Source organism: Thermobia domestica, chromosome 5 (genome assembly GCF_964235325.1).
Source record: "Thermobia domestica chromosome 5, izTheDome1.hap1.1, whole genome shotgun sequence".
Taxonomy (NCBI): domain Eukaryota; kingdom Metazoa; phylum Arthropoda; class Insecta; order Zygentoma; family Lepismatidae; genus Thermobia; species Thermobia domestica.
Genome location: NC_137458.1, coordinates 13,723 through 85,811, shown reverse-complemented (window position 1 = coordinate 85,811; position 72,089 = coordinate 13,723). Strand labels below are relative to the sequence as shown.

Here is a 72,089-nt window from a genome sequence, read left to right as displayed (position 1 = left end):
GCGCGTACATTATCATACTTCCTTGAAAAAGAAAACATTACAAAAGAGAGTATTTTGAAAGTACATACACTATCATCACATATGTGTGACCCTTCAGTGACCCTACATCCTGTTCTTGGCTGGCACATTATCAATAGCTTAAAGAATAAAGATTCGTCTTTTATACAATATTAACATTGACTTTAAAAATAATAATATAACAACTATAAAATACACTAACTTATAATCGAACCCCGATCTTTTATATACACTATATACAGTGACATTCCAGGTAAGTACTGCTAAGAGGGGAGGTGCATCGAAGGTGATAAACAAAATAAGAAAAAGAAAAGAAAAAAAAATAACAGTAAATATACGTTCATACAACACCTCCCTCCTTTTTTGAATTTTCATATCAAATTGCGAATTTGGTTGCGAATTTGGATACTGAAAATTCACAGTCTGATATGAAACATTAAAAAGATTTTTTCTCTTTTTTTTTTATCTTTCCTTACGTAGATTAGGACTTTTCTTAGGGGGAACAGCTACCTGTAACTCATCTGTAACCTCAGTAAGCTGCTCAGCAATTCTTGACATGACTACAGGCTCAGTGGTATCTTGTTTTTGATTTATTTTGGTAATAATAAAAGGTTTAATGCATATTTGTTTACAACAACTATCATCATCAAAATACCTTTTGAAAAAGCGAAAACATTTACATCGGTAACAACAACAAAATATTAATATTAGAGCTATCAGAACTGTACCAAAATATGAAAACCAAGAGAGATGAGTTACCTTTTCAGAATGAAGTAGTTTCCATTGTTCATCATCTATTTTCTTTTCTACTTCCTGAATTTTATGGCTTGCTACCTTTAAGTCACTAACCGAATTAATTACATGCTGAATAGGTAGGTTAATTTGCATATCTTCCAGGTATATATGAGAATTTAATATTTCACAACAATTATCAGTAAGATTTAATTTCGGAGTAAAGTCTTTACCTGTAACATTGGTTTCATACCATGTTTGTGTTTGGAGGAACGCCTTCAAACCATAAGCTTTACAATTATTATCTAGATGAATAATACCTGAATTTGTTAGAATTAAATCATAAGGTTCAAATCCATTACATAATATTGTCATTTTCTCTTCCTGTGGAGCAGCAAAAATCCACTCATTGTTATTTAAGGTTACGAATATACAATGATCAATTTGTATCACATGTTTATTACAATCCATGGGAACATAATGAACATATTGTAATAATTTCATTTCACACTCTTGATTTATATGACTAGACAAGATAGGAAACGTTTGTTTACACAAAAACCAATCTTGTTTAAGAATCTTACATTTATTGAACTCAATTTCAGTCATTTTTGCGTAATATTGTTTAATTGAATCAACCAAAAGGTAAGGTTTTTCAGGTTGAATAAAAACAAATTTATTTGTTGTATTCTTTATTTTAGTAGGGAAGGGAGTTAACTTATATACTAGATAACGAATGGAATCTGTCAAAGGGAGACGAATTACATAGGCTAATATTCCATTATTGATAAATACATCTAAGTTTATTATTTTCAACAACAAGTAACTATTCCTAGTACTTGTCCCAATTGGTACAGATAACGCACTATGGAGGTCACTTTGACTCGCCTTCCAATGTTGGATTATTTGATAAGGAGTGATTATGTGAGGCTGTAATACACCTTTCTGTGCATTTAAAATTGCTTGCAAAACAATTTCATACTGATCCTTTAAATCTCTTAAATACCTTTCAACTTTTGCGATATGTTCATTTATTGTATACTTTAAATTTAAATCCAAAAATGCTTCATTTAAATGTCTCTCTCTTTTTGATATCTCTTTACTTATATGCTCTAAACCTTGACTCAAAATATTTTCGTTAGTTTCTACTGTATGAAGAGTGTTATTAATACCTTGTAGGGTAGATTTAACAATAGTCATCTGCTCTTTACTCAATTTCAAGAAATCTAACTGTTCTTTTTCTAATTTATTGATTTTTTGAGTGTAATAATTGGCATCTTCATCGTCTAAGGTGCCAAATAGAAATTTAGCAAGGTGACCAATACCATCTATTAACCCTCGTTTTCTTCTACTTTCTTGCGAAGAAATTTTTGTTACTTCTTTTATTATTTCCTTAACCTCTTTGATATCAGATACCTTAGTCAAAACTTGATTTACGAACACTGTAGCACAACTTGTTTTATTTGATTTCACCACTGAGTGTCTACACAGGTTTTGTGTCCTATCTACGTAAGTTTCCAAATTACGAAAACTTATATCTAGCTTAGTTAAGTTAACGTAAGAGACCAATTGCCAGTAAGTATTATATAACTGAACCTCTCCTAAAGAGTCATAATAAATACCTGCCGTATTTTCAAATTTCTTTATGCGTGCTCCAAGCTCTAGACTACTACATATAAGAGAAACCAGTAGAATAGCTTTAAGTCCTATCATTTTGAACAACCCTGTAAATATAGAAACGTTATTTTACTTTCCTTACTTTTTTTTTTTTTTTTTTTTTTTTTTACAAGATAACATGAAGAATTTGAGTTACTTAATAATACATCTTTAATCTATTGGCATGCACAGTCATCTCTTGTTTGCCAACCTTTAAGGTACAGTTTACACCTTTTGTTCGAATTATATCGTACGGTCCGCGCCACAGACTGTCAAGTTTCTTTGATCTGCCGCGGCGGACTGACTCATCATATAATAACACTTTATCTCCTTTCTGAAAAATGCATTCGTTTTCGTTTCTATCATAATATTCTTTACTTTTCTCCTTTTTGTCAATGAGGTTTGCTCTAGCTAATCCGTGCATCTCCTGCAATTTGTGTTTCAACTGTTTTACATAGTCATCGTAATTGTATACAACTTCAGAGGGTTTTCTTTGTAATACACCTGGTACATTTACAGGTTTCCCGAATAACAGTTCGAAGGGAGTGTATTGAGTGGAACTATGAGGAGTAGTATTATAACAGAAAGTAGCATATGATGCTAATTCATCCCAATTATTCTGATTTTCTGCCACATAACATCGCAAGAAAAATTTTAAAGACTGATGGAATTTTTCTATACCACCATTCGATGCCGGATGGTATGGGGTTGTATGTAGTTTTTCTATTTGTAACAATTTACAAATACGCGTGAAGACATCGCTTAAGAAATTACTTCCGCAATCTGACAATATACTGTGTGGAATGCCAAATTTTAGCACTACATTCTCGACAAAGGCTTTGCTGATTGTATCAGCATCTTGAGAAGGGATGGGAATTGCAATAACAAATTTTGAAAGGTTATCTTGTACAGTCAATAAATATTTGTTTCTGTGTTCTAAAGTTTCTGGGAGAGGCCCGACTAAATCTAAAGAGACCTTTTCAAAAACTGTACTGGGCGTGTCAGTTATTACCATCTTCATTTTTACCATTTGTTGTGTGTTTCTATTCTTTTGACATATTTCACACCCTTTTATGTAATCTTCAACATCTTCCTTTAGTTTTGGCCATTCTTTAATGTCAATATTATTTAAAGAAAGGTACTTCCTAATCTTTTCATAGCACCTATTCATTCCTATATGTCCACCTAGAATTTGAGTATGAAACTCTTCTAAAATTTTGTTTTTCGTTTCTAAGTCTAAAGCTTCAGCTTTTTCTTTCTGTTGTGAATCACAATTTGATACCCTATCTTCTTCAATAACATCTAAAGAATACATTCGTGACAAGGCGTCAGAATTTGTATTTAAGCTTCCTTTCTTATACACAATTTCGTATTGATATTCCTCTAAAAGTATTCTCCATTTTAGAAGTCTAGATGTCGGATTTTGTACTCTAAAAACCCACGTTAGTGGCTTCCAATCTGTGACAAAAGTTACTTTTGTTTCGTAAATGTACGGTCTAAAAACTTTGCTAGCCCACACTAGAGCCGCCAGTTCCCGTTCAGTCGCTGAGTACGATCTCTCTGCTTTATTGAAAACTCTACTAGCATACGCAATTGGAAGATCTTTGTTTATTTCACCCTGTGAGAGAATAGCTCCGCAGGCGAATGCCGAAGCATCCGATGTGATTATAAAAGGCTTTTTAAAATCAGGATACTGCAAAATTGGAGGAGTTGTCAATTTCTCCTTAAGCGAATCAAATGCAACTTGTTGTTTGACTCCCCAAGAAAACTGGACGTTTTCTTTTAATAAGGACGTTAAGGGTAAAGCAATTTTACTGTAGTCTTTTAGAAATTTCCTATAATATCCAGTAAGTCCTAGAAATCCCTTAATTTGTTTCTTAGTTTGAGGAACAGGAAAGTTCTGAACTTTCTCCACTAATCTTGGATCTGGTTTTACTCCGTTAGGTGTAATGACATGTCCTAAGTATGTTAATTCTGGCTTCAAGAATTCAGTCTTATCTACACTTAACTGCAGGTTGCTTTTGCGAAATCTTTGCAAAATCTCACGTAATCTACTATTATGCTCTTCTAAAGAACTAGAGAAGACCACTAAATCATCCAGGTAGATGAAACAACTCGTACCTGTCAGCCCTGCTAACACTGTATTCATCAATCTTTGAAAAGTGGCCGGTGCTGTCGCCAGACCGAAAGCAAGTCGCTTGAATTGATAATGATTTTCAGGTGTACTGAACGCAGTTATAGGTCTATCCTTTTCCCTAATATAGCATTGATGGTACCCACTATGGAGATCTAAACTGGAAAAGTAACGCGCATTGGCTAAATTACTCAAAATGTCGTCTATGTTAGGTAACGGAAAGGACGAATGGACACATAGATCATTGACAGATCGATAATCGACTATTAGTCTATATTTCTGTTTTCCTGATGCATCGAGTTTCTTTGGAATAAGGAAAATAGAACTGTTCCAAGGAGAAGTTGAAACTTCTATAATGTCTTGTTTTAACAACTCTTCTATTTGTCTATTTAATTCTTCCTTATGACATTCTGGTACTCGGTAATTCTTTTTGTTAACAATTTTGCCTACATGTTTAGGATCAATAATAATTTCATGTTCAAGAACATTTGTAGCAGTTAGTTTGTCTCCTGGTAGAAAGAAAACATCATTGAATTCATCACAAAGTTCAAGTATACTTTCTTTTTCTTTGGGTGGTAAATGACCTACCCTTAAAAGCTTATGAAGTAATTTTAAACGTTCAGTTAAACTTTCTGAATTTGACTTTTGTGGGACCCTGTCTTTTTCACACTGAATATTTAAAACATGGTTTTCTTCTAATTTCTCTAAGTCTATCGGATCTAAAGTTATATTCTCTACTGAAGAATTCACATTTAACACACTAGCTATACATTTATTTTCTTTCGCTACTGTCAAACAAGAAGAAAGAAAAACACCCGGTTTAATCTCTCGTTTTTCTACAATTCCAATTCCTGTGCTGTTTGTGGGAACAAAAACTAACTTCTCGCATCGAGCTGGAATACTATATGTCAATGGTAGTATAAGCTTATCGCTGCCCTTAAGGTCAAGTTTCTGGCAAGCATGTGTTGACAAGGGAGGAGGAGGGGGAGGATGGAATTCTAAGAAACAATTTTTTTGTTTCAAAAAATCACGGCCAAGAATGTGTCTGCCTTCTGATAAGCATCCTTCCGAAATAACATGAAATTTATGTGAGAATTCTACTCCTTTTATGACTAACGTTAGATAAATAGTACCTAGTGACCTAGTTTTAACATTGTTTAATCCTTTCAATGTCACAGTTTGTGTTGTATCGATATTCTTTCTAAAACTGCATGGAAGTGCATGGATTTGCCAAAGACATAAATCACTGCCTGTATCTAAGAGAAAAGTTGCATCAGCATGCAATTCTTTAATGAATGCCGTAATAGTACCTTCTTCTTGCTTTGTTACTATGCAACCCTTCGTGTTATCTGAGATGCAAACAGGTTGCTCATTTACATCCATTTGCGGTTTCCCTGACCATTACAACTTGAGCACATCTGACTACTGCAGGCTTTTACTTCATTACAATGCAGAGAACTTTGTTCTTTATCACAAATTCTCTCACTTCCACTAGTATTTACCCTACTAGTATTTCCACTAGTATTTACCTTACTAGCAACATGCAAACAATTGCTATAACCTTCCGTGCCTCGCACGGCGCTCTCGGAAAAATTACAATTAACCCCTTCTGTGCCACTCGCGGCGATCTCAGGAGAATTACCATTAACACATCCTGTGCCTCTCGCGGCGATCTCAGGACAAATTTCACAAACATGTACCGTTTTCATAAACTGATTAGAAGAATTTCCTCTTTCCTTTCTTTTCTGTAATTTGCATTGAGCTTTGGTGTGACCAGGCTTATGGCATAGGTAACATACTAATTCTTTCTTTTGAGCTTTCTTACTATTTACATTTGGAAAGGGGAGAGAAGTGTGGGAAGTGATCTGTGTTTCTTCTTCTAGAGCGAGTTCGATAATATATCCTAAGGATGTATCATCATCGCTTTTAGATCTTACAATCATTTGAATTCTGTCATTTGTTAGCCCCTGAATAAAACTTGCTTTAGCTAATATTTCAACAAGTGCTATAGCTCCTGGCAATTTAGATGCATCTATAACACGAGCAACGGCTTCGCGTAATTGACTTTGAAGAGTGTCTACTTTACTTGCCCATGATGCAATTGAATCAGCTTTGGTTTGTCTAGCACTAAAAAGCTGGCATGCATAAAAATCAATAGTTCGTCTAATGGAATAATTTTCTATTAATATTTGTTTAACAGCTTCCCACGTAGTAGTGGTTTTTCTAACTAACAATTTAGATCTAGCATCCCCAGTTATTTTTGCTTTAACAAATTTCAAAAGGGTACTATGCTTAGCTGGGTCAACCAATTCAAAAGCAGCATCTACATTAGACAGAAATTCTAATGCTTCTCTTTTTCCCGAAAATGGTACCGAAATTAACTTTAGTGCTTCTGACACACTAAAATACTCTACTTCTGTATCAGAAGAATCAGCACTACCACTGGTAGCCATTGGCAATTAGTACTTACGTTAAACTATACAATTTAAATTTACAAAAAATTTTGTTAACGACAATACCTTCCTTACACCTTCTGTTTTGCCAAGTATTCCCAAGATTAAACGAATGAAATATTTTAATCCTTCCCTAGAGGAACGGTGAATACTAAAGCCTTCTATCCTAGACTGTTCTTGTCTTGATTTTACGTTATTCACTTCACAAATAAACAACAACCGCGGTGACCAAAGAACAAATCTTTTCTAGCTCCAGGCGTAACACTTTCAAATTTTGGAAGTTCAAACAAGCAATGAAAATTGTAACCAACCTTGAATTTCCTGTGATGGGGGGTGCTGCTGGCGTCGATCCTGGTACTTTCCTGATGTTGGTTTAAAGATGAGGCCTCTGAATTTCCACAAGATCTCCGCTTGGAATGTTGCTCAATTGGGACCAGCCACACTTGAGAATGGTACTGCTTACTGGATCTCTGGAACTGGTTGCAATAAAACTGGAACACTGGAACGGTGTGTACGCCGAGGTATCCGCTACACCTTGAACAGGCAAGCTTCTTGCACTCACAGTAAAAAAGGTATTCTCGACGAAGTGCGGTCTGTATCTGGACGTAACGATATTTTAAAACGTATCAGCTTCGTGTCGAAGAACGAACTCTGATTACAATGGTGAATGTTCAACTTAGTAACTGTGGAGCGTGCACTGGAATCGAACTTCGAGTACTTCGGTTGAGATCCTGCCCAGCTGCCACCACTTTATTTTCCTGTTGTATGATTAACGTTTGCGTCTAGCGCAGGTTCTTCTTCTTCTTCAAATAAAATAGGATCTCTTTTTGGTAGGCGTGATAAGTTTATTGAAGTTAATAAGAAAAATAGAAGTTACAAGTTCCACAACAAACAACTACAAAATCTCACTGACTGTTCTTTCAGTAAAATTACTAAAGTTCCACTTTAGATAGAAAACAAGACACCAGATACGATAAAATATAAGAATATACGATGTAAAAATGTCGTTAATAAGATAGACTAAAATACAAGATGTTATAAAACAAGTTACTATGGACAAAGATTCGATAATTCTAGATACAGTATTCCTAGATACAGACCGCAGAACGAAAAATGATAATATGATCGTCTATCCCTGGAATGTGCCAAACATTGTATAGTCACTAGTATATAAAACTATCGTAAGCACAAAGATCGAATCATCACATGAGTTTAGGTCGACACGTGGACGCACGTGGAGACCTATCATACAGACTTTGAAACTGGACTTAGTAATCCATACTCTCACTGCGTGATGTACACGCGCGTACATTATCATACTTCCTTGAAAAAGAAAACATTACAAAAGAGAGTATTTTGAAAGTACATACACTATCATCACATATGTGTGACCCTTCAGTGACCCTACATCCTGTTCTTGGCTGGCACATTATCAATAGCTTAAAGAATAAAGATTCGTATTTTATACAATATTAACATTGACTTCAAAAATAATAATATAACAACTATAAAATACACTAACTTATAATCGAACCCCGATCTTTTATATACACTATATACAGTGACATTCCAGGTAAGTACTGCTAAGAGGGGAGGTGCATCGAAGGTGATAAACAAAATAAGAAAAAGAAAAGAAAAAAAAATAACAGTAAATATACGTTCATACAACACCTCCCTCCTTTTTTGAATTTTCATATCAAATTGCGAATTTGGTTGCGAATTTGGATACTGAAAATTCACAGTCTGATATGAAACATTAAAAAGATTTTTTCTCTTTTTTTTTTTATCTTTCCTTACGTAGATTAGGACTTTTCTTAGGGGGAACAGCTACCTGTAACTCATCTGTAACCTCAGTAAGCTGCTCAGCAATTCTTGACATGACTACAGGCTCAGTGGTATCTTGTTTTTGATTTATTTTGGTAATAATAAAAGGTTTAATGCATATTTGTTTACAACAACTATCATCATCAAAATACCTTTTGAAAAAGCGAAAACATTTACATCGGTAACAACAACAAAATATTAATATTAGAGCTATCAGAACTGTACCAAAATATGAAAACCAAGAGAGATGAGTTACCTTTTCAGAATGAAGTAGTTTCCATTGTTCATCATCTATTTTCTTTTCTACTTCCTGAATTTTATGGCTTGCTACCTTTAAGTCACTAACCGAATTAATTACATGCTGAATAGGTAGGTTAATTTGCATATCTTCCAGGTATATATGAGAATTTAATATTTCACAACAATTATCAGTAAGATTTAATTTCGGAGTAAAGTCTTTACCTGTAACATTGGTTTCATACCATGTTTGTGTTTGGAGGAACGCCTTCAAACCATAAGCTTTACAATTATTATCTAGATGAATAATACCTGAATTTGTTAGAATTAAATCATAAGGTTCAAATCCATTACATAATATTGTCATTTTCTCTTCCTGTGGAGCAGCAAAAATCCACTCATTGTTATTTAAGGTTACGAATATACAATGATCAATTTGTATCACATGTTTATTACAATCCATGGGAACATAATGAACATATTGTAATAATTTCATTTCACACTCTTGATTTATATGACTAGACAAGATAGGAAACGTTTGTTTACACAAAAACCAATCTTGTTTAAGAATCTTACATTTATTGAACTCAATTTCAGTCATTTTTGCGTAATATTGTTTAATTGAATCAACCAAAAGGTAAGGTTTTTCAGGTTGAATAAAAACAAATTTATTTGTTGTATTCTTTATTTTAGTAGGGAAGGGAGTTAACTTATATACTAGATAACGAATGGAATCTGTCAAAGGGAGACGAATTACATAGGCTAATATTCCATTATTGATAAATACATCTAAGTTTATTATTTTCAACAACAAGTAACTATTCCTAGTACTTGTCCCAATTGGTAAAGATAACGCACTATGGAGGTCACTTTGACTCGCCTTCCAATGTTGGATTATTTGATAAGGAGTGATTATGTGAGGCTGTAATACACCTTTCTGTGCATTTAAAATTGCTTGCAAAACAATTTCATACTGATCCTTTAAATCTCTTAAATACCTTTCAACTTTTGCGATATGTTCATTTATTGTATACTTTAAATTTAAATCCAAAAATGCTTCATTTAAATGTCTCTCTCTTTTTGATATCTCTTTACTTATATGCTCTAAACCTTGACTCAAAATATTTTCGTTAGTTTCTACTGTATGAAGAGTGTTATTAATACCTTGTAGGGTAGATTTAACAATAGTCATCTGCTCTTTACTCAATTTCAAGAAATCTAACTGTTCTTTTTCTAATTTATTGATTTTTTGAGTGTAATAATTGGCATCTTCATCGTCTAAGGTGCCAAATAGAAATTTAGCAAGGTGACCAATACCATCTATTAACCCTCGTTTTCTTCTACTTTCTTGCGAAGAAATTTTTGTTACTTCTTTTATTATTTCCTTAACCTCTTTGATATCAGATACCTTAGTCAAAACTTGATTTACGAACACTGTAGCACAACTTGTTTTATTTGATTTCACCACTGAGTGTCTACACAGGTTTTGTGTCCTATCTACGTAAGTTTCCAAATTACGAAAACTTATATCTAGCTTAGTTAAGTTAACGTAAGAGACCAATTGCCAGTAAGTATTATATAACTGAACCTCTCCTAAAGAGTCATAATAAATACCTGCCGTATTTTCAAATTTCTTTATGCGTGCTCCAAGCTCTAGACTACTACATATAAGAGAAACCAGTAGAATAGCTTTAAGTCCTATCATTTTGAACAACCCTGTAAATATAGAAACGTTATTTTACTTTCCTTACTTTTTTTTTTTTTTTTTTTTTACAAGATAACATGAAGAATTTGAGTTACTTAATAATACATCTTTAATCTATTGGCATGCACAGTCATCTCTTGTTTGCCAACCTTTAAGGTACAGTTTACACCTTTTGTTCGAATTATATCGTACGGTCCGCGCCACAGACTGTCAAGTTTCTTTGATCTGCCGCGGCGGACTGACTCATCATATAATAACACTTTATCTCCTTTCTGAAAAATGCATTCGTTTTCGTTTCTATCATAATATTCTTTACTTTTCTCCTTTTTGTCAATGAGGTTTGCTCTAGCTAATCCGTGCATCTCCTGCAATTTGTGTTTCAACTGTTTTACATAGTCATCGTAATTGTATACAACTTCAGAGGGTTTTCTTTGTAATACACCTGGTACATTTACAGGTTTCCCGAATAACAGTTCGAAGGGAGTGTATTGAGTGGAACTATGAGGAGTAGTATTATAACAGAAAGTAGCATATGATGCTAATTCATCCCAATTATTCTGATTTTCTGCCACATAACATCGCAAGAAAAATTTTAAAGACTGATGGAATTTTTCTATACCACCATTCGATGCCGGATGGTATGGGGTTGTATGTAGTTTTTCTATTTGTAACAATTTACAAATACGCGTGAAGACATCGCTTAAGAAATTACTTCCGCAATCTGACAATATACTGTGTGGAATGCCAAATTTTAGCACTACATTCTCGACAAAGGCTTTGCTGATTGTATCAGCATCTTGAGAAGGGATGGGAATTGCAATAACAAATTTTGAAAGGTTATCTTGTACAGTCAATAAATATTTGTTTCTGTGTTCTAAAGTTTCTGGGAGAGGCCCGACTAAATCTAAAGAGACCTTTTCAAAAACTGTACTGGGCGTGTCAGTTATTACCATCTTCATTTTTACCATTTGTTGTGTGTTTCTATTCTTTTGACATATTTCACACCCTTTTATGTAATCTTCAACATCTTCCTTTAGTTTTGGCCATTCTTTAATGTCAATATTATTTAAAGAAAGGTACTTCCTAATCTTTTCATAGCACCTATTCATTCCTATATGTCCACCTAGAATTTGAGTATGAAACTCTTCTAAAATTTTGTTTTTCGTTTCTAAGTCTAAAGCTTCAGCTTTTTCTTTCTGTTGTGAATCACAATTTGATACCCTATTTTCTTCTTCAATAACATCTAAAGAATACATTCGTGACAAGGCGTCAGAATTTGTATTTAAGCTTCCTTTCTTATACACAATTTCGTATTGATATTCCTCTAAAAGTATTCTCCATTTTAGAAGTCTAGATGTCGGATTTTGTACTCTAAAAACCCACGTTAGTGGCTTCCAATCTGTGACAAAAGTTACTTTTGTTTCGTAAATGTACGGTCTAAAAACTTTGCTAGCCCACATTAGAGCCGCCAGTTCCCGTTCAGTCGCTGAGTACGATCTCTCTGCTTTATTGAAAACTCTACTAGCATACGCAATTGGAAGATCTTTGTTTATTTCACCCTGTGAGAGAATAGCTCCGCAGGCGAATGCCGAAGCATCCGATGTGATTATAAAAGGCTTTTTAAAATCAGGATACTGCAAAATTGGAGGAGTTGTCAATTTCTCCTTAAGCGAATCAAATGCAACTTGTTGTTTGACTCCCCAAGAAAACTGGACGTTTTCTTTTAATAAGGACGTTAAGGGTAAAGCAATTTTACTGTAGTCTTTTAGAAATTTCCTATAATATCCAGTAAGTCCTAGAAATCCCTTAATTTGTTTCTTAGTTTGAGGAACAGGAAAGTTCTGAACTTTCTCCACTAATCTTGGATCTGGTTTTACTCCGTTAGGTGTAATGACATGTCCTAAGTATGTTAATTCTGGCTTCAAGAATTCAGTCTTATCTACACTTAACTGCAGGTTGCTTTTGCGAAATCTTTGCAAAATCTCACGTAATCTACTATTATGCTCTTCTAAAGAACTAGAGAAGACCACTAAATCATCCAGGTAGATGAAACAACTCGTACCTGTCAGCCCTGCTAACACTGTATTCATCAATCTTTGAAAAGTGGCCGGTGCTGTCGCCAGACCGAAAGCAAGTCGCTTGAATTGATAATGATTTTCAGGTGTACTGAACGCAGTTATAGGTCTATCCTTTTCCCTAATATAGCATTGATGGTACCCACTATGGAGATCTAAACTGGAAAAGTAACGCGCATTGGCTAAATTACTCAAAATGTCGTCTATGTTAGGTAACGGAAAGGACGAATGGACACATAGATCATTGACAGATCGATAATCGACTATTAGTCTATATTTCTGTTTTCCTGATGCATCGAGTTTCTTTGGAATAAGGAAAATAGAACTGTTCCAAGGAGAAGTTGAAACTTCTATAATGTCTTGTTTTAACAACTCTTCTATTTGTCTATTTAATTCTTCCTTATGACATTCTGGTACTCGGTAATTCTTTTTGTTAACAATTTTGCCTACATGTTTAGGATCAATAATAATTTCATGTTCAAGAACATTTGTAGCAGTTAGTTTGTCTCCTGGTAGAAAGAAAACATCATTGAATTCTTTTTCTTTGGGTGGTAAATGACCTACCCTTAAAAGCTTATGAAGTAATTTTAAACGTTCAGTTAAACTTTCTGAATTTGACTTTTGTGGGACCCTGTCTTTTTCACACTGAATATTTAAAACATGGTTTTCTTCTAATTTCTCTAAGTCTATCGGATCTAAAGTTATATTCTCTACTGAAGAATTCACATTTAACACACTAGCTATACATTTATTTTCTTTCGCTACTGTCAAACAAGAAGAAAGAAAAACACCCGGTTTAATCTCTCGTTTTTCTACAATTCCAATTCCTGTGCTGTTTGTGGGAACAAAAACTAACTTCTCGCATCGAGCTGGAATACTATATGTCAATGGTAGTATAAGCTTATCGCTGCCCTTAAGGTCAAGTTTCTGGCAAGCATGTGTTGACAAGGGAGGAGGAGGGGGAGGATGGAATTCTAAGAAACAATTTTTTTGTTTCAAAAAATCACGGCCAAGAATGTGTCTGCCTTCTGATAAGCATCCTTCCGAAATAACATGAAATTTATGTGAGAATTCTACTCCTTTTATGACTAACGTTAGATAAATAGTACCTAGTGACCTAGTTTTAACATTGTTTAATCCTTTCAATGTCACGGTTTGTGTTGTATCGATATTCTTTCTAAAACTGCATGGAAGTGCATGGATTTGCCAAAGACATAAATCACTGCCTGTATCTAAGAGAAAAGTTGCATCAGCATGCAATTCTTTAATGAATGCCGTAATAGTACCTTCTTCTTGATTTGTTACTATGCAACCCTTCGTGTTATCTGAGATGCAAACAGGTTGCTCATTTACATCCATTTGCGGTTTCCCTGACCATTACAACTTGAGCACATCTGACTACTGCAGGCTTTTACTTCATTACAATGCAGAGAACTTTGTTCTTTATCACAAATTCTCTCACTTCCACTAGTATTTACCCTACTAGTATTTCCACTAGTATTTACCTTACTAGCAACATGCAAACAATTGCTATAACCTTCCGTGCCTCGCACGGCGCTCTCGGAAAAATTACAATTAACCCCTCCTGTGCCACTCGCGGCGATCTCAGGAGAATTACCATTAACACATCCTGTGCCTCTCGCGGCGATCTCAGGACAAATTTCACAAACATGTACCGTTTTCATAAACTGATTAGAAGAATTTCCTCTTTCCTTTCTTTTCTGTAATTTGCATTGAGCTTTGGTGTGACCAGGCTTATGGCATAGGTAACATACTAATTCTTTCTTTTGAGCTTTCTTACTATTTACATTTGGAAAGGGGAGAGAAGTGTGGGAAGTGATCTGTGTTTCTTCTTCTAGAGCGAGTTCGATAATATATCCTAAGGATGTATCATCATCGCTTTTAGATCTTACAATCATTTGAATTCTGTCATTTGTTAGCCCCTGAATAAAACTTGCTTTAGCTAATATTTCAACAAGTGCTATAGCTCCTGGCAATTTAGATGCATCTATAACACGAGCAACGGCTTCGCGTAATTGACTTTGAAGAGTGTCTACTTTACTTGCCCATGATGCAATTGAATCAGCTTTGGTTTGTCTAGCACTAAAAAGCTGGCATGCATAAAAATCAATAGTTCGTCTAATGGAATAATTTTCTATTAATATTTGTTTAACAGCTTCCCACGTAGTAGTGGTTTTTCTAACTAACAATTTAGATCTAGCATCCCCAGTTATTTTTGCTTTAACAAATTTCAAAAGGGTACTATGCTTAGCTGGGTCAACCAATTCAAAAGCAGCATCTACATTAGACAGAAATTCTAATGCTTCTCTTTTTCCCGAAAATGGTACCGAAATTAACTTTAGTGCTTCTGACACACTAAAATACTCTACTTCTGTATCAGAAGAATCAGCACTACCACTGGTAGCCATTGGCAATTAGTACTTACGTTAAACTATACAATTTAAATTTACAAAAAATTTTGTTAACGACAATACCTTCCTTACACCTTCTGTTTTGCCAAGTATTCCCAAGATTAAACGAATGAAATATTTTAATCCTTCCCTAGAGGAACGGTGAATACTAAAGCCTTCTATCCTAGACTGTTCTTGTCTTGATTTTACGTTATTCACTTCACAAATAAACAACAACCGCGGTGACCAAAGAACAAATCTTTTCTAGCTCCAGGCGTAACACTTTCAAATTTTGGAAGTTCAAACAAGCAATGAAAATTGTAACCAACCTTGAATTTCCTGTGATGGGGGGTGCTGCTGGCGTCGATCCTGGTACTTTCCTGATGTTGGTTTAAAGATGAGGCCTCTGAATTTCCACAAGATCTCCGCTTGGAATGTTGCTCAATTGGGACCAGCCACACTTGAGAATGGTACTGCTTACTGGATCTCTGGAACTGGTTGCAATAAAACTGGAACACTGGAACGGTGTGTACGCCGAGGTATCCGCTACACCTTGAACAGGCAAGCTTCTTGCACTCACAGTAAAAAAGGTATTCTCGACGAAGTGCGGTCTGTATCTGGACGTAACGATATTTTAAAACGTATCAGCTTCGTGTCGAAGAACGAACTCTGATTACAATGGTGAATGTTCAACTTAGTAACTGTGGAGCGTGCACTGGAATCGAACTTCGAGTACTTCGGTTGAGATCCTGCCCAGCTGCCACCACTTTATTTTCCTGTTGTATGATTAACGTTTGCGTCTAGCGCAGGTTCTTCTTTTTCTTCAAATAAAATAGGATCTCTTTTTGGTAGGCGTGATAAGTTTATTGAAGTTAATAAGAAAAATAGAAGTTACAAGTTCCACAACAAACAACTACAAAATCTCACTGACTGTTCTTTCAGTAAAATTACTAAAGTTCCACTTTAGATAGAAAACAAGACACCAGATACGATAAAATATAAGAATATACGATGTAAAAATGTCGTTAATAAGATAGACTAAAATACAAGATGTTATAAAACAAGTTACTATGGACAAAGATTCGATAATTCTAGATACAGTATTCCTAGATACAGACCGCAGAACGAAAAATGATAATATGATCGTCTATCCCTGGAATGTGCCAAACATTGTATAGTCACTAGTATATAAAACTATCGTAAGCACAAAGATCGAATCATCACATGAGTTTAGGTCGACACGTGGACGCACGTGGAGACCTATCATACAGACTTTGAAACTGGACTTAGTAATCCATACTCTCACTGCGTGATGTACACGCGCGTACATTATCATACTTCCTTGAAAAAGAAAACATTACAAAAGAGAGTATTTTGAAAGTACATACACTATCATCACATATGTGTGACCCTTCAGTGACCCTACATCCTGTTCTTGGCTGGCACATTATCAATAGCTTAAAGAATAAAGATTCGTCTTTTATACAATATTAACATTGACTTCAAAAATAATAATATAACAACTATAAAATACACTAACTTATAATCGAACCCCGATCTTTTATATACACTATATACAGTGACATTCCAGGTAAGTACTGCTAAGAGGGGAGGTGCATCGAAGGTGATAAACAAAATAAGAAAAAGAAAAGAAAAAAAATAACAGTAAATATACGTTCATACAACACTTGGTAGCATACACAACGAATTTTACGTATCCCCACTGAAAAAAATTCAATAGGCTGAGGTCTGGAGAAGGCGGTAACCATTCTACAGGTCCTCGCTGGTCTACCCATCTCTGAGGGAACTACAATATTTTGCATTCGAAAGTAGATTGTCCAGAAATTTTATCCAGCTTAAGTATATCAGTTCTGTCGACTGAAACACGGAACATAAATCATAATTTCTTTAGTATTATAAGTTACGCACTGACATAATGACTAATTCGCCGACACTAAGAATCAATGTTGACTACAATAACAGGGTCAAATTATGTCCTAACAACATCCGAACATTTACATCTATAACATAACATATAAGAGAAATGTTGTTAGATATAATGAAGCAATACGTGACTTAAGTAAACAAATAATATTGGTAATAATATACTTTGACTGTAGTAACAGTTATGTATAGTCCGAACAATCTAACTGGGAGCTATCCTGTTGTGTTCTATTTAATAAATAAATAAATAAAACTTAAATTTAGTTATTAGTAAGTTGCGAAAACTTTCTTTTTTCACTAAATTAAGAAATAAGTAATGAGTAATTATTAAAATGTTTAATTTTTTGTCAGGTCCTTTTCGCATCGAATGACTGATTACAAATAAATGCAACTTAAATGATTTCTTAAATTTAATATTCATTGTACACGGCAAGTTGCATCCCAAACATATTTTCCTATCTTTCTCATTTCAGAGTAATTGCTATATCTTAATGTTATAATCACAATGAAACGAAAACCATGGCAAAGGATTCAGGATTTTCGTAACCAGCACACAAATCAACCAAAATATGATGGCATTCCTTGCTGGAATTCATTCCTGGTACCAGTTTATAAATCCAGCAAAACTTTCTAGAATTTTTGCTAGAACAAGCATAAAGTTCAGCTTAACGTGCTAGTTTTTTTTTTTTTTTTTTGCTGGAATCAATAGAAGTCCATCAAGTGTTTGGAATTCATTGTTAGAACCACCATAGCAGTCCATCAAATAATGCTGGAATTCTTTCCTGGAACTAGCATATAACTCCACCATAGAAAGCCAGAATTTGTTACTAGAACCAGTAAAAACATCCATCATATATAATCTGGAACTAGCATATAAATCCACCAAAGCATGCTAGAATCAGCATAAGAAATAGCAAAACATGGTAGAATTCACTGCTGGAACACAGAAAGAAGTCCAGTATACCATGGTAGATATTTTGCTCGAACGAGTATGGAAATCCAACATTTAGTGCTGGATAATTCAGTAACACATGGTGGAAGGTGTCGCAATTACCAGGAACAGTTTGTATTTCTTTTGCTGGTCCAGCAACAAATCATTGCTAGATTTCATAGATCTCCTTTGCTGGAAAATCTACAGTTCATGCTCGCCCAGCAAAAATTTCAACACGTAAAATTTTATTGAAAACCATTAATCATTTCCAAATGCATGTTATTAAATCTGTGTATCGTAATGTAAGGAATGTCCAATTTTATTAAAAAGAGTGATCTTTTACTCTCAATATTTCGTAAAGAATAAACAACATCCTTTTCTCCTTCAATGTTTAGTTTTCAACAAATACCTAGTCTAGTCATAAATTCTGTAACACACTTTTTTTGTTAATATATGAAATACGGTTTGAGATTTTTGAATTTTCTTTTAATGTTATAACCACATACATTTTTTACAATTGGCATCTATCAAACTTCAAAATGTCCACCATTGGCACGCACACAGGGTTTGAGTTTCTTGGGCCATCATCAGTACGGAGAGTATCAATCGGAAAATCCGCCATTGCTGCCACTAAGGAACGCATCAAACTTTCAAGTGAAGGGTGTTTTTTTCTTGCAGACCTTGTCTTCTAACACTACCCATAGTTTGTAGTCCAGAGGGTTTAAATCGGGGCTACCAGAACGCCACTCAGCACTGGAGATGAAATCTGGTACATTGGCCTCCAATCACTGTTGTGTCATCCTTGCCTTATGAGCTGGCGCAGATTTCTGCAGGAGGGTGCAGTGATCATTGTTAAACATGGTGTCACTCGAGTTCTTCACAATAGGCTCCAGAACAGTTTCCACATATACCGTGGCACGTTTTTACACCTTGCTGAAAAAATTTAAGTCCGGTGTGGCCTTCATAGCTCACCCCCCACGAAACCATGACTGAGGAGGGGTGGTGATCTCTTTGAACTGTCCCACGAGCTTCTCGAGAGCTTGCTGCATATATCCTATCATTTTGGCGGTTAAAGCTCTCTTCAATGGTAAAGATTTTTCTCGTCGGTATAGAGGATTTGCCGATGTCCATTGTTTGCGTACCGCTGTAGGAGCTGCCTTGCTTTCATTTTCCTCTGCTGCTTCAGCTGTGGTGTCAAGAAATGCCCCGTGCTCCGTCAATAAGCTCTGACCTTCAGATCTTCAGAAAGTAACCTGGACATTGATCTTGGGGTCATGTTGAGCTCCCGTGCCATAGGTATGAAGGCTAGGCAAAATTGTTTTTATCAATAAGTTTTAATATTTTGTTACTTTAGCAAACGCTTAAAAGCAGACTAGCCATAAGAACTTTTGTATGCAATGAATGTTTAAACAGTATTCCGGGACGGAATTAGAAATGCTAGGGTAAAATGCATGTATAAGAACGGAGACGTTGTATTATTCAAACGTTTCAGATTAACTTGTTTTCTATCTGGAATAAAAAATATCTGAAAATTTAACACAGAATATTTATTTTTATCTATAACTACAAAATTATTATTGACGTAACTTGGTTCGGCACAAAAGTAGCCGAACTGATATTTGTAAATTGACTACAAAATAATGCTTAAAAGAACTAGTATAGGGACGACTACTAACACTATCGTTGAAACATGCCACATTATTTTATTGAAGAAAATATTTTATGGATACCAATAATGATAATTTATTACATTTACCAACACTATGGAAGGAAAGAACGTGATGTAGTGATAAATAAGTAATTAACCTATGGAGAGAATGTGGCTGCTTCTGATAATTTGTTTTACTACCGGGTGATCCTTGGAATCGTGTAGGACAGAGTGTTGTAGTTCCAATTATACTCATTGAATACCGGTACCCGAAAAGCATTTATAATGTAGCATTGCTTCACTTTTTACCTTACTTAGTTTTAAAACTTAATTATTTTGAAAGTTGACGATGTGAGATTGTCTGAAAAATCTGGAGAATGATATTGTCAAATAACGCTTTGCTGTACCGTTTGATCTTCCGTGTGTTCGCAGTCTTGTTTGTTATGGGATTTACTTTGGATCGTTTAGGGAAGCTCTATTCTCTAATGCGTTTATAAAGATAATTTCTCATTAACCTTTTTGAAAATACATTTTACCACAAACTCAAAACCTACACTGTTGATTCAACAGAGTAGAAATTGAAAATTGTACCAACTCTGCACGCGGAAGCTTCGGGTTCACCTCTGTGTCTGAAGTCACGTGTTTCATGTTCTATGATAACCAAAAGTTCACGTTTTATATAATCTCTTCAGTGAAAGAGAGACTAACTTCCAATGCTTCCGTAACTTGGAAGTTAGTATTTAGCATGCATACATTTTCCACACTACATTCTCAGTTTTATTTCACAGCGGGTTGGTTGTGTGTTAATTTGTGGTTTGCCAGAAGGTACTTCTGTGTAAATCCTTTTCCACATTTTTGACATCTGTGTGGTTTTTGACCAGTATGTGTTAATATGTGATTCGCCAGACGATATTTCTGATTAAAGCTTTTTCCACATTGCTGACATATGTGAGGTTTTACACCTGTATGTGTTAACATGTGCTTTCTCAAATTTGATTTATCTTTACAACCTTTTCCACACTCTTTACAGATATGAGGTTTTTCATCTGAATGTGTTCGCATGTGGTGTGCCAAACGGCATTGTTGACGAAATCCTTTTCTACATACCTGACACGTGTAGGGTTGCTCCTCGGTATGTGTTAACATGTGATCTTTGAAACTTGATATATTTTTAAAGCTCTTAGCACATTTTACACAAGTATGAAATTTTTCATCTGTATGTGTCAACATGTGTCTTATCAAATTTGATTTGTCACTGAACCCTTTTCCACATTCCTGACATGTATGAGGTTTCTCGCCTGTGTGTATCATCATATGGCTTGCTAGACGGTATTTCTGATGAAATCTGATGCCACATTCGTGACAAATATGAGGCTTTTCACCTGTGTGTATTAAGATATGGTTTCTCAAATTTGATTTGTCATGAAAACCCTTTCCACATTCTTTGCAGATGTGATGTTTCTCACCTATATGTGTTAGCATATGCCTTTTCAAAACTTGCTTCAGTCCAAATCTCTTTCCACACTCCTCACAGATATGAGACTTCTCACCTGTATGTGTTAACATATGCTCCCTCAAAATTGATTTATCATTAAATCCCTTTCCACAGACCTTACAGGTGTGAAGTTTCTCATATGTATGAGACACCATGTTTATTTCTGGATCAGGTTTTTGACTAAATTCTTGTTCACACTCAGAAAGCAATGGAGGTACCTCACCTGGATGAAAAAACATTTCATTTTGGGAAATAAGCGTATTTCCTTTTCTGGAAAAAGTATAGCTATTGAATCTGTAAAAAATGAAACAAACAAGAAAATGAACATTGTAAGATATATTGAACAATTAAATAATGGAAACGCTTAGTTGTAGTTAAAAAGGACATCTTATAGGGGTAGTAGAGATGAAGTTCTTAAAAGAATAATAAAGAATTCTTTGCAGTGTTTATTTTTACATTACGAAACTAAGTTTAGAATACAAATAAGTGATAGGTAGAAAAGGGAATCAGTGGAAATAAAACAAGAAAGTAATAAATTAAGTACAGTTAAATGGAAGGACACAGTTTCAGGAGAAATCATTCACATGTTTAGGAATTGATCTTTGTCATTTCCCGAAATCAATATTTAAGGTTGTATAAGAATTTATAGCGTTGCGTAGTGATCAACTGGTATAAAGAAAGAAAAAAAATAATGTTAATTTCAATTTTAAGGACATTCACGAAGAAATATGGAGAGAAAGCATTCGTAATATTAATTATTCTTTTTGTTCATTTTCGGTATTAAATTTTCCATTTCAACCAAAGCAGCTTCGGCGATATTAGCGTCGGCGGAAATGAAGGAGAAAGGGATATGCAAATTTCCAATACAGGTTGACCCAAAAGTAGGTATATACCCTGCATAGATCAAGTATAACATCCCAGTTTATGATTTATTTGCTTCGACTTTTCCGGGCTTAAGTTATAAGTAAAAAGACGTTAAGAGAAAATAATAAAGAAAGTAGGTGTACCTGTTTGATAACAATAAGAAATGATATAAAATGCGGGACTGGATTGAATACTTCCGTTTTGTTCAATATAACACTTTTGCATAATAAACACATTTCATTTGATTCGTATGTCCGTGAAACTAAATGAAGACAAAACATAAGAAATTAATGTTTCTTGTTTGTTTTTTATGTCGGGAAATTTTACTCTATATTTGTTAGTTTACCTCTGTTCAAATTTCCCTATTAAGTAAAATTGAGTATATTCTTCTTTCGGTTAATCTAGTCATTTTTGGCGTTCTGGTATACTTTCAGTTAATGAATTATACGTCAAAGACTATTTACCCGATTAATATGGTTAAGACCTTGTTTTTCTAAAAGAATGTGGTAATTTTACGGCATAAGTTTGATTAGTGTTGCCAAGAGGAGTGAAATGTAGGAGTGAAAATTCACAAGGAATTTCCTTACCGAATTTTCAGACTTTTTGAAGCTGGCACCACTATTACCATATGGGTCCGAGTCACCTCAAAAATTGTTTAATATGTCTACAACGCAAAATCAGAACGTGAAGTCGTTGGCTGCCATACAAAAACAGAAAGAAAAAAATCTCATTTTGCACACGAAATTTTGACACTTTTTCCGCCTCAAAAGAAAAACCTAGAGTTATACAGGTGCTGCAGCTTCTCTAATTATTCTGTTTAAACTTTGTATGGTGCGCTGTGTTGGCCAAAAATAAGGCTTTCAGATACTTTAAGTTTGTTCCAATGTAGTCAATAAGACGGAAATTATAGAGGGAAACGTGGAATATTTTCCAAATTTTCACATAAAATTTGCACTTAACACTTTCTGTGGCTGGAAACGGTTCTACCAGACAGACGCAAACTATCTTAAAATAAACTTTGGTAACACACTAATATTAGAAGTATAATGACGATATCTAACAAAGTAAGCATGTGATTAGAAAATCTCATTACGTAAAAAATTACACTTTCCACTTAGATTCAAGTCTAATGTAAACCTCAACTGCACTTCCCCTAAATATGCCTAATCCCCCATGATTCACATTATACCGACAGAACTGACCTAAAAATGCATGTGTAATGTGTAAATGAAAAAGACAGGGCAAAGGTGTCTAATGAATATTTTGCTAGTAGCTTCAACTCCTCCCACCTCTCCTTCTTTCTCCTATCCTTTTCAATCTGTTTGTTCTGTATCTTTTTCTATCAGTACCACTCCGACCGAAGTAATTTCTCTTCTCTTGACATTGCCCCAGCAGCGCGCCTTTGGGCCAGATAATATTTACACCTCCTTCCTGCGCAGTGTTACCAGTTCGCTTTCTCAACCCCTTTCGAATTTACTAAATCGCTGTTTTGCAGGTGTCTTTCCCTAATTTCAGCTAATATCACTCATGTTCATAAGTCTGGTAAGAATAAAAATGATGTCCTCCTATCGACCTATTTCTTTATTATCACCTCTCTCACTCGTTTGTGAAAAGATAAAAAAAGGATCTTTCAATTTGTTGCTCTATTTATAAACTTCTCACAACACGGCTTTTTGCCAGGAAAATCTTGTGTTACTAATTTATCTGTTCTTCTGTCCGATGCTGTGGACAGCATCTCAGAAAATTCTCAACTCGACATTTTGAATTTGGACTTGGCTAAGGCTTTCGATTCTCTTCCACACCATCATCTTATATACAAACTCAATTCTAGATTCAATTTGCGTGGCAAATTGCTTAGTCTTCTGGAAACCTATCTCAGTAATAGCACACAACGAGTTTCAGTTTCAGGTTACTTTTCTGATTTTATTCCCGTAACTTCTGGAGTTTCTCAAGGCAGTGTTCTGGGTCCACTTCTATTCCTATTATACATGGACGATCTGCCTTCTTTGTTTACAAACAGCTCTACTAATATTCTTCTATTAGCTGATGACTGCAAACGCTACAGACAAGTTCAATCCGAGTACGACTCGCTTGCTCTTCAACATGATGCTTCAATTCTTCTCAACTGGTGTAACTCTTGTAAACTTAGCTTGAACATGGAAAAATGTGCTTCTCTTACGATTTCTCTAAAAAATGAACCTATAAAACACATTTACAAAATTGGTCATAAGAACATAAATCTTGTCTCCTCTTTCAGAGATCTTGGTGTTATCATTGACAGTAAACTTACTTCTGCGGATCATATAAGCACAATATCTTGGACTGCTATGACAAAACTGGGACTCCTTTATCGCTTCACTGACATAAAAAAAAATCCTAATTCCTCAAGTTTGTTTTATAAGTCATATGTTGCTCCCACTATTGAGTACTGTTCTCCTATCTGGTCTATGGCCTGCCGTACTCATTCAAAAAAATTAAATTCTTTTTAGCCATTGTATCCTGCCGAGTACGTAACCTCAGAACACTTCCAAAAAATGACGTTTTAAAATTCGTCAATATCAAACCTCCCCTAGTGAGAAACAAAATTTCTGACCTAATATTTTTGCAAAAAATTGTAAATGGCCACATATTATGTGAACAGTTGTTAAGTCAGATCAAATTTCTCGTTCCCGCTAGAACAACACGGTATAGTGATCTCTTTTACACAGGAGCGGCGAGAGTTAATTTTGTCCAAAGGGCCCTTCTAAACCGAATTGTCAGTATTTATAATTAGTTACCAGAAGTTATTTTTGTAATGTCGCTGTTGTGTTGTGCCATCTTGAACTCAAATTGTTATTAAATTCTTATGTTATGAAATTGTTAAAATTGTTTCAGTGTAAAAAGACCTAGTGCTGTATCTGAAACCTGTTATTAGTAAATAAATAAATAATAAATATCCAAGTGAAAGTTTCTATGGTGCGTTTTGTACGCCAAAGACATGGGTTACCGGTACGTTTGTTTGAATGTAGGCAATAAGACATAAATTATATAGGGAAGAATAGGATATATTCCGAAATTTCCGCTAATATGAAAAGTTGGTGCAGAAACCGGTCAATAGTGAAGTTACCCAATTACTTATTCCTGATGGTTGCACGTCACTCATACAACCGTTGAATGTCTTCTTCCGTCCGTGTAAGAATCTCGTAATATATATAACAGACACCGTTTTCTGTCATCTGTCTTCAAAATATGACAACGGGACAACTTCATCAATTTACAATCACTCACCCCCTCCCTTCCCGTTTACAGCACCAAGGTTCCAAGCTATGATCAGATATGTTTTCTACAGAACTGGATATTTCCAATCAGTACCTGGCGCATTAATGATACCTGTTGAGTACTGCTTCAATTTCAATATCAGAGACAGCTGTAATGGCTCACCGTTGTCTCCATTTTTGTATCAACCACACAATCATTCTTAAGTTTCATAACAGTTGCAATTAAACAGAGGTCTCGAACTGTATTAGCCAGTATTGATTTTAATAGACAGTGTGCATCAAGAGCCGTATGTCAGAAGACTCTTTTCACATATATTCTTCTTGCGCTAATTCCAATATGGTGGCTTTTCAGATGTCCCCATGATTCACATTACACCTATTTGGTGGAGCTCTACATATATTCCTCATGTCCAACATTTGACCTCAATCACTCTACTCGTTTCAAAATTAACATAGCATTTCTAGACATTTTCTATGTTCTACCTTCGAACTTTGCCCTCACTTATCTAACACTTTATATACTGTCTTCTGTAACTAAACACACTCTTTTTCTGTGTGTCTTTTGGTGCTGAATCCAGTAAAACCAATTATTTTCAGCAATCGAATTCACCAAATTGGAATGTTCCCTTGTCAGATCTCTCTAAAACAAAGGAAGTTATACTGAAAAATCTAAAAACAGAAAATTCGAAATTTCACACGATTTTTTTAATTTGGGCTCAAATTGAGAAGGAATTTCGAAACTCAGAAAAAATAACACCACGTTAAAGCATGGTCCAACCATATTTAGCACCGAAAAATAATCCCGATATCTTAATTAGTGTCCCCATAGCAGAGCATTAAGAAAGAGCCCTGTATGTGTCACTTTGGCCAGTAGGTCCAGAAAGGGTTAAGAATACAGCAACTATTTTGTAAAGAATCACACTAATGAATCCACATTTTAGAAATTGGTCCGCTGTATCTCTTACGAATATCATTTACTTTTCTTTGACCATCTAGGACAATATTTCTTCGCATGAAAGGATCTAGCACGAGATTACTGATATTGTAATATTTGTACGTTGAGCTTCCAATTTTCTTATTCCGTTGTGTTTAGCCAAATTAAAAGCAAATAGCTCGTTAAGATTGTACCAGGATCAGAAAAGAAAATCCAGGATGTGAGATAGAGGTGCTTCAAAACAGCTGGACAAGGAATGTGGCAAATAAATTGATTGCAAAATTTAAAGGAAGATTTCCAGTACATTAGCGAAGACAATCCTTTTAATACTAGCATTATTTCTATTAATTTCACAGTTTTTAAACATTTATCTTCTAGATCTCGCACATAGGCACGGACCCGTCGAAACAAAAAATGCTGTTAAATATTCGGGCACATCTCTTTTCTGAAAAATTTCAGCAAAAACGTTGAGTAATATCAAAGTCTAATGAAAAGTAATGTTCTTTCTCCAACTTACTCAATACAAGAGGAAGTTTCTCTAACAATGAAATAATCGGAATTTCAGATAATTCTATTTTATATGGAACAACTGCAGAAATCGATTACTTTTGGGTCTATTTCTTTTCTATGTTTGAAATATTTGGTTTACACCAGCCACTTGCTTAGATTTGGAACCTAAAGGGTAATTTTGCTCTAACTCGGTATTTCGCTAGAACCCAATTAGAAAAGACAGGACCAAGAAATCTATTAAAAGATCTTCCCATTTCTTTCTTTAATAAACAATTACCATTTGGTTTACTAGAACAGTGTAAAAATCTGTCGTTCTGACAATCACAATATAACTGCAAATAGGTTGTCATTTTTGTAAAGTTCTGACTCTTAATTTTTCTTCTGTAAACTTCAAATTTCCTATATCGTTGAATAGATTATGATTTTTACCATTTTCTTGCGATAACCATAAATTTAATCTATCGTTTTTCGTCTTAGAAACATTGCTTAATAATTCTGTAACTACAAAATTGGTAGATATAATATTATTTTCCACTCCCGTTTAATTATATAGAAAAAAAGGAAGTGTATTTAGTTAGAAGACAGTCCTGTGAAGCAAATAATAAAATGAACTTTAGGTTTTGGAGGAAGAATTTGTAACAAGAACTTGAGGGAAATTTTGTATACATAAAAGTTTAAGAAGACATGCATATAATCATACATAAAACTGTAATAAATACCTTTTCAAAACTCGAATGTGAGAATTGTAGGGAGACTGGTATAGAAGAAATTGAAAAAAAAAATGTAGGAAACGCGTGCCATTTAATTTGCACTTGTGGTGAAATTTGTTTAAAAACAAAGGTAGACGAAGCACAGCAATATCCTTTCTTAAATATATGAAAGTGAAATATAAAGACAACATAGAAATATGTTATACAGAAAAACGACAGTTTTATCTGTCATATACAAACGGAAGACTTTTGTAAAGATATTACTTTTTGATATAAGTGATTATAGTGAAGCGAACAAATACAGTATACCAAAGAGTAAATAAGATTCTTGTGAAAATGAACGATGATTCGAACGATGAACCGAAATTTAATCTGTAACAGTAATAACTCAGAATTAATTTCACCATTGATAATCTTGTATAGATAAATTAAATCAGCAGCGCAGCATCGTTTGTCAGGCGTACATAGTTTCATTAAAGACATTAATTCCTGTTTCGAGTGATCACGTAACACAGGTCTAAACATAACTATGGCTGGAAATATGTTTACGACCAAGTTAATGTGAGATAGATTAGTAGGTACTGCCATATTCCATACAGGTGAACAATATTCAATGATCGGGAAGATGAAAGCCTTATAAGACATCGTAAGGGCAGATTATATTTCAGAAATATAGAATTAGACCACGTAGTTTTATAGTTCTATAGGCCGATATAACATGATTCCCGAAGGCAATATTTCAATACTTGTTCTTGTACGTTCAATATTTCTATAAGAAAGAGTACGTGATGAGGCTTAAAATAAAACATTTAGCGTACATCAATCATTTCTCTGTTAAACAAGTATAGTTCGTTAGACAAGTCTACAAATGTTAGCCAAGTTTCGAAATTTTTGGGAGGTCCGGACCCGTTGGACCCCCCTCGTGGCTACGCCTCTGAGCATTGTTAACTATTCCCAAATTTTCAATGTGGCGTTCCCCACCATACAGTTTTATCAAGAGTATAAAATATATTTATTTTATAAAAGATATGTATATACCAAAATACTATCCACAGAGGGGAGGGGGATTCTGCATATTGACTTATTAATATTTGGTTTACAAATTACTGTACAGGAAACATTCATTATCTATATAAGCTAAGAATTAACTTGTAAATGCGGATCTACTTTCATTTGATTTCTGCTCTACTACATATTTTCTTTCTTATTTTATAATTATGCTATTACTTTTTTTAATTATCATTATATTGATTTGCTTCAGTATAGGTGCCGTAATTTAAAAATGTGAATGCATAAAAACAAATTCCATTTGTTAATTGCTAGTGAAATAAAATTCAGAAAGCTTATTTAGCGCAAAAAACCTTCTCATTCACTGGAAACCGTGCTGTGTTGCAGAAGCACTGCAACGACCAGTCCCTTTAACTTCTGAGATAGGGGAAAGGAGACTTAACATTCGCTCCAATTTCCGCGCTGAAGGAATCTGGTCGTTGTATGCTCGCTGCACCACAATATAAATTAGAGACTCTGTGACGGAGTATTTTTCGCTTTTTAAAACGGATTAACGAAACAGACAGTTATAGAAGTAAAAAAAAAACATGCTATTTAAAGTATATATGGGAGTATTAGAAAGTATTTTTTCTCTTCTTTACTACTATTGCTAATAATATTTTTTCCTGAAATACTTTGGTCGTTGCGCAACGCTGCAACACTAACATTAGCCGCCACTGTGCCATGGCATATCCTATGGCATTTCTTGTCGGTAGAACCTGCTCTATTTCGTAGCATTTTCCCCAGCATTTGTGGTCCGATTGCAGCGCCGTGTTGTGTTAAAAAGAAGCGAAAGATTTTGTGCCAAATATCCATGCTCTTAGTTTTGTGGGAAATTGAATTGTAGTAAAGAAAAATGAGTTGGAGTAGGGATTCTGTTTGTCTACATATTTCTTTGTGATTTTCGTTTTTAATATGATCGGCGAGAAGTGTTGTTACAATTACTATAGCTTTAGCTACCTCGCGCTTAATTTAGGAGCTATAATTGCGCTCTTTTCCAGTGATTTGTTTGCTACACCACGACAGATGCTTATCGCAATGCTACCGTTTAAAAGCACCATATACTTTTGTGCCATAGAATATTATATGAATTTTTTGGCAGCGCATCTGCTACGAGAAATGCTTCCTTCTAAAACTAGCCTAAGGTAATCGGCACATAAATGGAGGTATTTTGTATTACTAGCTGCAAACTTTATCTTACTTTGAAGAATATATCTGGAATGAGGACCCACGCTCATTCTTTCTTCTTTAGCGCCTCTAGTGTCGTTCCTGTAAACTAAAATTTTTCGCCAGCTGTTGGCAGCACTAGTCTGTCATTGTTGTCAGTGAACTCGTTCAAAAAGGAGGCAAAACTTCCTTTTAACATGATTGGCCATCAAAATTGTTTCTCCAAATTGGGACGAAACAAAGCTATATTTAGAATGTAGAGTACAAGTTTGGACTATCCATTAATAGAAAATCATTGTGCAAATTGTTAGTGCATTTCTATTTGAACCGTGCCCTTCTGGCGCTACTGTCGATGTGTGTTTTCTTGTACCTCTCTCGAAAGAGGAGGGACAAGTTGCTGCGGCCGAGATCTTGCAATTGTTTCATGCGGCAGCGTTGCCACGATGAATTATTCCATGGACTTGGCGGTGCTCTGTCTTGTTAATCATTCTAAGTAGCCTACGATCTTCACTCAAGACCAAACGACTGAATTACAAACAGGCAACACAGCTGAGGCCATTCACTTCTTTCCCCTAAGCAGAGGGAGGGTTTCTTCCGTAAGAGGGTGGGGCCGAATTATGGTTAGCATATTTTCCGAGGGCACACCTGAGATAGACAGGCTCTAGAGAAGTAATTACGGTTCAAAATTACTTGTGAAAATGTTGCTTTTCTGTAGCCATGTTATCGTAACAAATTGCCAGTTTGATACATATTTCTATACATACGTCTTTATATATTAATTTGTGTTATCTTTAAGATTATATATTTCCTAAATTACTATTAAGCTTCTTGTTTTGGAAAGATTAATACTGAAATTGTTTCATTCGGTAGCGAAGCTTTGTATGAGTTTGAGGTTAACATGTTCTTCCAAGTACGTGATTTGTATTAAGCGCAGTGAAAACACGAACTTTAATTGGACCAAAAACACTTTTTTGAACATTAAGGATAGAAATTTGGTATTCGAGCTCAATATATATATATATATATATATATATATATATATATATATATATATATATATATATATATTTATTTTTCATTACCGTCGTTGTTTGCTATACTATCTTTACAATAAAAAAGGTCTTAAGCCTATTATACATCATCATACTTTCAATCAAATATTGTATCAAACTTTTCCTTGACGCTAATTTGGTCCAATAAGTTGGCTAAAACTTTCGCACCCATTATAAATGATCCAATATAAAGGTGAATATCATTGCTCAATATTTTATATTTTTTTGATTCAATTGTTAGGTTACTTAAACGTACCGGTATATGTGAGTTTTATGGTGGCACTGCTGGTGTAACTATAATCAATATGTTCGTAGAAATGAATGGAATGACTATTCACAATTACTTCTGTCTCATTTCCCTCCTTTATTTCTATTCCCAAATACATCTTACCTTGTATTTGGACATCATGTTTTCTTTCTTGTTCACTAAATACGTATGAATTTGTATTGTATTTGCTAGTTTGATGCTTAAATTTCATCTAATTCAGTTAATTTCCGAGTAGCTTTTGTAGCTTTGGGACACTAATTAAGAATAAATAGTCAGTCACAGTATTAGGTTTTACAGTTACAATAAGAGAGTACATATTAAAGAGGATTCTGCAGGACATTAAATTCCGGAGGAATTTTTCACGGTGTAGGAAACTATTAATTTATATTTAGAAATGCGAAAATTTTAATGCTCTGACCTATGTGATTTTATACAACAATTAGCATGATAAAATTTACTTACATGCACCCAGCGACACTGCTATTTTCAGAAATGAGTTACCAGCTCTACAGCGGATGCTAGGAGTGTCCCTTGTTTTGATTCAAACACTGGTTCACACGTTTCACCAGGTTGGCAGCAACTTTACGAAGATTAGACGTGGTTATGTTGTCAATGGTACTGCTAATGTTTGTTTCCAGGTCTTAAGTAGTTCGGTAATTGTTGTTGTATACATACCTCTTGCTTTAAATAGCCTCATAGAAATGAATAGCAGTGTTGCCGGGTGCATGTAAGTAAAAATTTAATCATCATAATTTCAAAGTATGTTTTTCATTGTTTTCAGGAATTGCATAATGTAATAGGATCCTTAACACAGCTTTCAATCCACTGAAACATCGGAAAAGTTGCCAATTCACAGTGTTAATTTATGAAAATGACGATTTCCCTACTTCCCCCTTATAGAGGCCTCATCTAATTAGTTATCGGTGGAAACGAAGAATTATTTTTTCTGCTCCATAGTTTTCAAGCTACTCCAATTAAACAAACTGAAAATTAACAGAACATCCATACGTATGGATTATGAGTCAATTTACATGGTTTGCAAAAAAAAATTGATTTACATCTTCGGTAACATCTGTCAACACTGTGTGGTTCCTAGTGTACTTGAATCGTTGCTTTTTAGTTTAAAAATATATGAATGAACAAGGCTTTAGTTTGCTATAACCATTATTCGTGTATCACTTCAGGTTCAAAAGTTCTACTATCCCAAACTCCGGGTTGCATTGTATATTGGACACCCTGTATTAATTTCACAGGAAGATGGATTTAATTATTTATGTAAGGTTAAGAGAGAAAGTTCTGAAGAACAGATGCCCTTAATTCTATAAATATTCGTGAATCTTAATCTGCATTAAATGAAATAGCGAATAAATTAATAAAACAGTGTCGAATGAATTAAATATAGGTGGTAAAATTTAGGAATTGCCAAAGCACATATTTTTGTTATGTCTGAGAAACAGGAATGTAAATGAAACTAGTAAAGTGAATAAAATACTACTGATAAAGTAATAAATATTAGGAAATATTTTATCAATATACTAATCATACCGACGGTTTTATTCAAACAATTTATGAACAAGTGAATTGTTCGTAGGTGTAAGAAAATGGTTGTTCGTTTTTTATTTTTGTGCAGAGAAATACAAAGTATTACGATGTTACTTTATTGTGGCTAATGAACAAATTTGGAAGTTGATATTTTATAAGTCAGGAGCTAAAAACCGGATAAATAGAACTTTACATGATTCTGCAGCAAGGGGAAGGCTACCCAAATATGAAGTTTGATTTTAATCTGGTGATATACGTGAATGGTGATTTCTTTTCAAAAACATGATTTGAAATTTGGCTAATGTTAGCTTGGCATCTAGAAGTCTACAAAACATAATATTTCATACTCTTTTGTAGCATGCTAAGTTACAATTACGCCTAGTTTCATTTTAAACGGATGAGTAAGCTGTATCTTTTGTATTTGAAATATAACCCAAAAAATTATTGCTAATACCTGAGGAATCAAAAGCCTGCTTCAGTGTCCACCACTTCGTAGTTGAAATGAAATCTTCCAGTTTTACATCTCACGCATATTCCGAGTAGACTCAAGGAGACGGTGCTGGTGAGAAATGAATGAAATGGTGGAACGAAACGGAACAACTCCGAGAAACCCACGTACGTTTTTTGTCCACCGCAAAGTTCACTTGGCGCGAGCGGGAAATGGACCAGGGATTTCACTTACCATATATGAACGTTCTACCAGTGAGGCACCACGATCCACGCTACGCATTTGTAGTTTGGTAACATAAAATGAGCTTGGTTGAACTTGTACGGTAGATAGTGTCCTTGATTCTTCAGGGAAAATTAATTCAAATGAAAGCCTATTTATCGAGGTAATTAAGAACAATTGAGTAAGGAAAATCACTTAAAAAGAAGACTAACTTTTTCAAATATTTAAAGTCAATTTGTCTGCTATTTCACATAAAAAACCGGAAATTTAAGGAACGCAGAGCATGTTTCTTTCTGTTGTGATATAAATTTGTCATGATTGAAAGCAACAAATGTTAATATCTGATTATAAACTAGATTGCTTTGGAAACAGTAAACTAATTCTTTCCATTTAATATATATATCACGATATTGTATTGAAAAAAACTAAACTGTGCATACACTTCATCCATTGTAGGTCTAGCTTATTTAGAATACAGAAGACAAATGGAACCGTCATGATAAAAGAAAATGGACATCAGATATGTAATGAATGTACCCAGTAGTTACGTGAGCGTTCACCTGAAAGATCAGAAATTGGGAGGCAATACGACATATTACTCCCATTAGTTGCACCATCCAAATCTCTAGAATCTAATTTTAAATAGCACCTCTGTGAATTATCTTTGTTTTTTTAACAGCTTATTGCCGTTTGTCTTTGACTCAGAAAGTTTGGACTTCCTAAATAAGGTTTCGCTGAACATAAATTTTGAATGAGTTTTAACTCCAATTATATTTAGATACCATAATATCTTATTTTTTGTACCTATAAGTATGATTTACTTTCTGAAATAAAAAATACACGTTTCACTAAATTTTGAAAGTGTATGGTGGTTAATCAATATATTTGGTTGAAGTTCAAAAGTTAACATAGCTCGCTAAATACGATCTTCGCTTACCTCTTGTTATATTCTTTGGACATATGAATTATGTTTGTTCCTATTCATACGATTTTTCGAAATGTAATTTTAACAATAAGCTTTACGACACTTCTGAAAACTGGTACGTTTCTAATCTGTCTGAATCAGCAAGCTGACTCGTATTTGATTTCTCGTTAATTTACTCGTTATCATTTAGCCAAAGATGAAGTCACATTACTTTGCGTGATCTTTAAATTGTGCCTCTGTTCTAACATTTAGGAATATTATTTATGTGCATTGTGAAGTGTAAATGTGATTTCGTTTTACGGAATGATTGACATGGCAAGCAAACTTCAAAAGATAATAATGTATAGTCTTTATTATCGCACTTTGGCTAAAACGTTTTCCCACTCGTTGAAAATACATGTCTATCTTGCGTAATTTTCCAAGCATATTTGATTATATTCCTTTACACTCGTTAGATGTGAGAAATGACATGCTCGTTTTGAAGTCTGATTTCTGTATAAATCACTTCTGCACCTAAAAAGGACAAGTTTTCTGACTTTTTTAAAATTCGTATATGACTCCTGTACAGATACACCTGTTAAGGAACTGAGTACCTGCCTTAAGAAATGATAGCCTGCGTTTTACACCCAATTACACATGTGACTCTCGAATTTTGAATTGAGTCAAATTGCACATAAAATTGAACTTGCTAGATATGTGTATAGAAATCTTGTCTCGGATTTCTATCCGTCTATCATTTATGATATGTATAAGGCGCCTCTCAAGTACGTTCACATGTGAGATTTCACAGTTCTATGTGTAGCCATATGATTTGCTAGACGCAATTTCAGGCTAAATCTCTTTTTACAATGATGACAGCCATAAGGTTTTTCCCCCGAATGTGTTAAAATATGGTTCCTCAAAATTGATTTATCGCTAAATCCTTCACCGCACTCTTGGCAAACATAAGAATTTCCATCAGTATGAGTCACCGTGTGTCTGTCGAAATCTGTTCTTCGGCAAAACCCTTTTCCGCACTGCTGGCATGTGTGAGGCTTCTCCCCTCTATGTGCTAACATATGATTTTTGAAACTTATAATATCTTTATATCCCTTTCCACATTCCTGACAAATATGTGGTTTTACATTTGTATGTGTCATCATGTGTCTTCCCAAATTTGATTTGTCAGTAAATCCCTTACCACATTCCTGACAAGTGTGAGGCTTTTCACCTGTATGTATTAACATATGGTTTGTCAGACGGAATTTCAGACTAAAGCTCTTCCCACACACCTGACACGTGTGAGGTTTCTCCCCTGTATGTGTCAATTTGTGGTTTCTTAAATTAGATTTATCTTTAAATCCCTTTCCACAGTCCTTACATGTGTGAGGTTTTTCATCGGTATGTATTACCATGTGCCTTTCCAAGTCTGGTCTACGAATAAATCCTTTCCCACACTCCTGGCACTTATGATGCTGCTTGACTCGATGAGAAAACGTTTGATTTTGTGAAATAAGCTTATTGCCTTTGACGAGAATAATATATTCATGGTCTCTGAAAAAAAAATTGGAGAATATCGAGAAATTGAGCGGTGAAATAGGGACAATGGAACAATTAAATACGAAGGCTTTGTTTTAAAGTATCTGTAACGAGAAAAAACATCCGAGTGACTCCTTATTGAATTCTAGAAGAGTGAATTATAAGTGGTCCATGGAAGTGAATTAACTACAAATGTAGAATATAGAATTTATTTTGAAACTCTTTTTGGTAAGTCAATTTATATGTAGGGTATAGTAGTTATTCTGTGACCCCTTTTGTAACTTTTTAAAAGGTAAAAAAAAAATCACTAGGTTAAATGTGTTTGCTAACCAAACAAAACACTACATCTTTTGAATAGCAACACTTTAAATTAATTACATTTTAAATCAACTACGAAAGCATATCAGACTTATTATTTACTGTTACGAATTAACGACTATTAAAGCATTTTTAGAGTAACAAATTTACATAGTCTCTACAAGAGTTGCATCACATCTAAGATGGACGGTGCCACTGACATACATAATACCTTAGCGTGGAATACTATTGTTATGATGTTATGTATTTCAAATACAAAGGATCAAAGTTACAAGGTGTTCAGCTATCTTTTTAAAATACTTTATTCTGGACACCTGCGTAGGAAAGCATGATATTCATATTTCAAATACAAAGGATCAAAGTTACAAGGTGTTTAGCTATCTTTTTAAAAGACTTTTTTCCGGACACCTGCGTAGGAATGCATGATATTCAATCACACATATGAACTTGCAAAAATGTGTATCATATACAAGTATATCCATCCAGGATAGTTTACAATATTCGTAAAGCTTATAATTGTTGTTTACAGCAAATTGATACTTGAAGCCATTCCAAAGATTCGATGAACGTTGGTGAAGGTTGTACCAATCGCTTAAAGGCATAGACTTCCGAAAATGTGTTGATTGTTGCTTAGGTCAAATCTGTTTTAGTATTATGCATATGAGTTCTCGTTATATAGTCTGTGACTGATTTGTTTAGATTAGTGATTCCTAACAGTCATACATCTGGATTATATAACTAATATCAGAAAATATTTAGTGTAGAATTAGAAATATCTTTAATAAATTCATAATTTTGTTATTGGAAGATATGTGGATGATTTAAATGGAAAAAAGTAAAATAAGTGGAAAGATTGAAAATAAGTGTTCTAGATATTTACGGAAAAATAATATTTTGTTGTATAGATTCTTGTTCTCAATTGTTAGATTTAAAAATGACGTGTCGACTTATTCTTTAAGGGCTCACATATAAAACTAATCTGTATCATTCAATATTATCACGACAGTCGACTAATTTTCCTATATTCTTAAATTATAGAAATTGTTTACATAATATTAAAACAAAATTATGCAGAACAGCATACTACAAACTCCTTTTTCAATGCTTCCATTTATTTTACGCTGTCAACTAAATCATGAATGTACTTTTCAATATCTTAAATTACTTGCAATCGTATACTAAATAAGACGTATTTTTAGTACTATTTATATAATCCAAATTCGTGACGGTTACGAATCACTAGTTCAAAGAAGTCAATCACAGACCAACTCTACTCGTATATATGGATCATTCTAAAACAGCAATTGTAATGTTACAGAAGCAAAGAAAGCTAAATTACAGTTTCCCATTAAAGCGGCTTTTTAAGTAGTATTCAAATCATTAACATGTTTATCACATTTTAGGTTTAGTTTTAGATATTATTAAATTGCAGCAAATACTCAAAATTTTTTGAAAAATATCTAGTAGGTAGTTGTCTATCAAAATCTTAATTATATAATGAAATTTGTGAAAATATCAAATTTTAAATTGTATATACATTTCCTTACGCTTTTTTGGATTGGTTTACAACGTCCGATTGACATAACTTGTTTAGATACTGAACCTTTTATGTGATTCAGTAACCTCGTTAGGTTGTAATACTCAGTCGTAAAAACGATATTTCAGTTTCTCGATTAATACGTAAAGTTGAAATATGAAATAGCTTGGCATTCTGCCAATTGAAAAACATATCCTTATGTTAGGTGGGCAACGTACAAACAGAATGATATTACAAAGTATGAAAAACAATACCTATGTGGTAAAAATTACAGCGGACTGTTTTTTTTTTACTTTAAAAATTAGAAGGAAGTTTCGAGGTAATACTGCACTGTCTATATAGTACATTATCGCCAGTCAAAAAGGATGACAATCGTACCCAAATCAGGAAGACAGACAATTAGCAGAGATGTAAGTTCCGACCCTATCAAAAACAATTTCTTATCCTTGAGACATTTCAATGTTGACGGGGAACAAGGAGGAACATGAGTGGGAACGTAATAAGAACGGAGTTGTGAAGAATCTAATGAAACATCCATCATCCGTTGATGAGATATAAAGTAATTGTTATATAGGGAGCAAGTGGTAGTGAACTTCGTGAATTTAGTGCTTGTTTGCGAAATACAAAATGTCTTGATCAGATATTTCGAGATACATGTATGTATACCACTTATTCTACAGTATAAGGGCATGCTGCCATAGTAAAATCAGGAAAATCCAGATACTAAAAGACATCAGTTAGTGAGAGTGAGGAATAAATAATAGACATCTCATGCTTTATTGTATTTATAATATTGTTGTGAATGTGAAAGTATATAAGTCTATATTTACTCATATCTATCTATCAATTCACACGTGCAAAGTATTACAGCCATAAGTATATTGGAAGAAATCGGAGAATTATAAAGTCATCCATTGTGAGAAGCGAGTCATCAGTAACAAAATATTCATATACATTATATTTCAGGGTGTTAATACAATGATATACCTAAACGGTTGTATAGAGCAAATGTTTATCATACTACATGTTATTAAGTGCATAAATAAAGACTCCACTATTAAGAATATAAGCAAGTGCTCATTTATTACATACATATTTGTAATACAACCGCTATAATTTGACTAACGAATTTTTCTCAAATATTAGTTGTGTTCGTTTGTTCATTTATTCATCTGTATTGAAGTACACATAATAAATAACAGATCTGGAATACGAAAATTGTCATATCATTTCTCGCGAAGTACAGTGGTTATCTCAGCTGATGGAAATACTGTAAGCAGAAGACCCTTGTATAATAATAATATTCTTAATAAGTTATCCACTCAAATATTTTATCATCCTTCTCAGTCGATTAGGATTAAACACAATTACATGATTACTTACTCGTTATCCAGGCAAAATTTCGATTTAAGTACTACAATATATAAAATATAATTCATTAGGTATACCAACCTTAGCGGCTGTGTATTTCATACTCACGTCACGAATCAGATAAGCGTGAATTTAAGGTGAGTCATATGGTACGTGTATATTCCTAATATACTATATTCATCATCCTGTAAAACCAGTTGGGCACTATATACCATATCAGATCATATTTGTAGTGGGATCTCACATAGTTTTAATTCCACTTTAAGTTTCTGATTCACGTTCCGTATAGTCTCGATGTTGACAGAGGCACTAAACTCTAAACCATAAAAACAATATCAAATGTAACTGAAATTTCGTCTGATTTAGAGTTTCAACGGGAATCTAACTCGACTTCTAACTCAATTATGAGGATATATATATATGAGTTATGATTATATCTAGAGTGAGATTGATGTCTATTTTTTTATAGGTGAGAACGAGGTACGAGGTAGTTGCAAATGATTATATATTATATCGCGTTAATTCTTGTACATAGCAGATTTGTATGTAATGCAATGATTTTTGAACTTTTTGTGCATGAATGGAAATTGTGCAACTGAGCTAGACAATATGCCAACTTTCGTTGGTACAAATTAAATAAAATCTAGAAATCTAGATTAATACCTAAAATATCATTATAATAAATACCTTAAAGCTTTAGGATAGAAAGGAGTTGCAGTGCGTGTTCACAGAAGTCAGACTGAAATAAAATAGACAATATCTGGGTGAAAGAGTACAGGTTGTAATTACCATTTCCGTTTTTCACCACAAATCATCAATAAACGTAAATTTCGGGTTCATACATGGAAGCTACAGTAACAGGGATAAAAGATAAGTTCCAAATTCGAAAACTTATTCTTTTTTCGCGGTAGATCTAGATTACCGCGATAGTTTTTCGAGTTTTGATCAAAAGTATACCCTGACCAGGATAGTGTTGTTTCGGCTGAGGGCGCTAGTAGTGTGTTTACCTCAGTTACCCGGCAAGCGTGGGAAGACAGGGAAATGTATCCAACTCTTATTCAAAGTTCAAGGATAGTAAGCAATGTAATCTGCGTTTAATAACAAAAGTTATAAATTATATTATTGAATGTAGAAATGATAGCATCTTAGATAGATGGAAAGATTACTTTGACGATTTGCTTAACACGCTACCAAAAACTCATATGCGTGGGGAAAGGCAGATACAAACCGCAGAACGGTATATTCCAGAATCCAACCAAATAGAAGTAGAAAACGCTATAAAGAAATTAAAGAAACACAAATCTCCGGATGTAGACGAAATTCCGGCAGTTAATTTTAGCTGGAGGCGAAAAATTGTGGAACAAGATACACAAACTCATTCTCCTTATCTGGAACAAGGAAGAATCGCCACAAGAGTGGAAAGAATCAATCATTGTTCCAATTCACAAGAAAGGCGACACAATTGACTGTAATAATTATCGAGGCATTTCTCTTCTGTCAACATCCTATAAACTCCTGACAAACATTCTATTAGCAAGATTGACCCCATACGCAGATGAAATTATTCGAGATTATCAGTGCGGATTTAGACAAAATCGATCAACCATCGACCAAATATTTACCATTCGCCAAATACTCGAAAAGAAGTGGGAATACAATACCCCGGTACATCAACTATTTACTGATTTTAGAAAGGCATACGACTCGGTTAGGAGAGAAACATTGTACAGCGGGGGACACTTCTAAATGGTACAGCCATATGGAGATTTACGGCTAAGGTGTACCATTTAGAAGTGTCCCCCGCTGTACAACGTCCTTACAGAATTTGGAATACCGAAAAAGCTAATTAGATTAGTTAAGGTTTGTTTAAATGAACCACAAAGTAAAGTCCGGGTAGGAAAATTTTTTTCCACGAGCTTCCGCGTCGAGAATGCCCTGAAACACGGAAATGCGTTGTCGCCATTATTATTCGACTTTGTCCTGGAATACGCTATAAGGAAAATCAGAGATAGCAACCAGGGCCTAGAGTTGAACGGTGTTAACCAGGTCATGGCGTATGCTGATGACGTAAATTTAATAGGGGATGATAGGAGAACAATAGAAAGAAATGCAGAGGTCCAATTAAAAGTTTGCAGTGACTTGGGTTTAGAAGTAAATGCAGATGAAACTAAATACATGCAAAGTGCGTCGAGACCTAATACGGCAAATTATGGATGCGTTAAAATATTAAATAATACTTTTGATGAAGTGGATTTGAAATATCTAGGATCAATATTAACAGACGAAAATCATATTCACGAAGAAATTAAATATCGATTAAAAAACAGGGAATTCGTGTTATTATTTAGTTCAAAATCTCTTGTCGTTGCGAATTCTGTCGAAGAATTTGAAGCTTAAAATATATAAAACGGTAATCATGGCTGTTGTGTATGGTTGCGAAACATGGTCGCTTACTCTGAGGGAAGAACATAGACTGAGTATTTGAGAACAAGTATTTGAGAACAAGATCCTGAGGCGAAACGGGAAGACCAACCGGAAAACTACCATTAGGAAGAACTTGGCGCAGATGGGAAGACAATATTAAGATGGATCTTTCCCCTTACCCTTCAAATGGACTATTTGCAGAATTTGGATTAATTCACAATCCAGACCTCAAAAACTAGTCTCAAAGACGAGACGACGAAGAACGAGAAACATCTATACCAGTGGCCTATTCCGTTCACTTAAAAAGAAACACAACATAATACTACTTCTAAACTGCAGTGGCCATTAGAATTACAAATGTACCGTCTGTGGTCACCTCGAAGTTCTGGTGCTCATGCTGGGGCTGCAGACTGTTTACAGAAAATATTGTTATTTTTTGTGTCTTTGGGACAACATAGCAAGGAAAGACCATTACATAGTCAAACATTGTCCTGATAGAGAAAGCTTCAATCCTGATGGGAAAAATGTGGCGCATGAACCCAATGTTGACAAATACAGTGTAATGTTACTGCCGTTACATCTGAAATTGGACTGCATGAAGAATTTGTGAAAGCAATGGCAGAGGTTTTCAATTTCTAATGTCCAAATTCCCGGCGACTAATGCAGCAAAAATTAAAGAAGTTATTTCCATTAGCCTGAGATTCGTGAGCTGATAAAAGACAATATCTTTGAAGAGTTGCTGACAAATACTCAGAAGGAAGCTTGGCTTGCCTTCAAAGATGTGTGCAATAATTTCTGAGGTAATGCCATGTGTAAAGACTACAGAGAACTGACAGAATACATGCTGGATTGTTACAAATCTATGGGGTTCAACACGTCCCTCAAAATATATTTCTTATATTCGCATTTGGATTTTTTGCCCACCTAATCTAGGAGAAGGAGTAGGATAAGTAAAAAAAGAATTATCCCTCATTGAAGGTGTATTTCCCTAATGAATGGCAAAACAACAACGTGCGGAAAAAAGCAGTTAAGGCAATGAAGCATAAATTTCTTACCTCGAATGGATAAGTTTTCTTACTGTGGAGAGTGCTTACGCTTTTCGGTCATCCGTCTTTCGTTACCGTAATTACGCGCGCGGGTATACCCGTACTCGGTCGTTAATACAAAACGGAGCCAAATTGCTACACTTTAAAAAATATTTTTGTGTTATTAAAGTGTGAAGTGTTTGTGATAATTAAAAGGCTTAATATATATATATATATATATATATATATATATATATATATATATATATATATATATATATATATATATATATATATATATATATATTCTGCGGGTGTTATCATACCAAGTAATATCACAATGAGAGTGTAGAATTGTGCATGTTATGCAATATTTTATGTTATAGGCTAAGTATTGTACATGCATATATTTTATTATGTTTACAGCTTCTGCAGTGCCATGAGATTGTTTTCAGTTGAAAAATATAAGGAGTGGGTAAAGGTATATTACACCCAATGTCCCTTAAACTTCTGACCATAAAACTGGGTAACCACTGTTGGGAACAATGAACTGATTCTGTTGAGGTGGACACAGGGATATACCACGAACACGGTGTTGATCTAATCCCAATAACCATGGTTCAAATCCCAATTTCACTATTTTGTTCTTAGTTGGTTAACATATGTACTTGTGGGTTGATATCCTCCAGTCCAAGAGTCTGTTTCCTCTCATAAATCAGTACAAGGACGTTCAGGAATCAAACCCAGTACCATCAAATCTGTTTTCTTAAACAGTAACCCACACGAATACGGACCCTGATACTTTCATATCTATTGTCATATTTGTCTTCCCGAACAGGAACATACAAGAATCAAACCCATAACTGCTGTTATATCTGGCTATGCCCTCACAGGGACAAGAATCTTGATATTGTTATAATGTTTTAAACATATCATTCACTAAAATAGAACTTATATTTAGTAAAATATTCATTTTAACCACAATTTTTGAAACTTACAGAAATTAATTGCAAATATCATTATGCCTAATGTTTATTATCATAAACAGTATTTTATTTTAATTTACATTTATTACGAAAGGAAAAAATGGAAATGAAATCTTTTGAGTTTTACGTCCCATAGATATGCCGGTTAGGCTAAAGGAGGCGGCAATGATGAGTAATGAATGAAATGGTGGAACGAAGAAAGTGGGAGGAAACGGGAGAACCCCACAAAACCCACGCACACGGTGTTTGTCCACCACAAAGTTCACCTGGCGGGGGCCAGGATCGAACCCAGGATCCCAAGCACCACAAGTGAACGCTATACCACTGAGCCACCGCGGCCCCACTTGTTACGCAAGGATCATAATAATTGTGAAATAATGGATACCATGGTTATAATTGATACTGAGGACGAATCAAATACGACCAATGTGTAATAAAAGTAGTATTACTTTGCATTCATTGAAATAAACAAACGCCATTAAATTATTAATTTACATTACAATTTATTCAAAACATTTTAATAGACTGTGTATCATTTTGTGAATATTACTCCGTCATACAATCTTAGTTTGAAATCTACGGTGAAATTAGTTCTCTTGCTATTGGAAATATATTAGCAGATTCCGGGTCATTTTAATGTCAATTCATTGTAAAATTTTTCGCTAATCAATTTATGAGACAGCGTTTGAATGCAGATAAAACGAATCATCATTAGTACGCTGTAGAACATCACAAATATAAGCATTAAGTTGTATCCTTCTTTTATTTATTCAACCATATTTATACCGTAGTTCAATTTAAGTAAAAATTAAAGTACGAATTTCAAGTAATGCATAAATAAACGTACCCGACTTCCTGAGGAGTGCTATCAATTTCTTGAAAAGCACTTTCTTCAACGTTCTCTTCGGACTGATCCTCAATAAAGCTAGACACGTGACTGGTTGATCCTGCTGTTGCGTCGTGCACATCACCTTTTAAAGAGACTGTAAAATCAGGCACCGATGTGTCTATTAACATGGAGAGTTTATTGTCATTATTTCTTCCCGTTCGATTTTCTCCTTGTTCCTTACATTCCATATATGACACAGAACATAAAGAGAGAGGATCCATATATTGCATTTCAGTAGAATTACTATTAGACAGTTCATCATTGTAATCTTCAACAGACTCATTTTCTATTTCAATTTTAATTTTAATCGAAGAATCAAAAGCCATTTAGGTAAATTGTTTGTTGGAGACTTGAGACGTTTAACACTCACTGTTTCAGAGGTAACGAAAATTCTGAAAAGAATAAAATAATACTATTCACTATTATGTAACAACCAATTCAACGAAAAATGACAAAAATTCTAGTAAAACTAAATTTAGCTGCTAGAGAAAACCGTTGTTTACCTAAAATATTATTTTCTGGAAATCTGCTGACGCTCTGTTGCGATGACAAACTTACATATATTAATGCGATAATTGATACCATGATGGAAAAAATATAAATCAAGTATGACTTACTTTATGATAATATCTACTATGTTACCTCATTTCAATAGTATTTCTTAAACGTATTTAAGAAATCTACGACGAGAATTTAAACCAGTCACACAGATATTAAATTACTTAATTTGGATTTTATCTGAATGTAACAGCGAAGTAGATGAAAATATTTCAAAGGGAATAAACCGGTTTCTCGGTACTTTAGCTGGTGACAAATTAACAACACAATATTTAGTAGCGTACTCTCACTCATCGGTTATTTTACTCTCCGTTTTCATTCATTTGAATCGGGTACCGCTGTGTATAGTTTACAATAGCTCGACCTGCCACTATGTGTTTCTTCAAGTTGCTATTCCAACATGTATATAATGCGCGCCAGTGTATATAATGAATACATAAATCAGTGAATCTAATATACCTCTGCATTTTGTATAAAGTAGTACTACTTTGCAACAGTTTTGTTTATTATACATGAACGATAATCCCATGCTTTATTACGTTATACGTCATAAAGGTGTAGGCATATATTTGTAACCTTATAAAAATATTACGCAAAATACATGCTGATAAAAAAGTAAGTTCTACTGGCGTCTCGACATTTGGCTAGCGCAAGATACGTGTTTGTATATGATTCTAACTAAAACATAACTATATTTGTAGTTAAAATGACGTTTTGCACTAAACTCGAAGCAAACGAAGTGCATTTGAAAGTCTTACAAACTTAAGTTCTAAAACGAAGTTAAAACATTAATTTTGGTCATATGCCTCGTTGAAAACAGGAGACTCATTGTAGTCAGGCCCGTACTGGGATAATAACAAGGATGGTGGATAAGTTTATCAAGGGGGTGCCCATACAAATGTGAATATATATATGGTCACGATATAAACGTCTCGCCTCTGGGCTATTTTTTCTTGTCTCTCCATATATGAGGAGCGTATCTGCCAGCTCGTTGAAGCGTAATCAGCCATTGCTCAGGCATGTACAGATTAACACAATCAATTTTACTTAAACATCAACGTCTACACTTTTACACAGCCGTGAATACCTGGATAAAATCCTCCCCGTTGAATGCAACATTTCCTATTTTATTATACAGCAATTCTACACGTAACCCCAGAGCATCAGACTATATATATCACTCAAGTTGCGTAGATGCCAAGTAAAACACAGTCACGCTAATTGAAGCCATTCCATAACAAAACTGCAAGATAGCCTTCTGTGAGCCACTCGCAATTGACTCACAAGGGATGATAGTTCCGTAGTGTGCTACCAAACCATCATGTCCTTAGTAAAAGTACTATAAGCTACGTACATACTCCTACGAGTACGCGAAATTGCCACATTCTCTTTCTTCGTATAGGTATTCCATCCAACTTCAAGGTACATTAGAACGTCGAAATAAGATTTTCCTCCATTTCTTGGACGTAATTCCAACGAGCTTTCTTCTAGAAAATTTCTCCAGCAATGACAAAATTAAAATGTAAGTGTGCACTATTTTGGTATATTCACAATAGCAATGTAGATTTTCATAGCTCAGGTGTAAGGAGCGTTTCCCAACTCCAAGGGACGGGAAAAGCCCTTCGAAAGTATCCCTGTAGGAAGATTCACCTACGAATAAATCAAGTATACTGTCCCAAAGCATTTCTTTGTATCGTTATGCAACGTGTATGGCTCGTGTTTCGTCCATTTCTGTTGCTTCTGTGCATCAAAGTATCATATTCCACGGCGTTACATATTACGAGGAGGAAACCCTTTAATACAGCTTGCTTTTGCCCAATATATATTCATGCAACATTTGGTTATCCCATTGTCATGTGGAGAATCCCTTCCCCATTGACAATTTGCCGCCATCGATGGCGCGCCGCCTACTACTTCAGCGGCCAGGTCGCCAATATAGGCGATGTCAAGGCGTGATGTGAGCGATGCTCGCTTATGCCGTTTTGCAGTTCTTTCCCGCTGACGGCCCGCCAGCGACAGTAGCAGCTGTTCCGCTGAAGTGCCCATGATGCAGTTTTGCATCTCTTTCGCGTGGCGGCCCGCCAACAACGATAACAGCTTTGCCGTTAAAAAGCCTTATTGGGGAAATCGTCGTATGGTCGCGCTGCCTGTATTGCATTGAATTAACAAAAAAAGGCAAAACTGCATGAAAGATAATCAACAATGTATGCAATGGTAATAATAATAATAGCAATAATGTTACGTTGTCGCTTTACCCTTAACACGTATTTTGTTACTTCCGTAGAGGAAATCAAGAAAAGCAATGCAGATACTAATGTAAATACTATCAGTATTTAAGTCAACATAGTCCATTTAATAGTTCTTTTGTTATTAACCACGTTAGCCCTAGTGACGTCATAAAAGTAGTAAAAAAATTAAAACTTCTGACAGTAAGGGTATATTTGACATATCGAGCAACCTTATAAAAGCTGTGATTAATCACACTGTGAAATCCCCTACAATATGCTTCAATAAATGTTTCTCTCAAGCACATAAAATAGCAAAAGTTATTTCTATATACAAAACGGGAGATAGACCGTGCTTGTCCAATTGCCGTCCAATATCTCTTATTTTGTTTTTTTTCTAAAATTATAGAAACTATTGTTAAATATTAGCTATATAAATATACGACTGAGCCAAATATAATTTGGATTCAGGCCTGGGAAATCCACAACTGATGCAGTAGAATCACTAACGAAAAAAATATATGAAGTTAAAAAAAAAAGGGTTTTGCTCTAGTTACATTCTGCAATTTAAGTAAAGCATTTGATTGTTTAGATCATAATATCTTATGTGATAAATTAGCGAATGAAGATTCCACAGCAGCGGTTTAAATTTTGTAAAATCCTATTTAAACGAACGTTAACAGATAGTTAGTGTTAAGAACATCTTAGAAGTAAAATATGGGGTACCGCAGCCTTCTGCTCTGGGTCCGATACTATTTTTAATAATGTTAGATGAATTGCCTTTAAATACTAATACATCAATTCTAGGGGGCGCGGTGGCTCAGTGGTAGAGCGTTCACCTCTGGTGCTTGGGGGTCCCGGGTTCGATCCCAGCCCCCGCCAAGTGAACTTTGTGGTGGACAAACACCATGCTCATGGGTTTTCTCGGGGTTTTCCCGTTTCCTCTCTTCATTCCACCATTTTCATTCATCTCTCATCATCACAGTCTCCTTTAGCCTAACCGGCATAATCGTGGGACGTAAACTCAAGAGATTTCATTTTTTACACATTCAATTCTATACGCGGATGACACTACCCTATTTAACATATGAAAATGAAAAAAAAAATGAAATCTTTGAGTTGTACGTCCCACAGTTATGCCGGTTAGGCTAAAGGAGACGGCCTATTTAACATAATCACAAGCTTTGAAGAAGTGTATACAGAAGCTCAAGGTGCATTAAGAGAAGCAGTGAACTGGTTTAAAAGAAATGGTTTTGTGCTAAATCAAGAGAAAAAAAGTAACGTTTGGTCTCAATCACTGCAATGATAGAGAAAACTATGATGAATCTGAGGTTACATTTCTTGGGATAGGTATACACAACCAACTAACCTGGGAACATGTCAAATATGTATGTAAAAAGTTCTGCCGAGTGCTCTTTCTGTTAAGAAAACTGAAAGATACAGTTCCCTATGAGTATATGAAGAATTCATATTTTGCATTTTTTTCACAGCATAATTGCATTTGGGATTTTGCTTTAGGGTAACAGTAGCTAAGTACATGATGTCCTAGTTTTTCCGAAAGAAAGCCATCACGATTATTGTTGGAACACACGATAAAGAACACTGTAAATCACTATTTATCAGGCTTAAGATAATGAGAGTAGTTAATGTATATATTTATCAAATGCTAGTTTACACTAAGCAAAACTAGGCAAATATGACATTCAGGGATGAAGTACATACATATAACACTAGATGGTGTAAGAAAATTGATTTACCCTTTAGTAGATTATCGAAGATCAAAAACAGTTATTTAGCTATAGGACAGAAGCTATTTAATAAACTAACAGCAGCTACCCGTTAAGATTTATAAGAAAAAGTTATATGATTGATTAACAACGAATCCGTTTTACTCGATTCAAGAGTTTAGTGAATGTCAAGAAACTGTCGCGATTTGCAGTGTCACTTTATTTCAAATATTATTAGGTTGTTCATTATATTATTAACCAATAACTGATTGTCTGTATGTTAAGATTACTTTTTTATATCTGTATCTATATGTATATCACATTCGGACGTTGTCAATTGCTTGTAAAGCTCAATGACAATAACATATTCTATTGTATTCTATTTTGAACGGTACTGTATATTTAACACCAAATATTGAACCCAGTGATTCCAAATTTTGTGTAAATTGTCCAGTTCTAATTAATCTTTTTAAAAAAGCATGGCCATTAGTTCTTTATTACATTTTTAGTGGTACACTGAAAGTACTGAAATTTTTTAAAAAAGTAAAGGATCATAACCTACGAGTTATATATTCCGGCATCACATTGTTGTATAAAGGGGTTGTATATCTCTCAGGTGTTTGTTTCATGGCCAAATGATAAGAAAACGAAGCATAACCATTTCTCAAGTCTAAGATGAATCTTCATTGTTTGGAGAGTTTTTTTTTTTTTTTTTTTTTGCAGAATGAACTCCTTATCCCACTGACATAATTAATTGTGTAACTTATTTACTTTTACATAATGGATGCACAAAGAAAGAAAATACTGGTCATATATGAATTAGAAATTCCAACCACAAGTGGGCTCAAATCTTGCAATCGGTGCGAGAAATTGAAAAAAAAAAAAAACAAAAAAAAAACGAAAAGGTCCCCTTTATGATACCCCTTGCCGATTTTTATGAAGGCGTCCGTCACTGTATCTGTAAAGAGACATGTACAGATATGAGGAATGACAAAGAGATTTATGCTCAAATATGAATGATGAGCTGTGTAGACAGCGCAGGATCAGCTAGTTGAAAATTAATAGTCTGCGCTTATTTCACTTATATCGTTTATTCGAGGATGTGCATTAATTACAGAGCTTTTATAGTTACATACAAGCCTACCAACATAAAGTGTTTCTATTGCATCAAATAGGTTTCTTGAACGAAACTGAGTTCTTAATATGCTCTTTGATCTAGTGAACTTTTGTTAATTTTAACCAAATTACTTTTTAACAGAAAGAGCTGTAGGCAAATTTCACTAATACTCATGCACTAAAACATACTCGTATAATTACTATTATTTAATATTTTAATATAGACATCATTGCACTTTGAAGGTGCGACTTGAGGGAAGGGGAGAGGGGAAAATGACAGATATTATAGTTGAATCCATAATTTTCGGGGTCGCTGAAATGAACAATGGCACTTCCAATGCCTTTTAAATTAAAATTTAGCCCCACAACTTGGAGGAAGGATGAGATATATAAAAATATTGAAAATGAGAGATATTAGTGTCGAATCGATAGTTTTCGGGGTCGCTGAGATGATCAGTGACACTTCCGGCCGTTTAAATCCAAATTCAGCCCCGCAATTTGGGGGAAGGGGAACGATATATATATATCGACTTCTTCTGGTGGTACGCAACGGTACGGCATACCGGCACCTTTTAATGGTAGTGGAATATTTCCTTTTCTATCTTAAAAATGGGTTGACTAGAAACCTTAAAAAATACCAAATAGTAAATGTATAGGTTTTTGAAAATCAGCTTTTTTTTCGTTTTCCTTTTTTCTTTCTGGACAAAGAACTGTGAATCTTTGTTACTTCTTGAAGCCAGTTAACCCTTTGGGGATCTTATCGTACATTTTGTACGATACGCATTTTTCATCGTACATTGAGTTCTCTTCTATTTGAGCTTTTTCGTCCGGTTTTTTTGTTTTTTTTGTTTTTCAAGTCCAGATACATGGTAGAAGACATTACGTATGGTTTCAGACCGTCCTGCGTCCAGACATAGGAGGTGATGACGTCATAATTTTGAAATAGAAAATTTCCCTTATGAAGCCTATGTTCATTATTTTTTGGCGGACTTATTTTTTCACGTAGAAGATTGAAATTTTGCACAAACATTCAGTCCACCGAGTAGTATTTACCAGATGTTTTGTTCCGATGTCAGTGCTGAAACAGGGGGGGAACCACAGGGGCGAAGGGTTGAAAAAAGGGATATTTTTACCCCAAAAATCTAGTTTTTCAGGATTTTCCCGCCTCTCATACATGATGGGGACACGTGAGTCATACCGTCTGAAAGGCAGTTCCATTCTGAAGAGAATGACGGTCGAATCATTATCCTAGGGTAATTAGGGACGTCTCAGGGATTTTTTGAAAAATATACTTCTATATAGGGAAAAATGGGAAATGGTGGGTATATTTTTTTTGGCGGGCTTACTTTTGCACCTAGAAGATTGAAATTGTGCATAAACATTCAGCCCACCTAGTAATATTTCTCAGATTTTTTTCAGATCTCTGCATTAAAACAGGGGGGGTCCAGAAGGGGAAAAAATTGAAAAAAAAGATTTTTAGACCCAAAAAATCCCGTTTTTCATGATTTTCCCGCCTCACATACATGATGGAGACACGTGAGTCATACCGTCTGAAAGGCCGTTCCATTCTGAAGAGAATGACGGTCGAATTATTATTCTAGGGTAATTAGGGACGTCTCAGTGATTTTTTTCAAAATATACTTCTGTAAAGGGTAACATGGGGAATTTTCTGAATTTTTTTGGCGGGCTTACTTTTGCACCTAGAAGACTGAAATTGTGCACAAACATTCAGTCCACCGAGTAGCATCTAACAGATTTTTTTCAGATTAATGCGTTAAAACAGGGGGGTCCAGAGGGGCTAAAAGTTGAAAAAAGGGAAATTTAGACCCAAAAAATCCCTTTTTTCTGGAATTTCCCGCCTTAGATACATGATGGAGACATGTGAATGGTACCGCCTGAAAGGCAGTTCTATTCAGAAGAGAATATGGGCGACACATGTCCCTAGGGTAATTAGGGATGTCTCAGGAAATATTTTCCCTGAGATCATAGTGTTTTGTGGTAATTTGGGGCATTGTGGGAATTTTTGATAAAATTTCTCCCGCCCTTACTATTTAAGATAGAAACCTGAAATTTGGTACACGCATTTAGTTTACCAAGTACTATTTATCAGATTTTTTTGGAGGTCTCTACGTTCACACAGGGGGGGGGCAGGGGGCCCAAAGTTGGACAAAAAAATTTTCCCTTCGACATCAATTTTCCCTCACTTGGTATATGGTAGGGGCATGCAAGTGGTACCATTTGAAAGCCAGCTCTATTCTGAAGAGAATGAGGTATGAACCATGATCCTAGCATAAATAGTGACAATGCAGTAGCTGCTTGGCTGAAAGTCTAAAAAATAGCCCAAAAAGCCAAGATCCTATAAGGGTTAATAGTATTCAGGGATCTTTCGCTTGCTGGTATGTCCTCACGCTTCCCTTTGTTCATTCCTTTTTCGTACGGTTATATAAACCATAAAGGCTCTGAACCGTCCAGATTTTTTTCTGAAAAGACTGACGTCTCTCAACAAAATAATTCCAACAAATTTGTCTGTCACTAATTCAATGATCATTAGAGATGGAAAGTTGAGGGTTGAATCCCTGAGATAAATAAATCAATAAGGAAAAAGTGGACGCTGAGCAAAGGTCAGACTCTCTCTCTTTTTCACACATATTATATATAAAATTTCCATTCAATTATCTATACAAGCGGCTACGAGTCTTTTATTTTGGCCACGGGTGCAGTCCAAACTACCCTTTCTTCGTACCAATTTTACAATAGCCTACCGAAGGACCACACAGACGTTATCGAAACTATTGTGCTATTGTTTCTTTGTATGTTTTGGCAGAAACTTCTTTAGATATGGAAGCCCGCTTACTTTTGTTACTTGCAGACACGTTGAGGAAAGCAATTTAGTAAACCAAGCTTTCTGTCTAAAATCTTAGTTTTTTTCCGCATTGAGAACTCGTCGCACTCTCGAGTTTGTGCTCAATTAGAGGTGGAAAATATTGAAGTTCCGACCACAGTGGCTCAAGAGATCCTGTGAATCTGATGATTTTGCAAGCAGCTGTAGTTTCGGGAAGACTAAAACGTCGCGTGATGGATTTTCAGCAATGAAATATCTTTCATTTACTTGGTTGTGTGATTTGTTGTATGGTGTGGCAGACAAGAAAGTTGTAAATATTTTTAAATTATGAAAAATTTAATATAATCTTAAACGTACGTATAATCATGTAGTGTATAGAGGTACGTCGAGTAGTTATCTCCAGATATGACAAAAAATATAGTCGCTTTTTAAAAATTGCCACAGACCATGTGAGTGCTAAGTTGCTGTCTGGAATAGGCTATAAAACGTAGATATTTCAACAGGACGTAGGCAGGGGGTGGGATTTGTGGCTCCGGACACCCCAAATTTTGATTTTTGTGCAAATTTAGTCTAATTCTAGGGACAAGTTTACAAATTTTAACATAATTTATCCTCAAATTGGATTTGACCCTTCGAAATACCTTTGACTCTTCCAAAATAAATAGGGGCGCGGTGGCTTAGTGGTAGAGAGTTCACCTCCGGTGCTTGAGGTCTCTGGTTCGATCCCAGCTCGCGCCGTGTGAACTTTGTGGTGGACAAATATCGTGCTCGTTGGTTTTCTCGGGGTTATCCTCTTTCCTCCCACTTTCTTCATTCCACCGTTACATTCATTTCTCATAATCACCTTCTTTAGCCTAACCGGCATAAACGTGGGACGTAAAACTTAAAGATTTCATTTCATTTTTCCTTCCGAAAAAATTCCTGGGACGTGCTTATATTTTAATTCTTGTATGAAAATGCTGTTCTACTTAAAAGTGTAGGGTTTGAAGTCTGAACCTTGGGAGCTAATTGTGCTTATTATTATTATTATTATTATTATTGTTACCTTGAAAGGCAAGTAACCAACTTTTCAATTTATTAATCATTAGGAACCTGTGGTCCAACGTACCGGTACCTTTATTATTAAAAAATCTCTCTCTCTCTCTCTCTCTCTCTCTCTCTCTCTCTCTATATATATATATATATATATATATATATATATATATATATATATATATATATATATATATATATGATCAAAAATCGCCGTCGAATCCATACTTTTCGGGGTCCCTGAAATGAACAGAAGATGCCGTTTAAATCCACAAATTCACTCCCATTAGTACTCCTAAGGGGGGATGGGAACATGTAAAGGTAATTGAAAATTACCGACATTAGTGTCGAATTCATAGTTTTGGGGCTAGATAAGTTCAATGGTGACAGTTTTGGTGCCCTTTATTTCCAAAATGTAACGTATCTCCCCGTGCAAGCTATTCGCCTAGTCTGTAATAATAACGGACGGAAGTTTCACATATTCAACCCTTTAATATATTTCTCGCTGCTCAAATTTCTCACGTGTGCGGTATATGTGTGTATGTATAAATAAGATAATCTCTCTTTTTGAGTTATTTGAAAAATTTACAAAGAATAAATAGGGATTTTACCCGAAATCAGAAAACTAATAAGTAGAACCTGTTGCTTTAAGTATTTTTCCGTTAGCGAAATACATTATATATACAGTAGGACGTCAATAATCCGAACGTCAAAAATCCGAAGGCGGTCCCTAGAAACTTTCTTAACGCTGGCGATAAATAAACAATAGTGTGTCCGTCGACGTTGTGTGAAGTCAGTGTTTTTACAAAAGTACATTCATATGTAATTGTTTGTCATACATATTTTTATTTTCTCTTAAGCCTATAAGTTTGACGTGTGACGTACAAGTCAGTGTAATTTAGTGTACGAGCAAGTTCCTCAAAAACATTAAATGTAAGTAGCCTTACGTACGGTATTGTAGTTACTGTATGTACTCAATAACCACTGTATCGATAGAAGAACATACCGTACAGTATATGTAAGCTTAAATGGCATTTCTTTGGTCACTTTCGAAAATCCGAACAATTTGAAAATTCGAACTACCTGTGGTCCTAATTAGTTCGGATTTTCGACTTCCTACTGTGTATGCTGCACACATGTTACAGCAAGTAATATTACTAGCATGAGGTCAAGAAATAGTTTTTAAGCTATATTTTCTTGTTTTTGCCAATATTTCCGAACAAATGATTTTTCTAATGGATTCAAAATTTCCGGAAATTTTACACAGAACAAGGAAGTTATTTCTATAAAATATATGTTTGATTTAACATATTAACTAAAATAATTCTGGCTCCGTTATTTTAACACTTTCCTGCCATCAAAGGGGAACATCATAAGATTGCTTAAGATAATTTTAATGTGTCTATACTAATTAAGCTAACTAGGATTAAATTTTAGTTTATTTTGTAGTTATAACTCCATTCTATCACGGTGCTAACTTTAAAGTGTTTGGATGAGTTGTACACAAAATTTCCCTATTCTAATACTAGAAAAATAAGTACTCAATTACCTTAACTCTAAACTAGTAAATACAAAATAGTTTTAACTTTGAAAGCATAATATAATAAAATATTCGAAAATTTTAATTTGACCCAATTTTCCGTTTTTCCAAGCTCGGGAAGACCGTAAAAAGTGTTTTTTCAACCCAAAATTTCCGTTTTTTCCCAGGCCTTCACAACACTAATCTAAAAACACAGTTCACCGAACACTCCTAACAATGGGCCTCCGCATCCGACGACCCATTCATGTTCGAATGTTAACACCATGACATCGGCAACTACGACTGAAATGAACACGCGACCATCGCCACTGGACCTTGGCGCAGTGACAGAGCGTTGCATTCTCTGATGAATCCCAATACCTTCTTCATCATGACGATGGGAGTGTGCGAATCCGTCGTATTCCAACGGAACAGCTCCTTGACACCTGTACTGCGGGACGGAGACAAGCTGGCTTGTAATATGCCATTACAGTCTAATGTGATTATGTTTTTAATAGGAGGGTGCCCGAAAATTTTTGCACCGACTGTACTTGACGTTTAACAAAAAATTTCTGGCTGTTCATATAATTCGTAATTTTGTTTGTTATTCTATTTCAAATTAACATGGAAAAACTGTAAAAAATTCATTACGGATTATAGTTTTGGGAGTCAATACCTTTATTTATATTTTAAATTAGTTATAAGTCTTGTATATGGATGTGTAAATGGATTATTACAATTCTTACGGTGTCAGTGCTATCTGAAAACATAGGTCCACTATTGGACGGAACATTTCAGATCAAATAACCAATCTAAAATTCGACAGAATTTTCAGGACCACCCCTCACCTCTCTTTTAGATACCTAGGTCCTTCTAAAATCTAGTTTAATCCAGATTTTACCAAATTTTATTCGTTTCAAAGCCCCACCGCCAAAATGCTTTGTTTTGATTGGAGGATAAACCCACGCTATGATATTAGGGCGCGATTATTCCCATTCCCTGCAAGAATTTCACTGAAGACGCTGGACTAAGATCTTCCCAGCTCAGAAAGTCGAAAATGAGCTAGAAAAGCTGCAAATAAAGGTAACATTTGGATTTTATTAACATGTAAAATCGTTGGAGGTCTCAAGGAGCCAAAAACTATTAAATTTCATAGTAAAAAACTGGACAAAAAGCTGAAATAGTAAGTGCAATATAGTGACGCCATGATTTCATCTACCGATCGCTATGGACAGGATTCAGAAGTAGTGTGATTTCCGTTTTTCTTTTCCTAAAACCGGTTCTGAAGATCAGTGTTTCCCCTGATATTTTCACCTTCCAATTTTCCTGCTAATTGAGGGTTATAAGACCTGTCCATATATAGATTTGTTTATGTAGGTATCGAGTGATTCTTTTTTTAAACATATATGGCGGTATTTAATTTCTTTATAGTTAGGATAGTAATCATAATGCACGTGTAAATTTACAGTAAGGGCTCCTATCTGACTCCCAAATTGGGAGTACGGCTTCCAGCGGGATGAGTTGAACATGTAGTTTGTTCCGGGTTCCTGCCCCTTCAGGGCAGGGGTCCTATTGTTAGTCAACACTTCGATATGTCCCCTCGGGGCATTGATTAAACAGGTTGATTTTAAGAATGTGATTTAGTAAATACAAGGGCCAGTTGGCCCTGTTCCTTTCTTTCCCTTTCCTTTCGAGCCGATTTAAAATGGTAAAATCTGAATGTTGTCTGTGTATATTTATTAGTATAACATGTATTAATGATAGTGATGATTGGTGTGTATTGGCATGATGTGTCTTGTAGTTTAAGTAGTATGTGTATATTTGTAATGTAGTATCAGTGGTAGTGGTAGTTAAGTGATGAAAGAGTGTGTGAGATAATTAAATATGGACAGTGTAGTATTTGCTATGCGATAATTTTTTTATTATTCCGTCATTAAGTGAACTCATACACAATATTTAAAAGTGAACGTAATATAGTACAATAATTCCGTGTACAAGGTCACATTCAGTTGTTCAAGGGTTGATTATATCGTCGCTAGCCCCTAGTGTCAAAAGTCAGTACTAACCGCCATTCGTATGTCGATGTTCTTAGTGATTTAGTTTCCATGAAATTGACCTTTCTTTTCGAAATAAAACCTAGAAGGTATAATTCACAGCCCATATGAATGTACAGTTAGGTCAAGTGACCCAAAATTAATATATCCTGAAAATTACAACATTCTGCTTAGTCTAGAAATCGAAATATTTAAGTAAATAAACAATACGTAATTTTTTAACAGAAGTCGGGCGATATGATGCTAGTTCTTCGCTTTGAAATTATATTAAATGTTCATTTCTTTCTTTGTGGCTGCAGAATAATTTCATTGTTGTCAGAATTTCGTAAACATTAAATATTATCGCAGATAATTCTATTTTCAGTGAACATACGTAGGATTTTTTTTTTCGTTCTTAATAAAGCTACCAGGTATTACATAGTATTGTGTGTGGTGAAAGAGTCTTGAGTTCGAGTGAGGTTGTCGTGCGGTGATCGAAATGGGAAATGTTTGTAGTGACTATAGATTTTAAAGTGTTATGATGAAATGTGTATATAGGCTGGGCGTAGATAGAGGAGACAGAGTGTTTGTAAAATATAGCGACGTAGTAAATGAAAAGGATGATGATATGAATATTATATGAATATTAATATGAATATGAATATGAAGTATATGAATATTGTAGTAAATGAATATAGAAGATAGGACACCCATACAGTTAAATATATATAGTAGCCCAGTGAATACTTCGCCACGTGTGGATATATATATATATTGAATAGATACGTGTAGCTACAAACATCTCGGGTTCTGACCCCTGCACCATAATATCACGCGAACCGGAGGGCGATATATAGTCGGACTATGGTAATACTTTGTAGTTTAATGTGTTATAATAATAATCAACCATAGTAATACCATCTGATAGCATGGGTAGCATCATATAATCGCTGACTAGACATATTGAATAATAAATTATGAAAAGACAGTAGTAGTTATACAACAGGGCTGTAGTGAATTATATTTTCTGGTCGGTTTTAAAAATAGAATATCCTGCTATGTGATTTTTTTTCTTCACGTCACCTACTCGGGCTAGCTTACAATGTTCATGGAGGCGACAGCTCTGACAGGGTTACAGAATCAAAACAATTAATTATTGAAATTTATTATCCCGTACCCGGGCATCGACCTCTCCCCCTTGAATATTTTCGTTTTTTTTTCTTAGTTTCCAAACTAGATAGTGATGGAAATTAATCGATGCCTCAGAATTTAGCGCATTCTGCGAAGGGGAGCTATCGGTGAGGTTTGGCAATAGAAATCACCGATCCAAAATTCAGTTTATTTAATTTTTTTTTTATTTTGGCAAATCACTAATTAGGGATATCTTAGCTATTACCCTAGTTTCATTACTGTCTTAGAACCTTCTTAGTTCTTCTGAGGGGTCGAATGTTTTTTTTCCTTACTTAGAGATTTCAAAATTGGGGACGCAGTTACCTGGTCCCTTCCCCCTCTCCTTTTATCCTGCTGGTCTGGGCCGGATACGGGGATCGGATTTCAATCTTACAAGCAAATTCTTGTGGGATTGGGATCTGATGGACACAGAACTTGCATCCTTGGCAGCAGGGCCTCCCTCCTAGTTTACGTATTTAAGTAAACTACCCTCTTTCGGCATATGTGAATATTTTTGGCTATGAGTTGTTATATATTTAAATTCGATCACTCTTCTGTGTAGTGAGTAGTACTTTAATCTTTCTCCTTTCGTTGGCGCCGCTTTCTCTCTCTTGTCTCTTTCTTCCTTCTTACTTCGAGATATTTTTTTTAATTTTTCAACCTTCCCCCCCACCCGATTTTGAACTTGTCGCTTACGATTTATTTAACGTACAACTCTGATCTGAAATTACCAGCTGAGACGTTGCAAGACACGATTCATGGATAAAGTAGATAGTGATTGGGTCCTCCATCACATTTTGACCTATCGCCGAAATGAACAAAGACTTCATATTTGACGACACTTCAATTACGTTCTTTCACCGTCGTCCCCTTAAGTTTTTTTTAATCCATTGGTCACTTTCCTTTTCTGTTTTGGTTTTTGTTTACCTTGTAGTTGACCTGGGCCCAGAAATTGTATTTTAGGTTATCTAGTTATATCTTTAGGAATGCTCTGTGTTACGTGCCTGCCTCACAAAGTTTTTTTTTATTATTTAAGCACGAATTGATTATATAAAAGTTGAAATTTATAGACGCGCGGTATCAGGTAAAAAATCATTTTTTTTTTCATATGTAATGTCGGAAGTCATTTGTTTTCTTGGACAATGTTTGCAACCTTTTCAAAAATTATTGTTGGGGTGATTAATTTAAATGTGTGCGCATTTATAATAAATATATATATAGAGAGAGAAATGAATACGTCGAAATGTATATGTACTTAGTATGTGAATATGATTTTAAAGTAAACGTATGATATTAAATGTATTATATGAATATATGTAAGAGCGCTCGTGTCTGTCCCCCCAAACGTGTATTGGTTGCTATAGTTTACCAGTAAGTTTTCCGACGAATATAAGAATGTAGATTTTGTCAAGAATACCGCCGTGCACTCAAGTAATTTTCCTTTTCTTCTGAATAGATGTAAATGATAACCTATGTAATTATTTGATGGCATGTATTAAAAAGTAACGGCAGGTCTAAACGTAACCCACATCATGATGAATATTATCCCTGAACTACCAACCTAAAACCATTGTGGAAAGTGCACCTTGAATCCTTCTCACCTGCATATGTATCCTGTGACTTGACCAGTTTTTTTTTTATCCTCAATTTAAACCATCATACTCCGTACACCTGTGGAAGATCGTTTTAAATCCGAACCATGTATACATATATACGAAAGTGATCCTAAGGAAAGGTCTCATGACGTGTCCCAGTGTTGAACAAATAACTTGAAATTATTCAATTAATAAGTTTGGAAATGGACTGTCTAAGAGGAGAAACATCCTCTGGCGAAAGTGATTTTTTCGAAATCCCTAGATGGGTATAAACGTCGCAGTGTGCGAGTGCAGATATAAACTGCTAAGAGTTACAAACTAAATATAGTCGATGAATGGTTCTTATAAACCAATAGTTATATATATATATATATATATATATATATATATATATATATATATATATATACAAACTAAGTTAAATGGAGCGAAATGTTTTGGACACTACGAGTAGTGCGTGATTTGTGATTTGAACGCTCAGAATTATTAATATTTTATTGCTCAATGTGAGGTAGAGACTCATATAAGTTTTAGTACACCTAAAAGTTTTTTTTCTTTTCTTTCCTCTTTGTCCAATTTTTTTTAAAAGTGAAATAAGTGTCTCCTTTGCGTATGTCGCAAATCATAATTTTGCTTTAGCATGCCTAAGATATAATACATGTAATTATTTTTTTTCTCTTTCCATTTGTCAATATGATTGAATATATAAAAATTTACTAAAATATAACTCTTTGTATTCTATTGATATATAACCAAGAACTTGTGCTTTTAATATTTTCTTCATAATTATTTGTTTTGTCTTTTCTTTTCACTATGGATGTAATAAATTATTTGTATCTTTGTAGTTAGTTGGTTTCCTTTAATCATATATACACTGTCCTGAGTGAGTGAGCGTGTGAATGCATGATAGATTTAATATAAGTAATTTTAGTGATATCATTTGTCATATTAACATCTGCAATATATGTGTCATGTTTTAATATATGTGTTAAGGTAAATAACCTAGGTCATGAAGGACCGCTACTAATGGTTTAAATCGGCTCTAGGAGTGAAACAAAAATAGCAGGATGAGCCTAAATACATTTTTCTTCCAGGAAGTTAAGACTCTTATTGATACGATATATAAATTTATATTGAGTTCATAAGTTTGATTTTTTTTTCTTTCTTGGCTAATTCATATGTGTGGTCGATCCTAGAGAACAGAGTTCAGATGCTGGATGGTTATCAATCACCGGTTGGAATAACAGTACAAAGAATGATTTCACTTTTCTCATTTCCAGGTCTAGGTCTGGGCAACCCCACGATCGTGGTGCCTGGAGCTAGGTCTGGGTGGTATGAGGGAACATGTGTCTATTCCGAAGCATTCCAAAATTGATTAGTCGTTAATAACATTTAGAATGATTCATCTTTCAAGGACTTTCTCGAATTCTTACTATATTTCCGGACTTATCCAGTAATCTGTTTCTTATTACAATACCCTATTTCTTTTTCTTTCTTCTTTTTCTACCTCCTTCTTTTACCCTTCTACTTTCTTCTCTTTCTTTTCTATTTTTGAATGAAAGAAAACGGAGTCATGACTGAGAGTAGTCGCTATTGGCACGGTCAATAAGTTGTTTCGATGAGTTTTCTTCGGGAGTCCGATATGGGATAATTAACAATGAGATGAGTATGCATTGAGGGACGAACAATAACAAGAAAGTTTATTGGAATTTACTTTATTCGAGAATAATCTGGATTTCAATTAGTAGGTGTTGTTTAGTAATCGCCCTCGTTCAAAGAGAATTAATTTTAGCGACTCCTCTACATTGCTCTTTTCTTCGTTTACTACTACTTTTTTTTTTACGTTTTCTTTGAGGCTGCAGCTTAATTATTATCTGGGGAACATTCGCGTAAGCATCCATGTGTCTAGTGGAGCTCGAGCAAAGCAACATAACTGCCGACGCGTATCGCACACTGCGTACACCCCTTCATGACGACCATGTTTCCTAACGGTAATTGCATTTTTCGACAAGATAATGTACCATGTCACAAGGCCAGGAGTGTGATAGAGTGTTTCGCGGAACGCAGGAGCGAGTTCCAAGTGATGTGCTGGCCCCCCAACTCGCCGGATCTGAACCCAATCGAATATATCTGGGATGTGATTGAACGTGACGTCAGGGCGCATCGCCCCCTTGCCGGAATTTACGGGAATTAATTAGGTGACCTGTGGTGTGTATATATGGTGCCAACTCTCTCCAGCGACCTACGAAGGATCATTGTGTGCATGCCAAGACGCGTCACCGTTGTTATCCGTTCCAAAGGTCGACATACTGATAATTAGGTAGGTAATCATATAGTCTGGCTGATGTGTGCGTATATTTTAATTCGTATATTTTGTCTCGACTCGAATTCGTGTCGAGACAGAAAAATATTTTCGAGTCCGGACATTTTCTCGAGACAGGCTTAAATCTCGACTCGACTCGTGCGCATCCTTATTTCCCACGGTCTGAAGCGATAAAATTTGCTTTTATCGATTTGACTTCCCCTACAAGGCACCTCTGCACATTGGAAGATCTTGTGGAAAATTCGTCAAAGAGTTGTAAGAAATACCGCTTACACCTGAACCTTCTTTGCTCCAATTCTATGTGGTAGACATCTCCATATTATTGAGTTTCGACTTTCGGACTTCTTATTAATTTACTGAAGAAATTGTGCTACACCTAAATATGATTAATCTAGTCGCTGAGTGAAACAATACCTCTTATTTAGAAACTAATAGCGTAAAACTGTTTCGCCAATTAACTAGTTTGGTTCATCACACCCAGTCACAAGATCACTAAGAGAAGGTAAATCTACATGGCGCAAGGATGATCAATTCTTATAAGGAGAGTTTAGATCTGGGGACAATTTTCCTCTTGAACACATTTATTTTTAACGTGATCTTATTTTATTTGTTGCGTTTAAAACAAATCATCCCATACCGTGAAAATATTGTTTTAATCAATATTTACTCGTGGAAACTTTGTACGGAATTGGCAATCGGTTCGTCCGTCTAGTTTCATTTTTGCAGAAGAATTAGCAAATCTTCGAAATAATTTATAATTAAAAACAATTTCTGCACACACACAAAAAAAGTGACTTAGTGGACAAAATTCTATAGTGGTGATCATAGTTTACCCATTTAGGGTATTGAAGAAGGTGACTAAGTTAGGATCAAATAAATTTCGATAATAAAGCTAAAGTATGCTCAGTAAGATATGAAAAGCAAGCTTAATAAATTGGAAAATCGGCAATAAAATATTTTTAAGTGGTACGATATTGCTTCAGATAAAGTAAAAAAAAAAAAAAAAAAAAGTGACAAAGTTTCGTAAAATTTACAGAGCAAATACGAATTCTGATTTTCAAAGAGGAACCTATAAAAAAAATCGGAATGTACGTGGACCTTACCTATAGCATGTGTATAGCATATGAGAACTTACTACTAAACAGGGAAGCTTCGTCAAATTTGTTCCAGTGAGCGGTCTGAAGTACCTTACTGGCAATAACGACATTGTCCAGCGGAGTTTGGAATAAAGGACACTGCAAATCATACAATGTTAGGATTTCAGAGAATCTTTTCCATATATAATAAGATAAAAATACGAATTGCAAAGTGTACTTCTTCAGTAAGCCATGACGAAGTGAAGTGTACAAAGTGCTACCAGAAGTTTTGCAAAGTTGTCTCAGACGTTAGGCATCATGTGTTTTTACGCTATTCCATATAGTGTTCTCGTAGTACCCTTTTTTATTTTTTTTTTTTTTTTAGTGTTTACCAACTGTCACTGGCACGACTCTTTCTTCCGGACGACCCCTTCACTGCTTCTCATGACCTATTGCTGTGCTCCTACCCTGATTTGAATAAACATTAAAGGTTTTTAGTGATTATCTAGCATAAGTTGGTTTGTGCCTTAAAGTTATTTCGTGTTTTGCGCACTGCAGTTCTATGCCATATGTACACACGCTGAATTTATACTCAGTCATTCTAAAGTCAATCTGCACCTATTAATGCAGACTTAAGAAATACTTGCCAAGGCAGTAAGATGCATTTGCTGCTAAGCTAAGTTCATTGTTCATGAATATTAGTACCTCCCAATAAAATGGAATAGCACGAAAAAATAATGATAAAGTTCAATACTAAATTAACAGACCCTAGGTTGGTCAAACTATCCAAACAATTTAATGCTTTTCTAGGTACCTTTACCGTATGTAGACGGAAATGTGCACGCTTTATTTCCTGCGGAACTTGTAAAGGGTCTTGGAGATATCTGACATTGTTTAGTAAGCAATAATAAGAAAAAATGGACAGAAAATGTCCTTGTTGCTTAAATACGTAAATGATACACCTTTACTATCAACATAAATCTAACATGGTTAAAACAGTGTAAACACTGGTGCTTAAACTTCCGTTCTTGGTATCCACATTATAAATATGCATTAATTATATTATGAAAAGATAGTTACTATAAACAAAGCAGAACCTGTTAATATAAAAGAAATAAGTAGGAAGGAACGAAGATACCACAATTAATGTTTGGGGTCAATTTTTCCGTTAAGGGGGTCCAGTGCCTTTGACACCACTTCTTTCCATTGATTTTCGTTTGATTACATAATATAACGTTATATTAGGTTAGGTTAGGTTAGGTTAGCTTAAGGGGGTCCAGTGTAGTTTTGGACCCCCTTAACGGAACATGACCATGTTTGGCATATTAGGCCAGAATGGGACAGTGGGACTCAAGTAAAATAATTATGTAGGTACCGGTACTCGACATACAAGGGAAGCATTTAAAAAGAATTACGAAGTGTGCAAGATTAGATTAAAAAGAAAGAAAGAAAAAGAACATTGAGAAATATCTAAATTTTTATTGTTGGCCTACTTACGGGTAAGTGCGCACAGAGTAAACACGATCAACAAGCAACCTCGTGATATTCTTTTTAGTAATTTAGGGATAAATTTTCAACGTGAATAATAATTCGAAAATGTAACATTGTGAATATCTCGGTGAGACTTTCACTATATCACAGAAAAGTCTTCGATAGACATCGTTGTCGTCTTACTTGTTAACAGTGCTTCTCTTTCTTCCTTTTTGTTTTCCATCGTAAGACATTTTAGTTATTATCAGCGTAGTAGGTACTACTGATCTGACTAATGCTTGATTTCAGTTTGCATTATAGGAAAATTTTAATTATGAGTCATTCCGAACAAGTCTTCGCAAAATCTGAAACTAGCAATTGAACGTAAAAGACTGCAAAAAGTCACTCTAATGCTGCAATGATGATTAAAGTAAACGAAAAATAGGAAAATATGCGATGCGTTAACGTAAACGGTTACGGAATGTGCCAGAATGTTATTTATGACTGATATTTAATAAAGTATTCCTAGTGTTATAATTGCTACTGAACAGATTCAAACACGTTTTACAAGAAATAATTCCCCCTCGACTTCATCTCCGCAAACTCCCATATAAGATCTCTCTTTCAATGGTCGAAACCCTCTCATGATTGATTACTAACCTTCCCAAGCCGCTTATTCTCCTGTTATTGAACACCTTAAATAGCTCTCCATCCTCTTTAAGACTGGGAATGACCTTTCGGCGGAAACGACGTTCACGAATAAAGTAAGAAATAAAGCAAGTTTGGTCCAAATTTCAGGATAACCTTGGGCAATAGCAGGGAAGAGGGGGGACATTTGTACACGGGGCACATAGGTACAAGGTAGATATTTTTCCACTGTGAAAAGGTAAATGGACAACAGTTTGGTGTTCACAACATTGGTGGCAAACGAACATCGTCAGGCAGAGTTGATGGATGGTCACAGCGTTCTTTTCTCTTTACGGAAAAAAAAACTTGATTTCTTAGAGCAAAAGTAAGTTTTCACTTACGTCATTGTAAGCTTACATTTGTAATAAGCACTGGATCTTTGAAAACTTATGTATGTTGCATGAAAGTGTAATTCTTTACAAATAATTTTATTTATGTTCAATTGCCCTGCGTGGAGTAAGTAATTTTTCAGTTATAGGAATTAATGATCCTGAAGTTCGGTTGTGGCACATTAGTACCCATGCGTGTGGGCTGAACTGGTACAGACAATGTGCCCCCACTACTCTGTACCAATCTACCCCTTCCATTTGTAATTATAAAGATAGACAACTCTTTCTGCATTTCCCATGTATCAAAGTTTTTATTGTGATTAACATCAAGTAGAAAAAAGTTACTAATAATATAGGCTAATCTCTTGTGTGATTGCTTGATTCCATAACCAAAGCATAAAAATAAATTAACCAAAATAATATGGAAAACTTTCCTAGTATTATATTTCCGACCTTCCGGAACTATAGGTATAGCCGATATACAAAAACTTTTGAATGGAAAATTGTTTAACCATTTAGGAGCATGATAGCAAAAATGTGGGTCATAACATGCGAGTGATTTTAATAGGCATATGTATAACAAAATCAACCTCAAATATATATTTGTACATGGACGCTAAAAGCCAGCGTATAGCAAGCGTCATAATTATTCGAACTTCAGTTGAGTCGATTTTGAGTTTAACGTCCCGTTCAGCAGTGAGGCTATATGAAACGTGGACTTACTGATTAACGGGGGCTACGAACCACTTGAGCTTCCGCCGGGAATAGAATCCGGGCCTCCCGCTAGAATTTTAGTAACCTATTTGCAAGTTATTAGACGAAGTTCTTGAAACTTTAATATTATAAAGGTAACCAAGAAAGTTCTGTCGCTTTTTGTGGAGGTCTGTGTTCAATTGGCCCTGACTCTGTGAGTTGAATGCAAATGGAGATATGGCGAAAGTCAGTTGTTGGTGTAGATACCAACATACTACCTGATTGTGGCCGTTCAGTTACACAGTAAACTTGCGTAATGACAGAGTGAAAATGGGACCTCCACAGAGAGATCTAAGGTCGAGTATGGGTACAAGTTCAAACTGGGGTCAAACGCCGCTCTAGCAAGTGAGAAAGTATGCTAGGCCTTTGGTGTGGTGTCGTGACTACGCGGACAGTGCAGCGGCGGTTTAATAAGTTTAAAGACGGCGACGATTCATTGGAAGACGCACCACGTGCCGGAAGACCAACATATGTACAAAATGAAGATCTTCAGGCAACAATTAAGGCGAACAGTGGCCAGACATGTAAGGAACTGCTACAATTCAGTGTGAGTGAAGAAATTGTTCGGCAGCACCTCCATCAACTTCGGAAGCACTACAAGTTGGGTCGATATGTTCCACATGATTGGATCCGGGCCAGAAAGCAACGCGAACAGATACCTGTGTTTCTTTGGTGTTTTGTCCGAGGAAGAAGGCATTTCTGGACAGAGTGTTGCGATATGATGAGAAGCGGGTCCTGTACGAAGTTCCACGGTGCTGTCATCATTGGTTAGCACCCCATGAACCGGCTCCAAAAAGCCGAAACCAGCACTGCAGCAAAAGAAGGTCCTCCTGTATGTTTGGTGGAATGCTCGTGGCATCGTGCATCGGGGACTTCTACCAGCTTGTCAGAGCATTAATGCAACTGTGTACTGTCAGCATTGAGCCGTGTTCACGAACAACTCAAAACTCTGGAGCCAGCACATCTGAATTGCAAAGCGGTCCTCCTGTTACAGAACAACGCTAAATCCCACGTGGCTCGGATGACCAGGGACACAATTCTACGCCTTGGATGGGAAACACTACTGCATCCGCCATTCTTCCCGCACATTGCACCATACGATTATCACCTGTTTTAACGCGATGGAATCCATCGCCTTCCAGAACGTTGGAAGAAGGTTGTCTATGCTGATGGAACTATTTTTGATCTTCCAGATACGTCTTCCAGATGACATATCGATGTACGAAGGTTGTGGGTGGAAAAGCGACAGAACTTTCTTGGTTACTTTTATCATAACAAAGCTACGTCTCCTTTGGAGACAAGGGGTACGCTCGAACCAAAAGTATAACAGTTGAGGAATGGAAGATTTGAAAATTTTGTAAAACGTACGTAGCCGGTCGATTATTTACTTATATTTTTCCTTGTTGAGACAGCCTCATTTATAGTACGTTTTTTTCTTTGTAAATAGCTTGCGGAACTTTTAAATTTTGATGAGAACACAAGGAAGCATTTGACATTTTATTTTTTTTTTAACAGGTTGATGTAGATATGTTGAATTACTAAAGATTCTTACAAATCTTCACGTTCCTTTTATGAAAAATGTTTTTATTTTGTATTTTTGTTGGTGTAAGTCCTTAAATCTAATGTTAAAATATATTTTTTGGAGTTTTTGGAAGTTGAATAGAATATTATATCTCAAAATATTTTATGAAAAAAATAAAACAAAAAATCACGTTATTTCTATTACCAAAAATCTGTGTGATATTTCACTTTGCTAGTACCAATCTGCCCCAAGCCAGTAACAATTTGCACCTACATGAGGAAGATTGGTACAGATTGCAGACCTTTCGTAAAATGTAATTTACTCCAGCTAGGACATTAGTAGAAGCAATATTGCACATGGTAAATATAGCTAAAGAATCACAGTTTAAGTACGAAAGAAATCATGTTTTTCAAGCTGACGATATCTTCTAAAATCTGGGATAGGTAAAAATCGTACCAATGTCCCCCCTCGCCCCTATTAAACTCGACGTGTAGTAATAATGCCAATTCAAGAACAGTGTTGATGTTTGAAATATGGTCCAGTGCGGAGGGAAATTAATTCCAATGGTAGCGACTGGCCAATGTCTTGCCTCTTTTGTATTTTTTCAGTCGTAACTAAAATTTCTTCGTCTCTGATAGGTTCGTAAGTACTGTCGGGAATATGATTGAAAATTCATCAAGAATTGCCTGTAACGATATAAAACGGTTCTCTATTTCATTGTACACCACACCTAGAAGTTTGTTTAAACATTAACCTTGAAGCAAGCCTCTGTGTCCGAAAATTGATGACCTATTATTTCATCGAAGTGTAGACTATTTTATTTTAAGGTTCAGGACGTCACATCTGCAATTCCTGCTGGTGTGGTCCCCTGTATGTCGGTGATGTACTTACTATTCTATGTGCCTGTATAAAAAACTGTGGATAACGTATATTAATTTAAAAAAGACTCTAACACATGAAGAAGTACACACATTTATATCAGAACATCTGTTAATACTAACGACATAGGTGATGGTAATACCATGGGCCACTAACCTGATTTCTAAATAAGGACTCAAACGCCACATTCAAATCTAAAATATTTGGCATTTATTTAGTTCGAACTTATATCCTTCAAAGCGGAATCCTTCTATAACATACCATGGCGAACTAATATCTACATCAGCCTGGGTAATGGCAGATGCTGCTTCTAATACTTTCAATTCCTCAATCCCCCAGACGTGTTGAGATAATAGCATTCAATAATAACGTCATAGTATGTAGATTCGGATAAATTCATATTATTTACTAACTGACTTGCGAATTCTTCATCTAAGGCAAACATAGAAATAAACAAGAGGTGGAGTTTAAGCAATTGGGGACCCTGAAGTCGATTTACTCAAACATAGTTTTAGTCATGTTACTCAACAACTCATAAATTGTCAATAAGAGTGAGATTATTAAATTTTCTGGAGTAAAATAATTATATTTTACATGATACTGGACTCACAGATACAATAATAAATTTAGAATGTTGGATAGAAATCTTGTAAAACTTACATAATATCTCTTTCTTGTGAATCGATAATCATTCATTCTACATTTTGTATTTTCCTTTTTTTTAACTAACAACAGCACATTCTATATGTATTTTTCTTCTTCTTCTCAAAAGGTTAAGTTATAATTTTAATAAAAAATATTTTAGGATTTGCTAAACATTCAATGGATTGGACATAATTATTGACAATAAGTAATCATTTATATTCTTAATAAAGGGTAATATTATTAAAATTAAATTGGTTATTTATTTCTAATAAAATCTAATTAAGTTCGATAGTATATTATGTTTTTATTATCGAAATAACCTCTGACAACTAATATTGAATAGGACTATTTGTTATTTCTCCGGAACGGAGCTATTAAAACAGATGTCAGTGATTTATTTATTTCTGTAACGAAAGAAACATAAAATTTGGTCCGTTACACGGAACAATATGCGTGATAATTATTGAAACGTTTGCCTTTATTGTACAGAGAATGTGTTACAATTCTTGATATTAGGATAAATAGTACTGTGTTTATATTTTTTATATTATGTTATCGTTATATCTGTGGTCATAGGTTCTGTTTTGTATGTACGGAGCTCTTCAAACTAGGGATGGGCACGAGTGTCGAATTCGAATCGAGTCAAAGATGATTTTCTCGAGTCGAGTCACAGTTTTTGATGTCGAGTTTGATAAATGGTTCGCTCGTTTAGCTGGTTTTGAAATCATGGCCTGATTAGATTGGAAAGCGAAAGCCATGAGAAATGTAAACAGTAATGTGGAATATTTTAGTGTTGATCATGAAAGGGGACACTGCTCGCATCTCGTCTCGTCTCGATAACGAGACAACAACATATTTTTATAATGAGACAGCCGCAAGTGTCGTGAGCACAATGACAATACAGGGTGCACCAAAGGTAGGTATACAGTCCAGTACTGATCGGCTCATGGCATTTTATATCATTTTCTTATTTTCCATACAGATATTAACTCAGTTTCTTCATTGTTTGTTCTTAATGCCTTTTTACTTATACCTGAAGCTTTGAACAGATCGAAGTAAATAAATGCATTATCTTAATAAATTAAAATGACATACTTGATCGATGCTGGTCTGTATACCTACTTTTGGGCCACTCTAACTGTGATTCTTAGCATCAAGTTTGAGACTTGCACGGTCGAATTTTTCAGCCCAACCCGAGTAGTGATATCAACTGGCTCGATCCAGTTCAACTGAGTGAACAGCTCGAGCCGGCTCGGTTGAATGAGCCATCGACTCGAGCCGGTTCGATTTGGGTGAGCAACCAGCTCGGCTCAGGTGAGCCATCGGCTCGAGCTGGCTAGATTGGAATGAGCCATCGGCTCGAGACGGCTCGCTTGAAGTGAAGCATCGGCTTGGTAGGGAGTGACATGTGAGCGGTCATTCTGGTCTCAGCTCTGTGATGAACAAAACGTTAGCCGATTCATTTAAACCAATTGCGGCATTAGGGTCGGCATAGATCATACAACACGATCAAATGGATCGAATTTTGTTCGCTAGAGGTCAGATATCGGTTTTAGGAACTTACTGTATATCCGGCTTAGTGGGTTTCTTGTATGTGGATTCTCGTTTAAAGAAATCCTTGGTTTGACTGTAAAGAAGACTATTACGAATTAAGTTCTTGTACAGTCAGGTGTAAATTTCCAACTCGATAAATTTCTTATATAACTATCTTGAAAAATAAACGGATTGAACCAGTGTTTAGTAGTTTACATTGGTTCAGGTGGGTGGGGCGATGGGCCCTTTGCCGCTCCTTTGGGTATGACCCTGGTACTCTAAATCGTCTCCTTAACTTTACAAGCTTTCTATACATACAGAAATTCGAATAAAAGAATAATAAATTTGGTCCTACTGCTTGTTAAAACTGAGACAAGCAAACTCGCCGAGAATACACCCGGGACCGCACATATAGAAGGCAAGTATATTCGCGGCAGCAAAGAGGCAGCATTACTTGACTGTGAATTGTATTAGTAAAACTATCAACTTGTGTAATTTGCGTCATATACTGTATATAATATTTCATGTTTCTGTCAAATTATGTTTTAATATCAATCAAATATTTTATCATTTTGTTTTTAATGTGACCATATTATTCAAAAACAATTATTTTGCCTGTAGTGCTGTGTACGTTAGCATAAGAAAGGACATTAAAAGCTTTTGAAAGCAAACTTTTGAGATCAGTTTCTGAGGGCTTGAGCCGACTCGGTTGGGTGAGCTGTTGGTTCGGTTCACTTCTCGGTCCGGCTAAGTAGTGAGCCGAGCCACTCGAGTCATT

At 35.1% G+C, this 72,089-nt stretch overlaps 1 protein-coding gene across 6 annotated transcripts; it reads right to left on the bottom strand.

The window, feature by feature from the left end:
- Positions 1-18,512: 18,512 nt before the first annotated feature.
- LOC145685675 (uncharacterized) lies at positions 18,513-65,707 on the bottom strand. Of its 6 annotated transcripts, none has more exons than XM_081758076.1 (3): positions 44,236-44,372; positions 39,641-39,692; positions 18,514-21,557 (listed from the first exon to the last, which is right to left on the bottom strand). In XM_081758076.1, the coding sequence occupies exon 3, from the start codon at positions 21,500-21,502 to the stop codon at positions 20,546-20,548; it is 957 nt and encodes a 318-aa protein (XP_081614202.1). In that variant the 5' UTR covers positions 21,503-21,557; positions 39,641-39,692; positions 44,236-44,372; the 3' UTR covers positions 18,514-20,545. The 6 variants fall into 6 exon arrangements, with proteins under 6 accessions (XP_081614200.1, XP_081614202.1, XP_081614201.1 ...); XM_081758072.1 differs by lacking the exon at positions 39,641-39,692 and adding an exon at positions 65,624-65,707 and having other exon boundaries at positions 18,532-21,557; positions 44,236-44,669; XM_081758071.1 differs by lacking the exon at positions 39,641-39,692 and adding an exon at positions 64,991-65,472 and having other exon boundaries at positions 18,537-21,557; positions 44,236-44,669.
- Between the last annotated feature and the right edge of the window lie 6,382 nt (positions 65,708-72,089).

Bases quoted from the DNA above. Each gene is read 5' to 3' on its own strand.
- LOC145685675 (XM_081758072.1), bottom strand. From the start codon at position 44,603: ATGGCTTTTGATTCTTCGATTAAAATTAAAATTGAAATAGAAAATGAG. The intron at 21,558-44,235 runs GTACGTTTATTT...CATTTTTTACAG, and splicing joins AGCACTCCTCAGGAAGTCGG to ATTCAATAGCTATACTTTTT.